Here is a 69,112-nt window from a genome sequence, read left to right as displayed (position 1 = left end):
GGTCCTTTGTCCCTGCTGAAGTACAAATAAATAGTGATTTTATTTCAGTGCTAGCAATAAAATAACAAAGTGAGAAATAGGACAGCTGCTTGGCCATGCTACAAGCAATCAATAGCATTATAAAAGCTGTGGAATAACTTCTCTCTAAGTAGGACAAATAACAATATTTAATTACAAGGATTTTGAGGTGTGCTGGTGGCTGTAGAGCTTAATCTCTGTTATTTAGCTAGGTCTACCTAGCTTTCCTGGTGTTAATGGATCAGTGTGGGTAGTTTGGAGGTTGCAACGTTACTTTGGGCAACTCTGAGCTTTGGCAAAGATGCATGTGCGGTCGGGATCCGTTTGCTCCTCATCTTCATGAAGCTGTTAAGTAACCCACCTAAAGTCACTGAGTATTTCTAAGGGCACTTGCCCTGCTTGCTTGCATCGCTATGTCCATCATGTCTAATTTGGCAAGACTCCTGCATGCACTGATGTTAAGTTCTGGGAGGCACAAGGCTGTTCATGCTCCTGCTATCTCAAAATGTGCAGTGGCTTTCCACAGGGGCAAAAGAAGCAGGGCATGGCTACAGCAAGTCAGGGACCTCCCACCTTGGGGTGCATCAGGCTACTGCTATCCTACCAAAAACATTCATCTCCAGAGGTTCAGCACTCTTGAGCAACCACAGCCAGCTGGCACTTCCCTGAGCACTTCTCCCTCCTACCCAAGTGATGTTCAGGGGGCGTAACACAGCAGAAATACCTTCTGCATTGAGCCACTGGTGGTTCCTGTGATGTGTGACTTCCCTACAAGACTGTTGGTATCACGCATCATAGCTAGACTTAGGTTAAACCATGGTCTGTTCTTCACCAGGTCTTAGGAGCACGTAGAGACCCTTTTTGAACCATGGTGGGCTGTGACCATGTTGGCTCCGTGTGAAAACTTGCGTTTGCCTTGTTTCCTAAGAGGCTGGCTGTGCTGCCTGCCTGTTATTTCTCAACAGTTTTTGGCTGAATCAGCGAATTTCAATCACCTGGGACAGACATCCTGACCTGCAGGGACATGGGATGGGGATGTGGAGGAGGGAGGATTCCACGTGTTGCAGGAAGGACCAGAGATCTTCACCCAGGCAATGCTTCCTTGTGATGTTTTACATCAGCAGCCCAACATGTCAGAAAGCTGAGCACGCTGATGCCCTTGCTGGAGCAGAGTTTTTACAGCAAGCAGTGCTTGGCGTGGTTTTGTTTGTGAGCATCGTAGTCTCTTCCTCCACCCAACTGAGGCCTGGAGGCCTCCTTCCACGTCCTTATTGTGAACTACTGAAGCAAACACTCTTCTGCCCAGCAGCCACCAGTGGCTGAACAAAGTGCTGCACGACAAAGCACTTGCTGTCTGTGCAAAGGCTCTCTCCGCCTGCACGCATCAGGGTTATTTTCTTCAGACAATCAGTTTCAATGAATTTAATTGTTATCACTCCCAAGGCAATCTTCTCATCCCCATTAGAGCTAAAAGGTTAAGCTGCGGGGTCTTGTTGTAGGACAGTTCAGGCTCAGGGGAGAAGAAAAATACTTTCTTGTTCAGTCTTTCAAACACAGAAGATGATATTTGCCTCTCTGCAGTTAAACACATTCATTCCAAGGGGTTTTGGGGAGGTAACTCGTGACTGTATAATGTAAAGGGGTTCAGATGTGCTGGGGCCTCTGCATTCATACACTAAGAAGACGACTCAAAATTGTACGTTGGTAGTGAAGTCCAAAGAGTGACCTCAAGCCTTCATCCCTGAGGGACTGGGGTATCATGGAAGCTCTGAAAGCCTGCATTTTTTTTTGCCAGAAAGTGAATGTAGAAACCTGGCTTGTGCTGTCAAGCCCCCATTGCAGTGAATCCCAGGGTATGTGTAGGAGCAGTTTGGAGGAGCCAGACCTGCTGGTGGTGGTTGTCCTTTGGCCTGAAGAAGTCTTGCTGTAGGTGGAACTGTGTGAGACACTGCTAAACGCAGCTGCTCTCCATGGAAGAGCAGATCAGACAGGTCCTGAGGCAGCTTTTGAGGAGCCAGAGCACACAGAGGACAGATCTTGTCCACATCACATCATCTCACCGGTCCATCAAGACGTGTTCTCCTCCACTGACCAGTGGAGCAACTGCGAGAGTTCCTCCTTCACCATCCGGGGATGAAAATTGGTGATTATACTTCTTGTAAGCTGGTAATGAGCTGTTACCTCTATCCATAAAAACGAGCTTTTCCTCCAATGGCATCCCCAAATATGCTGCATCTTTTGTAAGAAAGTTACACAGGAGTAGCAGGGGAGAGTCTAGTTGAGCACGGCCTCTGAAGTAGGTGTTTGGATGCACCTTAGGCAAGGACCAAGTCTTCGTAACATTGCTTGCCGAAAAGGGGAGGTTTTGAAAGTGTCTTTTCCCTTCATTTTTCTAAAATGGCTTATTTAAATGTGCCTGGTTTAAGATCTTCAGCAGTAATTCAGTTCTCTGTGAACTGCTCCCGCGGTTACTCATCATGTCCTAGGTGTAGGATTCAATTAAAGGAGGCTGACATGTCAAGTAGCCCTTAAAGGCTGATCTGTATTCTCTGCTGAGCTTATCTTGCCTCAAATCAGCATCATCCTGGAAGGAGAGGGTATTTGTAGCTGGGTCAGAAACACCTTACATTCCTTTATAGTTGGGTTTCAGGAGAACAGCTCCCCTTCCCAGCACATTATTGCCCTAAATCTCTTTGTCCTGCTTTCACACAGTCCCACTGTGTTACAGTCTGCAAGGACCTGGATTATAAATTATCATCTCAGTGGAGCACTGATGACTGCTAACAGATGTTTTTTCTCTAAACCCTCACAGGTTTGCACAGCAGCAAGGCATCTGGGCTGGTGAAACTCATCACAAGGCACCTGGGCTGGTGAAACTTGTCACCAGGTTCATCAGTTGTCTGTGACAACCTGAAGCTAGTCTCCAGAAGAGCCACGGACTGGTTTTCCTCATCCTTTACTTGGTGTTCAGGGCATCTCAGGTTGTCCCCTGCCCTGGCTGGGGTTTTTGCTGTCCTTAAGGGACCCTGATCCCCAAGGGCTCCAACCTGCCAGCAGGGAAAGGAACACACCAGCCATAGGGCCACAGCTGGGGATTAAAAATTAACCTAATACAAACCAGAGGTTTTGAATCTCCAAGGCAGTTTTCCATGTTCTGAGACGTGCATTTCTTGCATTTCTTGCAATTACTGTCACTGTGTGCCTTCCTTTGCTCTCTGCTCTGTTTGTTTGTTTGTTTGTTTGGTGTTTTTGTTTTTTTTTGAGACTTTTATTCCCTGAGCTGTCCCCCATGGATGATGTGCCTTTAGTGACAACAAATACATAGAAAAAAAGTAAGGTTGCTGCTCTATTTTTCATGTCATGGCTGCTGGCCCAGGCCATATTCTATCTCTCAGAGTGCAGTCACAAAGTGTGTACCCCAAAATGCTCAACTATCTGTCACCCATGAGGAGGTTTTGACCCTACAAGGCAGTTTTGGTGAGTGCTTGGCCATTTCAGGAATGTATTTACTGTAGCAATAACCGCTTCTCTCCACCCACCTGTCCTGCCTTGCCATTGTGCAGAAAGGCCTAGAGTAAAGTGACTTCCCTATACAAAAATAATTCTAGAAATGCCTCATTTTGTCATTTTGTACCAGGATGCAAATAATCTCTTCTTGCTTTCCCAGGTCCTAGCAATGTGTTTGCTTGCAGAAGGTCAGCAGCTGTACCTGCACTGGAGTCACAAGGTGGGGAGAGGGTTTTCTGGTAACCCTAACCATGCTTTAAACCATCAGCCTGTGGTGTTTCCCTGCGTGCAAAACAGCTTAGATCATAGGAGAGAGGGAGGAGGTTAATCTTAGGAGGCTTTAAATATCCATACTAATGATATCTCCAAGTGAGCTAATCACCCCAAGCTCCCTGCGCGGTCAGATGAGGGAAATGAACCCTCTGAGGATGCAAATCATCCAGCTGGTCATAGACACTTAAATTGAGATGAGATGAATCACACCTAAAGTACCTTTTTTCCCCACTGGCTCTAAAAGGAGCCCGTGGTGACTCACTGAGGTGAGGATGTCTGCATTTAACATGTCTACATGTGGTTGCATGTAGACAAAGGCAAAGTTTCCATGAGGAGCACAGCGTAAGTCCCTGTAGCAGGACCCAACAGCTTTAAAAACAGTGGCCGCTTCCTCTGCAGAACAGAAACCTGGCTTTTCCAAGGCATTCTGGTGCCCCGTGTCTTTTCGTCTTGGGGTGGTTTTGGAAAAGCCACGTGGAGTTTGGAAGGCATAGAAACAACTCCTCAGAGAGCTGTTGCTGCAAAATGATGCTTTAGAAACCACCTTTCTTAAGAACTTCTTGAAAGCCAGGTGAGGCTTTTAAAAAAAGAGCCATGAAGCTTAGGGGAAAGCGTAATAAGATTGCAAATCTTGCAGTGGAGTGGAATAGTTGAATGTCAAAATACTCGATCCTCTGTTTCTTCATTTACACAGTGGAAACGATCAATTTTACTATCAAAAATGGGCTTCCAGAAGATCCAGAAAGCTGTAGAGCAATTTGTGGAAAACACCAACGCTGCATCCCTATGTGGAAGAGATTAGGGACTGATTATTAGGATGCTGATCTGTAGGATCTCCCTGAAGACTGGTTAGGGCCTTGGTCCAATTTCTACTCGTGTTTAGTTCTCAGCAGGCAAATAAGGTTCCAAGAAGAGCCTGCCATCATAACTGCTTGGTACCAACCTGGGCAAGAAGCCACAGCACGGAATGAGCTACCCCTTCACTTTTTTTTAGTTAAAGATTAAATTCTTATTTCTGAACTACAGAAATGTTTGCAGTTGCTGAAGCCTCTTCCAAAGCAACTCAGCATAAGGAAGCTGTGCTGATGTCTCTTTTGGGTTTAACTTGGTGTTTCTGAGTTCAGCCAACTACAGAATTTAACGATAGTTGTTCATCTAGGCTCCATCTGCATCAACAGACAGAGAGAGGCATCCCTTATCATAAAGCAAGTGGAAATGGATCACCTCTGTAAATTCCTCTCTTTCTCCCGTGACTAGAGAGGGAGCCTTGAGGGCTGACTCAGGTTAGGTACTTAACTTGTAAAATCAGTTTTGCCATGCAGAAAATCCAATTTATAGCACTGTGGGTCTGGTTTTAGTCCCATTAGATCTCTTTGTCTATGAAGTGGCACAGCCAAGCTTGTGCATCCCGAATGTATTGAGTCCAAGCTGATTAAAGAAGCCTGTTAGGCAACTAGATTGCACACCCTATGCAGAAATGCCAAAGCTTATTAATGTCCTTTGTATCTCCCCAGATTGGGACTTTTCTTGTCCTGGGCTTCTCTATCACAGCCCTCTTCATATTACCTGTACTCTGGGGAGATCAGTGGAAAACAGTCCGCCTCTCGTTCCAGGTAAGAGGCTTGTTTGAAAGGAGGTTCTTTGAAAAAAACAACTGGTTTCTTGAAGTATTGTGTGGCAATCAGTGGAAAATATTCCATACGTGAAATGGTTTTCACATGGGTTTTCCTGGCAGTCTGTGCAGTTTTGTATAAACTTTTATTAAGACTTAACATTTCCCGTAGGGAGGAAGGAAGCCAAGACCTGAGGTTTGGTATCAAGCTATCTGTTTGATGTAACATGTCTCCTTTGGGGAAGTTGTATCTTTTTTTTCCCTTTTTTTTTGGCAAACTTGTTGTAAGTGCACTGTTAATTAGCAGGTGCTGAGGGCAAGTAAATCAGATCCCTTTGGCTGGTGGGGTTACTGGAGTGAGAATTCAATCCCTACTCAGCTCATGCCAGCTCAGCAGCTTTTAGCATTAGTCCAATTTCAGTCTCCTACAACCCAGAAGAGCTTCATCCCCTGAGGATGGGAATCAGGGCTAATGCACTGGCAAAGGTTAAGAGAAAGTGTCAGCTTCTCCTCCCTTTTGCAGACTCTAGGGGAGGAGGATGGGGAGAAGGAGACACAAAATCTTTTGGGTTTCCCACAGGTGTGGTTTATTTGGGGTGTTCATGCCCTTTGTGATGCTTCAGCTGGCCTCCTGCTGCTGTTCCCAAAGGACACCAGTCTTTAACAAATCCTGTGTCCTCTCCACTAGCCCTGCATAACTATCTCAAATATCCTGGACGTCTCAGGTGGCACCTTTGTTTATGCAACTGCATCCTGCTTCTGGTCAAAAGCAGTTGGGATCAGGTGTCCAGGGCAGACAGTCTCACACACAATGACATCTCTCAATGACTTCTGCTTTTCTTCAACCCTTACATCTTAAGAGAGTTGGCCAAGCGATAGGAAAGGCTGAGGAAATTCGAGTTTGTTGACATTAGATTGATGATTTAGTTGCAGTGGAGATGACTGTTACATGGATAAGATTGGATTGGAGTAGATTGGATTAAAACTGGTGCTCTCTGGAAGGTGTTCACAGGTTATGATGTAGTAGTAAATGTGATTGTTTGCCAAGCCATCCTGGACAAGGACAGACTCGTCCCTTTTGGCTGTTTGAGAGGAAAGGAGAGCTTTATACTGAAGTGAGGAGCACTCCTCAGAGCAGGGAACCAGCCTGGCACATCTCTCTCCCCTGACTCAAGATGAGTTTTGTGGATCCAGCCTGGGTGTGGGAGATAATGAACTGCTGGTGTCCACAGCAGGAGCCCACCTATGAGGGAGGCTGCAGCTGTGTTGGGGCTTGTTTCTGTCTGTATCCACACTTCATCCTTTGAATAAAATCCCTTTTTCTCCTTTCTGATTCAAAATAAAGTTAATAAGAATCATTTAAGGAATAAGAAGTCTTTGATGTACCAGTCCATACTAGAGTAAAGGTATCACTTCTTTCTTGCAAAAAAAATGTAGAGTTGGCTGTCCAGCAGTGATGTAAAGATCCAGTATGAAAACAGTAATTCCCCTTGTCCTTTTTGGCATCAGCCAGAGTAGAAATGGACTGGCTGCAGGAATTGCTAAATTGCTGAGTAACCGATGATGAATAAGTGGCTTTCCCCTTTATTTCAATGGGGGATTAAAATGATTGACGTTGGTGCTGGCAGGTTTCTAGGGGACTCTTGTAGTAATGCTCTACTTCTTGCATTTCCTTCCCTGCAGGTTGCAACCAAACAGATGAATTTGCAGCAGCAGCCCAAGAAAGAAGTGATTATCAATGAAATCCTGGTAATGAGGGAAAACAAAAACCCCAACATCGTCAACTACTTGGACAGGTACGTCGTGATTTGAAGGGTTCACCGAGGGGCTCTGGAAAACACTTCCTTGCCACTGTCTTAAGTGATCCATCTCAGCTCAATGTAGATCTAGGACGATCTTGCATTGCTTAATGGATGTCGCAAGGTTGGGGTGTGGGTCGCTTAGTGGTCTCCATCTATATCCTAGGAGAAACAAGTGTCTGAATTGGTATTAATGGAGTATTTAGGCTCTCTTTAGAGATGCTGACAGCAATGGCATTAGCAGCATGCTGTCAGGACCCCATTTTCCAAGGCGCTCTACCAAATTTCACCCGACAAGCCATTTCCTTCCTGATGCTACAGGAGAAATGGGAATCCCTTGAACTGTGTTATTTGTTTTCCTCTTCCTCTTCTTTCCTCCTCCCTGAGCAATACTAACGTTCTGCTTGCAGAGGAGTAACCCTTCAATGTTCAGATGGTAATCGTGTCCCTGTGGCTGTCCACGTAAGGGAGGAAAGGAGAGGTGGCACAGAGTGGAATAGTCCTGATAGGCACTAGGATAGACACTGATGCATTGTGTCAAGCCTGGATCATTCACCTTATGCTCAAGCTAGTTGCAGTGGAGCTGCAGCAGGGTTTCCAGCCTGCTGCCCTCGTCAGAAACAAGCAGTCTTGATTAACTACAAGTTTGGCTTTTTGTAGGGAAAACTGTGCCTAGATGGGTGAGCTTCAGACTTTAATCTTGGCAGCTCATCTTCTGAAGATGGAACGGAGGGATGTGACCCAGAATCTCTTCTGGGAATCGGAGAGAGAGAATTTGGACACTCGCTTGCTCTGCATGGATATCAAAAGCCTATCAACTGTTGCCTTAACATCTTCCTCTGATGTCCTAGCTAAAAAAAGTACTTCTCATGCTGCAGCATCCACTGTGGTGCTGAATTTATATGGTGCTGTGTTCCGTGTTATAAGCACGGATGTAAAGAGCTGCCTTATCGAAAGGACAAAGCCTGCTGGTGAAATTTTGAGGAAGGGGTGTGTTTGTGCAGGGAAAGTGGTGCTGGGCACTCTTAGAAACGGCAGAAATTACCTGTGCAAAATGAGCAAAGCAGAAAAGAACATTTAAGGATTGCATGTGGGCTGAAAGTGTGTATTTCTCCAGGCTGATCAGAGGCTTTGTTTTGGGAAAACTGTTTGAGATGCATGTTCTTCCTTTAGAGAGAACATCCCCGTGTACATGCACATGCCTTGTCTAGCCAATACATCCCAGCTGTAGGGTAGCTGCACGTCCTGCTGTCTTGTTTAAACTTCCAGCAACAAGAGCCGCTTCTTTTGTCCTCGACTTTCTCTCGCTAAGCTTTTTCAGGGGGATTAGCTTTTGTTCGAGTGCAGCAAATGGACAGAACAGCAACGAGGGTGAACGCTGGGGGTTCTTGTGCCTATTGTGGGGCTTTGCAAGCGCAGGATCTTGCTGCTGGGCAGCTGCATCCCTCCTGCCTGCCCTAATGTGCCTGCTGGTTTCCTGAGTGCTGAGTGAAGCTGGTGTTTGAGCGCTGCTTGCTGGCTTCCACCTACTGCTGTCACAGAAGGAAGGATGTGCTGGCCGCTGTGGGACCTGTTTCCTTTTTTGTGGTTCTTTTTTGACAGTGCAGACAGGTACTCCCCCCCTTCTGAGTACCTACTGGAAGCTGCAAGATGCTCACCAGTATAAACCAGCCCTCCCATCCCTCTGCCTCAGCTCCTGGCCTTATGCAAGGGTTTCCAGTGTCTCTTACCTGCCTTTACCTCTCTTACCTACTTCCTAGTAGTTACGAGGTCTTACTAGATGTTAAGAGGTCTGGCTGGCTCACAGGCCCCCAAACACCACCGTGCAAATGGGGCATTTAGGATTCAGGCAGTGCTCTGCTGCCCTGTGTGGCACAAAGGTGTGCTGGGAAGCTTAAGCCCTAACTCAGCTGTACTTTTATTGCTGAGTGTAGAAGCATGCGTATCTGAAGACAGTGACCCTGCACAGACAAGCAGCCACTTGTGCTGAATTACCTTCTGGTCCTGCCTGTGTTTTTCTCCCGTGTGAAAGAGGCCCTCAGAGACCTGTTTCTAAATGTAGGCACCTAAAGTTAGAGGATGCCCAGCGTGAGGCAGAGCAAAGTTCTGCCTCGGGGTTTCTTTTGGAAGAGGAACCCTCGTTAACCTAACAAACCCCACAAATCCTCATTTTAGGTGATAGCCACTGTTACGGAACTGCGCTTCCCAGTAACCCCAACTCCCAGCTTGTATGTGTCGACTTCTTGATGAATTCTCCTGCCAGCAGGCAGAAGCTTGCAATTTGATTCTCTGCCGCCTCTCTCGACTCATCCGTCTGCTCCTTTCCAAACGGGGCAGATAAGCTGTGAAGGTGGGGTTTATGGTTTTCAAGCTGATGGTTCCTTCCTTCGGGAATGTGTCATCCTGATGCATCTGTTGTGAAAGGTTGTGTTGATTTTTTTCTGGATGGGCCCAAGAAGGCAGAAGTGGTTGGTGATGATTTTTTTTTACATGAGTTAATGCTGGTGCCTTCAACCCAGGTCTTCTGCTTCTAGGCATGAGCACACGTGCTCCCAGCAGAGAACAATATCCCAAATGGATGTGAAAAGTCACCCTCATCTCAGCTTTTTCCTATTTATCTTCCTACAGGCTTCCTACAGATGAGATTTTTCAAATGCACGATGCTTAAAAAATGGTGTTCTTGAAAAAGACCTGAAAAGTTGTACGTGGGCAACCACCCAGGACTGTCCGTGTGCCTGGGCAAGGGTAGGCCGTTGCTTCGGGTAGGAGGATGCCAGTGGTGTCAGAACAGCCCACAGCCACCTTTTTCAGTGCAAGAGCCCTTGAAAAATCATGCTGTGCACCAGCTGTTTAGGGATGCATGCTTGGACCCCGTCCTTTCCTGGTATCTCTTTCCTCTCTCTCCCAGTGTTGGAAGGAATCGTGAGCTTGTCTCTTTCTTAGCCTGGGCCCTTCCCATGGCAGAAGAAATCAGCCTTGCTTTTGTGGGCAGGAAACTTTGAACCTGCTCTTCCATCACCTCAGCCCTGTTTTCTCCTCAGCTTTCTGCACTCACCCTTTGTCTGCTCTTTCAGGTTGTGGTCAGATCCTCCAACACACAGAAGTTGCCATGAGTACCTGGTGCCCCAGTACATTTCAATATTCTGTTCAAGCCTCATGTTTCCCTGCACTTCTAAGATAGCTTTAAAACCCAGTGCGTTCTGACTCAGGAAACGGTGACATGCTCATATTTGCTTGTTCTAAAAGCTGTTTTTGGCACTTCAGCTACCTTGTAGGAGAAGAGCTCTGGGTCGTCATGGAGTACTTGGCAGGAGGCTCCCTAACAGATGTTGTGACAGAGACCTGCATGGACGAAGGACAAATCGCAGCTGTGTGCCGAGAGGTAAAGCTGCACCCACAGCCTGGGCGAGCTGTGAGGAGGAAGGGGACAGGGCTTTCTCTGATGTATTCTGCTGGAGGAGCTGTCTACAGCTTCTCTACTGCTGCAGTCATCTTCTCAGAGGATGGATTTCACTGGGGAGGTGGTGGCATGCTCCTGTTAGCTTTCACCCTAGAGTGAGGACTGCAAAATGGGGCTGGAATCCTTGCGGTTACGCCTGTTTTCTTCAGGGCTAACCTGTCCTCCTGCTGGTCCCAGTGGGGATGTCTCTGTAGCCCTGCACATACTGGATATAGAAAAGGCTCTAAAAAGCTAAGCCCGTGCTACTCAAAATGCACATTGTTAGAGTCCATAGCTGGCTAAATGTACTTAATGCACAGTAAGAACCTCGTCCTTTCTTTTTTCAGTGTCTCCAGGCTCTGGAATTCCTCCACTCGAACCAAGTTATTCACAGAGACATCAAGAGTGACAACATCCTGCTGGGCATGGACGGCTCCGTCAAACTAAGTATGAGGGGAAGAGCGCTGGTGGTGACTTTAGTTATCAACCCAGGCTTCTTCCCTGCTACGGGACAGGCCTGGTGGGGAGATGGGTGCTTGAGATGCTTGGTGCTGTGGTGGTGGAGGGTGTGTAGAAATGCTGCAGTAGGTATTTTTGTGGCATCTGTTTCAATGGAGATTGGCAAGCATAAATCCCTGTGAACTGCTAACAGACGTGCAATGAGATTTGGTGTTCATTTAGCCTTGGGCCATCTATTTGTGTTGTGTGAAGTAACAGGATTTTAATGCACCTCCGGTCTAGAAAGCTGGGTTTTTAGGTGGAGGGTGACAAGCCTTTCTCCGTTTGTGATCCGTCGAGTCTTGAAAATACTGCAGGTACTTGGGTGATGGAGGTGGGTGGAGGGGAAGTTGCAATCTGTTCAGCTAGAAAGCATTTAATCTTACAAACCCAGTGTGTAGTAGTGTGTAAGCGATTAGAGGTGTCTAATTTCTTATATTAGGAGTGAGTTTCTATAGCTGAGTAATTGGTAACGACAGACACGGAGAAGGCTGAGGTACTCAGCAACTTCTTTGCCTCCGTCTGCGCTGGTAGATGGGCTTCCCAAGTCTTTCATTTCCCTGAACCCGTAGGTGGAGGCTGGGGGAGCAAAGTCCCACCGACTGTAAGTGCAGAGCAGGTTCGAGACCACCTGCTGAATGTAAACAGGTCCAGGTCTATGGGACCTGATGACATGAATCCCAGGGTCCTGAGGGAACTGGCTGATGGGGTTGCCAAGCCTCTCTCCATCACAGTTGAAAAGTCCTGGCAGTCGGGCGATGTCACTGGTGAGTGGAAAAATGGAAACGTCATGCCCCTACTCTTCAACAATCAAAACAAAGAACTGAACAAAGAGCGCTACTCTTCACCAATTAAAACAATTAGGAGACTTTTCTTCTCAGCAAGAGCGGTCAGGCACTGGGACGCGTTGCCCAGGGAGGTGGTGGAGTCCCTGTCCCTGGGGGTGTTCAAGGCAAGGTTGGACGTGGTGCTTGGGGACGTGGTTTCGTGGGTGACATTGTTCGTAGGGGGATGGTTGGACCAGGTGATCTTGGAGGGCTTTTCCAACCTTAATTTTTCTGTGATTCTATGATTCTGTGATCTTTTGGAAAGTCAAATGCAAATAAGACAGGGCCAAGCAATTTCCACAGGAAGGCTCTCCAGCTTTCTGTCTTCTCAAAGAAAATAATAAGTACCAAATAGGGAACTTAAATTTATTCTGAACACAGTATTTGCTCTAGAAAGCAAATCGTGTTTGAGAGATGGTACATCTTCTGGGGAAATATTATCTCTGGGACTGAAAATACGACCAGATAATACTGGTGGGTGTGGGTGGAGGGGGGACAGACTGGGCATTGCTTTCTGTTTTCACAGACCCAGGAACAGGCTTGAGAGCATGTGTTACACAGTGTATTACAGCTGCAAAATGCTGCAGTGCCACGTTTCACAGCATCCATGTACAGCTCTTTACTGATCACCAGCCTTCACATCGACAAGTGAGCAGCTCTGTGATGTTGATGGCCTCAGCGAGTCAGATTTAGAAGCTTACTCCTGAACACCTTGTTAACCACAAAAGCAGGCCTCCTTTGCAGCAGCAATGTAGCAGGCAGTGCAACAGGCTAGCTTGTACCACAGCTGTGGCATCAGTACGTGTTGTTTTTGGAGAAACCTGCTGATTTCTAACTTTTTCTTCCCTCCTGCTTTGCTTTTCCAGCTGACTTTGGCTTCCGCGCCGAGATCGCTCCCGAACAGAGCAAGCGCAGCACCGTGGTGGGGACCCCGTACTGGATGGCGCCTGAAGTGGTGACACGAAAAGCCTCCGGGCCCAAAGTGGACATCTGGTCACTGGGGATAATGGCCATCGAGATGATCGAAGGAGAACCCCCCTACCTCAATGAAAACCCCCTGAGAGTAAGCGAGTGCCTTTTTTTGCCCTCAGGCCTTCGCTGAGCCTGCTGGTTAACCTAGGCTCTGGAGGAGGCAGGTGAACCTCCGCTGTGGTTTCATCACATGCAGCTACACGTCTCCTTGGATGCTGTAGTGAGAAGATTGTGGTCATTTAAGTTAGAAGCCATGGCTGGTTCTGGGTGGCAGAGGGCACAGGCTCTTCCTGTTGCAGACCTTCAGGTAGGGTCTGAGTTAATCCTGTGGTGCATCCATAATTCCCCCCCTTCTGGAGAGGCTGACAGGGGCACCTTCTGGCCCCAGAGTGCCTGGCTTCTTAAATCCTTGTGAGTGGGGAAGAGAGCTGTCCTTGAATTCGAAGAATACCACGTTACTCTTTTACAAACAGGGCTTTTTCTTGCTGGTGCATTGTTCTTCTTGGCATGCTCCCAGTAAAGCTCCAGGTTTAACAAGCCTTTAGTCAGGCTTTGCCCCTGCTGGTGTCTCTCCCTTCGTATTCTTTAATGAAAGGGGAAATTCTGTCAGTTTGTAAGAATGCGGCTGTTCTTGGTGTAAGCCAGTTTTATGGCTTTTTTTCCTAAGCTAAACAGGACGAAGGGATCTAGAACAGTTCTGTTTAACTTGTTTCCGCCTCTTTGACTGGAGGTGATTTTGGGAGAGAAGTGCAGCAGTGAAGAAATGCGAAAGGAAAATGTTGGTGTGGAGTTAAATGAGGATGGCTAAGCAACGGGGTGCTTTGCTCTCATTTAACTTAACTTGTTGCAGTTCCCAGGCTATCAGACCTCTACCTTGAGATGTGATGAGCGATGAGCTCAAAAGGCCTCTGCCAGATGTCTGTTTCCTTTTAAAAGGCATCTAGCGATTTTCTTTTAAGAATAAAATTTTGCAGTGGATGAATTCTGAATTTCCTGATTCTTAGAAAATTCTTCATTCGCAAGCAGCAGCAAAACGACTCCACTCGTTTCTGTAGGGTGTTAAGTGCTGCTTGAGAACCTACTGGCCATCTTTTGTAAGGGACCAACTGCATCTTTAGAGTATTGACTTTTGAGGCCTTGTGCAATTGGGCAAAGTATCGAGAGAACAAAGCCTCCTGATTATTCAGGGGTACCTTCCCATGAGGATATAGTTATTGCAGGAGTCGAGCACTGGCAGAGCTGTGCCAGCCAACTTCCCTATGTAAACACAGTCTGGACTGCTGGTTTTGTCCTCTTAATCCCTTGAGAGGGCTGCAGGATCCAAACCCAGATTACGAGGGTAAAGCAAGAAAGGATTGGATCCCATCCACATAAAAATAAGGCCGGCAGCTCTTCTCTTTGCTGAAACTTAAGCATTTCTTCGTCACCCTGATAAGGGTTTTTGTTTTGGTTTTGTTTTTCCCCATTGAACTGTGGGGAGGGAGAGGAAAAATGGGTGCCTCTGTGAACCGCAGCTGGAGTCTGACCTTCGTAACCTCCTGTTTCTTTGGTGCTTGCTTTGCTTTAGGCCCTGTATCTCATTGCTACTAACGGGACTCCGGAACTGCAGAATCCAGAAAAGCTTTCACCCATATTCCGAGACTTCTTAAATCGCTGTCTTGAAATGGACGTGGAAAAAAGAGGTTCTGCAAAAGAGCTGCTCCAGGTAAGTGCTGGGGAACAGGACGGAATTCAGCATTCTAGACTGAGAATAGGCACGCGGAGAAATGTCATTTGGGGTCTTAAATACTGCGTCATCTGAAGTCACAAGCACAGCAGAGATGATTTACCATGAAGAAACGAACAAAAAAACCCAAAACGAACCAACCAAAAAACCCCAAATCCATACCGAAGCGTTTACAGAGTACTTTCCTTTTTGTGCTGTACTTGCTACTGGCAGCAGCTGTGCAGCGTGTTCTGTAACCAACCTCAAATAATTGCCGTGCCCCGAGCCTGCCAACTGCTGAGCCCCTTAATTCCCGTGGCTTCTGCACGCAGCTCACCCTAACATCTGGCTGTGGTGTTGCGGTCTGGCCATGCTTGTTCCCATTTGGATAACAGGAGGGCTTCCAGCTATCGAATGCTCTGGTTGTCTCCCTTCTGGGGGAGAGTTCCCAAAGCTTTTTGGAAGGGGCACGTCTTGCACTAACTGCAGCAGTTTGGCGTGAACACATTTTGCCAGATACAGCTCTTCCTGCAGAGGTGATGGAACCAAGCTTGTGAGAAATCCTCAGTTATTTCACTGAAAACCTGGTGTCTTTGTCTGGACTCCTGGTGAAAGTGAAGGACGAAGCTGCCAGGCTTTTTACCAACACAGATGAGGAGTGTTCATGTGTTTCCTTTTGTCAAACCTCCCACGGGGGTGGAAAATGTGCTTCAGCTCTTTGTAAAATAAATCTGTGATGATGGGGCCCTCAGACCTCACCTGTGAGACAGTTGTCTCTTTTTTGGTGTTCCTTTCTTTCCTTTAGTTTGTTTACTGGGTTCAGCTTTGGGAGTGCTGCTGCCTTTCTGAGACTCTAAAGAAGCATTAATCAGCGGCAGAAAGAATGGCAGTAGATGAAAGCTGACTTTTTCTCCTGGACTTGCCAACTCCAGAGTATCAGAGAGCAGCAGTGCTGTGTCCCTTGGGGCAGGAGAACATTGGGACTGCAGCATTTCTGCCTGCCTTTACCTTTTGGCCTCGGATTTTTCCACCTCTGAAGTGTGTTCAGATTGGGTGGTTGATCCCTTCTGGTGCTCAGAAATCCTGGGGGACTTAGGGTGATTTCCCTTTGGTGAACTTGACCCATTTCTCCATCAACACAAGCAAAGCTGTGCCAGTATTGGTTATGTGGAAGCTGAGTTTTGTTATTTGACAGCAGGGAAGTATGGAGATCTGAGTCTTGTAGTGGTGATGTGTTGTCAAAGTAGAGTTATTCCTCTAACCCTGAACTGTAAAGCTCATGAGAAGAAGGGAAACATTATCACTAAAGCTGCCTTGATTCTCTCTGCCTTGCTGGAGGGTTTGTCTCCAGTTGGAGACTGCAGATGTGGTCACAAAACACTCCTTAAATTTATGCCCAAAGAGGTTTATGTTCCTGAGGTCTTCACTTTTCCAAATCGCATTAAATTTTCCCCACTTTCCGTCTCATTCCTGCTCCAGCTTTCATTTTGAGATGCCAGGTGCTGAGGTTGAGCTTGTGGCTTTGACTCACCTCTGTGACCAAGGCAACTGGCTTTTATCATCAGTTCCTGCTGCTCCTACCCGTTCATTGACGTCTCATCATATAGCCAGCCTGTAAATTGCCTGTGGCAGGGAACCTCTCTTAGCCTTGCTCACGCAGTGCCCAACACAACAGGTTTCCGAGGTCCTTTGTCCCTGCTGAAGTACAAATAAATAGTGATTTTATTTCAGTGCTAGCAATAAAATAACAAAGTGAGAAATAGGACAGCTGCTTGGCCATGCTACAAGCAATCAATAGCATTATAAAAGCTGTGGAATAACTTCTCTCTAAGTAGGACAAATAACAATATTTAATTACAAGGATTTTGAGGTGTGCTGGTGGCTGTAGAGCTTAATCTCTGTTATTTAGCTAGGTCTACCTAGCTTTCCTGGTGTTAATGGATCAGTGTGGGTAGTTTGGAGGTTGCAACGTTACTTTGGGCAACTCTGAGCTTTGGCAAAGATGCATGTGCGGTCAGGATCCGTTTGCTCCTCATCTTCATGAAGCTGTTAAGTAACCCACCTAAAGTCACTGGGTATTTCTAAGGGCACTTGCCCTGCTTGCTTGCATCGCTATGTCCATCATGTCTAATTTGGCAAGACTCCTGCATGCACTGATGTTAAGTTCTGGGAGGCACAAGGCTGTACGTGCTCCTGCTATCTCAAAATGTGCAGTGGCTTTCCACAGGGGCAAAAGAAGCAGGGCATGGCTACAGCAAGTCAGGGACCTCCCACCTTGGGGTGCATCAGGCTACTGCTATCCTACCAAAAACATTCATCTCCAGAGGTTCAGCACTCTTGAGCAACCACAGCCAGCTGGCACTTCCCTGAGCACTTCTCCCTCCTACCCAAGTGATGTTCAGGGGGCGTAACACAGCAGAAATACCTTCTGCATTGAGCCACTGGTGGTTCCTGTGATGTGTGACTTCCCTACAAGACTGTTGGTATCACGCATCATAGCTAGACTTAGGTTAAACCATGGTCTGTTCTTCACCAGGTCTTAGGAGCACGTAGAGACCCTTTTTGAACCATGGTGGGCTGTGACCATGTTGGCTCCGTGTGAAAACTTGCGTTTGCCTTGTTTCCTAAGAGGCTGGCTGTGCTGCCTGCCTGTTATTTCTCAACAGTTTTTGGCTGAATCAGCGAATTTCAATCACCTGGGACAGACATCCTGACCTGCAGGGACATGGGATGGGGATGTGGAGGAGGGAGGATTCCACGTGTTGCAGGAAGGACCAGAGATCTTCACCCAGGCAATGCTTCCTTGTGATGTTTTACATCAGCAGCCCAACATGTCAGAAAGCTGAGCACGCTGATGCCCTTGCTGGAGCAGAGTTTTTACAGCAAGCAGTGCTTGGCGTGGTTTTGTTTGTGAGCATCGTAGTCTCTTCCTCCACCCAACTGAGGCCTGGAGGCCTCCTTCCACGTCCTTATTGTGAACTACTGAAGCAAACACTCTTCTGCCCAGCAGCCACCAGTGGCTGAACAAAGTGCTGCACGACAAAGCACTTGCTGTCTGTGCAAAGGCTCTCTCCGCCTGCACGCATCAGGGTTATTTTCTTCAGACAATCAGTTTCAATGAATTTAATTGTTATCACTCCCAAGGCAATCTTCTCATCCCCATTAGAGCTAAAAGGTTAAGCTGCGGGGTCTTGTTGTAGGACAGTTCAGGCTCAGGGGAGAAGAAAAATACTTTCTTGTTCAGTCTTTCAAACACAGAAGATGATATTTGCCTCTCTGCAGTTAAACACATTCATTCCAAGGGGTTTTGGGGAGGTAACTCGTGACTGTATAATGTAAAGGGGTTCAGATGTGCTGGGGCCTCTGCATTCATACACTAAGAAGACGACTCAAAATTGTACGTTGGTAGTGAAGTCCAAAGAGTGACCTCAAGCCTTCATCCCTGAGGGACTGGGGTATCATGGAAGCTCTGAAAGCCTGCATTTTTTTTTGCCAGAAAGTGAATGTAGAAACCTGGCTTGTGCTGTCAAGCCCCCATTGCAGTGAATCCCAGGGTATGTGTAGGAGCAGTTTGGAGGAGCCAGACCTGCTGGTGGTGGTTGTCCTTTGGCCTGAAGAAGTCTTGCTGTAGGTGGAACTGTGTGAGACACTGCTAAACGCAGCTGCTCTCCATGGAAGAGCAGATCAGACAGGTCCTGAGGCAGCTTTTGAGGAGCCAGAGCACACAGAGGACAGATCTTGTCCACATCACATCATCTCACCGGTCCATCAAGACGTGTTCTCCTCCACTGACCAGTGGAGCAACTGCGAGAGTTCCTCCTTCACCATCCGGGGATGAAAATTGGTGATTATACTTCTTGTAAGCTGGTAATGAGCTGTTACCTCTATCCATAAAAACGAGCTTTTCCTCCAATGGCATCCCCAAATATGCTGCATCTTTTGTAAGAAAGTTACACAGGAGTAGCAGGGGAGAGTCTAGTTGAGCACGGCCTCTGAAGTAGGTGTTTGGATGCACCTTAGGCAAGGACCAAGTCTTCGTAACATTGCTTGCCGAAAAGGGGAGATTTTGAAAGTGTCTTTTCCCTTCATTTTTCTAAAATGGCTTATTTAAATGTGCCTGGTTTAAGATCTTCAGCAGTAATTCAGTTCTCTGTGAACTGCTCCCGCGGTTACTCATCATGTCCTAGGTGTAGGATTCAATTAAAGGAGGCTGACATGTCAAGTAGCCCTTAAAGGCTGATCTGTATTCTCTGCTGAGCTTATCTTGCCTCAAATCAGCATCATCCTGGAAGGAGAGGGTATTTGTAGCTGGGTCAGAAACACCTTACATTCCTTTATAGTTGGGTTTCAGGAGAACAGCTCCCCTTCCCAGCACATTATTGCCCTAAATCTCTTTGTCCTGCTTTCACACAGTCCCACTGTGTTACAGTCTGCAAGGACCTGGATTATAAATTATCATCTCAGTGGAGCACTGATGACTGCTAACAGATGTTTTTTCTCTAAACCCTCACAGGTTTGCACAGCAGCAAGGCATCTGGGCTGGTGAAACTCATCACAAGGCACCTGGGCTGGTGAAACTTGTCACCAGGTTCATCAGTTGTCTGTGACAACCTGAAGCTAGTCTCCAGAAGAGCCACGGACTGGTTTTCCTCATCCTTTACTTGGTGTTCAGGGCATCTCAGGTTGTCCCCTGCCCTGGCTGGGGTTTTTGCTGTCCTTAAGGGACCCTGATCCCCAAGGGCTCCAACCTGCCAGCAGGGAAAGGAACACACCAGCCATAGGGCCACAGCTGGGGATTAAAAATTAACCTAATACAAACCAGAGGTTTTGAATCTCCAAGGCAGTTTTCCATGTTCTGAGACGTGCATTTCTTGCATTTCTTGCAATTACTGTCACTGTGTGCCTTCCTTTGCTCTCTGCTCTGTTTGTTTGTTTGTTTTGTGTTTTTGTTTTTTTTTGAGACTTTTATTCCCTGAGCTGTCCCCCATGGATGATGTGCCTTTAGTGACAACAAATACATAGAAAAAAAGTAAGGTTGCTGCTCTATTTTTCATGTCATGGCTGCTGGCCCAGGCCATATTCTATCTATCAGAGTGCAGTCACAAAGTGTGTACCCCAAAATGCTCAACTATCTGTCACCCATGAGGAGGTTTTGACCCTACAAGGCAGTTTTGGTGAGTGCTTGGCCATTTCAGGAATGTATTTACTGTAGCAATAACCGCTTCTCTCCATCCACCTGTCCTGCCTTGCCATTGTGCAGAAAGGCCTAGAGTAAAGTGACTTCCCTATACAAAAATAATTCTAGAAATGCCTCATTTTGTCATTTTGTACCAGGATGCAAATAATCTCTTCTTGCTTTCCCAGGTCCTAGCGATGTGTTTGCTTGCAGAAGGTCAGCAGCTGTACCTGCACTGGAGTCACAAGGTGGAGAGAGGGTTTTCTGGTAACCCTAACCATGCTTTAAACCATCAGCCTGTGGTGTTTCCCTGCGTGCAAAACAGCTTAGATCATAGGAGAGAGGGAGGAGGTTAATCTTAGGAGGCTTTAAATATCCATACTAATGATATCTCCAAGTGAGCTAATCACCCCAAGCTCCCTGTGCAGTCAGATGAGGGAAATGAACCCTCTGAGGATGCAAATCATCCAGCTGGTCATAGACACTTAAATTGAGATGAGATGAATCACACCTAAAGTACCTTTTTCCCCACTGGCTCTAAAAGGAGCCCGTGGTGACTCACTGAGGTGAGGATGTCTGCATTTAACATGTCTACATGTGGTTGCATGTAGACAAAGGCAAAGTTTCCATGAGGAGCACAGCGTAAGTCCCTGTAGCAGGACCCAACAGCTTTAAAAACAGTGGCCGCTTCCTCTGCAGAACAGAAACCTGGCTTTTCCAAGGCATTCTGGTGCCCCGTGTCTTTTCGTCTTGGGGTGGTTTTGGAAAAGCCACGTGGAGTTTGGAAGGCATAGAAACAACTCCTCAGAGAGCTGTTGCTGCAAAATGATGCTTTAGAAACCACCTTTCTTAAGAACTTCTTGAAAGCCAGGTGAGGCTTTTAAAAAAAGAGCCATGAAGCTTAGGGGAAAGCGTAATAAGATTGCAAATCTTGCAGTGGAGTGGAATAGTTGAATGTCAAAATACTCGATCCTCTGTTTCTTCATTTACACAGTGGAAACGATCAATTTTACTATCAAAAATGGGCTTCCAGAAGATCCAGAAAGCTGTAGAGCAATTTGTGGAAAACACCAACGCTGCATCCCTATGTGGAAGAGATTAGGGACTGATTATTAGGATGCTGATCTGTAGGATCTCCCTGAAGACTGGTTAGGGCCTTGGTCCAATTTCTACTCGTGTTTAGTTCTCAGCAGGCAAATAAGGTTCCAAGAAGAGCCTGCCATCATAACTGCTTGGTACCAACCTGGGCAAGAAGCCACAGCACAGAATGAGCTACCCCTTCGCTTTTTTTTAGTTAAAGATCAAATTCTTATTTCTGAACTACAGAAATGTTTGCAGTTGCTGAAGCCTCTTCCAAAGCAACTCAGCATAAGGAAGCTGTGCTGATGTCTCTTTTGGGTTTAACTTGGTGTTTCTGAGTTCAGCCAACTACAGAATTTAACGATAGTTGTTCATCTAGGCTCCATCTGCATCAACAGACAGAGAGAGGCATCCCTTATCATAAAGCAAGTGGAAATGGATCACCTCTGTAAATTCCTCTCTTTCTCCCGTGACTAGAGAGGGAGCCTTGAGGGCTGACTCAGGTTAGGTACTTAACTTGTAAAATCAGTTTTGCCATGCAGAAAATCCAATTTATAGCACTGTGGGTCTGGTTTTAGTCCCATTAGATCTCTTTGTCTATGAAGTGGCACAGCCAAGCTTGTGCATCCCGAATGTATTGAGTCCAAGCTGATTAAAGAAGCCTGTTAGGCAACTAGATTGCACACCCTATGCAGAAATGCCAAAGCTTATTAATGTCCTTTGTATCTCCCCAGATTGGGACTTTTCTTGTCCTGGGCTTCTCTATCACAGCCCTCTTCATATTACCTGTACTCTGGGGAGATCAGTGGAAAACAGTCCGCCTCTCGTTCCAGGTAAGAGGCTTGTTTGAAAGGAGGTTCTTTGAAAAAAACAACTGGTTTCTTGAAGTATTGTGTGGCAATCAGTGGAAAATATTCCATACGTGAAATGGTTTTCACATGGGTTTTCCTGGCAGTCTGTGCAGTTTTGTATAAACTTTTATTAAGACTTAACATTTCCCGTAGGGAAGAAGGAAGCCAAGACCTGAGGTTTGGTATCAAGCTATCTGTTTGATGTAACATGTCTCCTTTGGGGAAGTTGTATCTTTTTTTTCCCTTTTTTTTTGGCAAACTTGTTGTAAGTGCACTGTTGATTAGCAGGTGCTGAGGGCAAGTAAATCAGATCCCTTTGGCTGGTGGGGTTACTGGAGTGAGAATTCAATCCCTACTCAGCTCATGCCAGCTCAGCAGCTTTTAGCATTAGTCCAATTTCAGTCTCCTACAACCCAGAAGAGCTTCATCCCCTGAGGATGGGAATCAGGGCTAATGCACTGGCAAAGGTTAAGAGAAAGTGTCAGCTTCTCCTCCCTTTTGCAGACTCTAGGGGAGGAGGATGGGGAGAAGGAGACACAAAATCTTTTGGGTTTCCCACAGGTGTGGTTTATTTGGGGTGTTCATGCCCTTTGTGATGCTTCAGCTGGCCTCCTGCTGCTGTTCCCAAAGGACACCAGTCTTTAACAAATCCTGTGTCCTCTCCACTAGCCCTGCATAACTATCTCAAATATCCTGGACGTCTCAGGTGGCACCTTTGTTTATGCAACTGCATCCTGCTTCTGGTCAAAAGCAGTTGGGATCAGGTGTCCAGGGCAGACAGTCTCACACACAATGACATCTCTCAATGACTTCTGCTTTTCTTCAACCCTTACATCTTAAGAGAGTTGGCCAAGCGATAGGAAAGGCTGAGGAAATTCGAGTTTGTTGACATTAGATTGATGATTTAGTTGCAGTGGAGATGACTGTTACATGGATAAGATTGGATTGGAGTAGATTGGATTAAAACTGGTGCTCTCTGGAAGGTGTTCACAGGTTATGATGTAGTAGTAAATGTGATTGTTTGCCAAGCCATCCTGGACAAGGACAGACTCGTCCCTTTTGGCTCTTTGAGAGGAAAGGAGAGCTTTATACTGAAGTGAGGAGCACTCCTCAGAGCAGGGAACCAGCCTGGCACATCTCTCTCCCCTGACTCAAGATGAGTTTTGTGGATCCAGCCTGGGTGTGGGAGATAATGAACTGCTGGTGTCCACAGCAGGAGCCCACCTATGAGGGAGGCTGCAGCTGTGTTGGGGCTTGTTTCTGTCTGTATCCACACTTCATCCTTTGAATAAAATCCCTTTTTCTCCTTTCTGATTCAAAATAAAGTTAATAAGAATCATTTAAGGAATAAGAAGTCTTTGATGTACCAGTCCATACTAGAGTAAAGGTATCACTTCTTTCTTGCAAAAAAAATGTAGAGTTGGCTGTCCAGCAGTGATGTAAAGATCCAGTATGAAAACAGTAATTCCCCTTGTCCTTTTTGGCATCAGCCAGAGTAGAAATGGACTGGCTGCAGGAATTGCTAAATTGCTGAGTAACCGATGATGAATAAGTGGCTTTCCCCTTTATTTCAATGGGGGATTAAAATGATTGACGTTGGTGCTGGCAGGTTTCTAGGGGACTCTTGTAGTAATGCTCTACTTCTTGCATTTCCTTCCCTGCAGGTTGCAACCAAACAGATGAATTTGCAGCAGCAGCCCAAGAAAGAAGTGATTATCAATGAAATCCTGGTAATGAGGGAAAACAAAAACCCCAACATCGTCAACTACTTGGACAGGTACGTCGTGATTTGAAGGGTTCACCGAGGGGCTCTGGAAAACACTTCCTTGCCACTGTCTTAAGTGATCCATCTCAGCTCAATGTAGATCTAGGACGATCTTGCATTGCTTAATGGATGTGGCAAGGTTGGGGTGTGGGTCGCTTAGTGGTCTCCATCTATATCCTAGGAGAAACAAGTGTCTGAATTGGTATTAATGGAGTATTTAGGCTCTCTTTAGAGATGCTGACAGCAATGGCATTAGCAGCATGCTGTCAGGACCCCATTTTCCAAGGCGCTCTACCAAATTTCACCCGACAAGCCATTTCCTTCCTGATGCTACAGGAGAAATGGGAATCCCTTGAACTGTGTTATTTGTTTTCCTCTTCCTCTTCTTTCCTCCTCCCTGAGCAATACTAACGTTCTGCTTGCAGAGGAGTAACCCTTCAATGTTCAGATGGTAATCGTGTCCCTGTGGCTGTCCACTGAGGTTTTCTGTGTTGTAGCATAGCAGTGGTAAGGCTGAAGGATGCGTGACACATAACTAAGCGAGGCTGCTTTCTTGTGGGTGTGTGTAAGGGAGGAAAGGAGAGGTGGCACAGAGTGGAATAACCCTTTGGGAGATAGAGAGAACGGGCTTATTCCTTGCTTGGAGCTGGGTTTTGTGGACCTGGACACATGCTTAGATGCGTTACATCCATGTGGGATGACTCCTTGAATCCCTGCAAGCCTGAATCATTCACCTTATGCTCAAGCTAGTTGCAGTGGAGCTGCAGCAGGGTTTCCAGCCTGCTGCCCTCGTCAGAAACAAGCAGTCTTGATTAACTACAAGTTTGGCTTTTTGTAGGGAAAACTGTGCCTAGATGGGTGAGCTTCAGACTTTAATCTTGGCAGCTCATCTTCTGAAGGTGGAACGGAGGGATGTGACCCAGAATCTCTTCTGGGAATCGGAGAGAGAGAATTTGGACACTCGCTTGCTCTGCATGGATATCAAAAGCCTATCAACTGTTGCCTTAACATCTTCCTCTGATGTCCTAGCTAAAAAAAGTACTTCTCATGCTGCAGCATCCACTGTGGTGCTGAATTTATATGGTGCTGTGTTCCATGTTATAAGTACGGATGTAAAGAGCTGCCTTACCGAAAGGACAAAGCCTGCTGGTGAAATTTTGAGGAAGGGGTGCGTTTGTGCAGGGAAAGTGGTGCTGGGCACTCTTAGAAACGGCAGAAATTACCTGTGCAAAATGAGCAAAGCAGAAAAGAACATTTAAGGATTGCATGTGGGCTGAAAGTGTGTATTTCTCCAGGCTGATCAGAGGCTTTGTTTTGGGAAAACTGTTTGAGATGCATGTTCTTCCTTTAGAGAGAACATCCCCGTGTACATGCACATGCCTTGTCTAGCCAATACATCCCAGCTGTAGGGTAGCTGCACGTCCTGCTGTCTTGTTTAAACTTCCAGCAACAAGAGCCGCTTCTTTTGTCCTCGACTTTCTCTCACTAAGCTTTTTCAGGGGGATTAGCTTTTGTTCGAGTGCAGCAAATGGACAGAACAGCAACGAGGGTGAACGCTGGGGGTTCTTGTGCCTATTGTGGGGCTTTGCAAGCGCAGGATCTTGCTGCTGGGCAGCTGCATCCCTCCTGCCTGCCCTAATGTGCCTGCTGGTTTCCTGAGTGCTGAGTGAAGCTGGTGTTTGAGCGCTGCTTGCTGGCTTCCACCTACTGCTGTCACAGAAGGAAGGATGTGCTGGCCGCTGTGGGACCTGTTTCCTTTTTTGTGGTTCTTTTTTGACAGTGCAGACAGGTACTCCCCCCCTTCTGAGTACCTACTGGAAGCTGCAAGATGCTCACCAGTATAAACCAGCCCTCCCATCCCTCTGCCTCAGCTCCTGGCCTTATGCAAGGGTTTCCAGTGTCTCTTACCTGCCTTTACCTCTCTTACCTACTTCCTAGTAGTTACGAGGTCTTACTAGATGTTAAGAGGTCTGGCTGGCTCACAGGCCCCCAAACACCACCGTGCAAATGGGGCATTTAGGATTCAGGCAGTTCTCTGCTGCCCTGTGTGGCACAAAGGTGTGCTGGGAAGCTTAAGCCCTAACTCAGCTGTACTTTTATTGCTGAGTGTAGAAGCATGCGTATCTGAAGACAGTGACCCTGCACAGACAAGCAGCCACTTGTGCTGAATTACCTTCTGGTCCTGCCTGTGTTTTTCTCCCGTGTGAAAGAGGCCCTCAGAGACCTGTTTCTAAATGTAGGCACCTAAAGTTAGAGGATGCCCAGCGTGAGGCAGAGCAAAGTTCTGCCTCGGGGTTTCTTTTGGAAGAGGAACCCTCGTTAACCTAACAAACCCCACAAACCCTCATTTTAGGTGATAGCCACTGTTACGGAACTGCGCTTCCCAGTAACCCCAACTCCCAGCTTGTATGTGTCGACTTCTTGATGAATTCTCCTGCCAGCAGGCAGAAGCTTGCAATTTGATTCTCTGCCGCCTCTCTCGACTCATCCGTCTGCTCCTTTCCAAACGGGGCAGATAAGCTGTGAAGGTGGGGTTTATGGTTTTCAAGCTGATGGTTCCTTCCTTCGGGAATGTGTCATCCTGATGCATCTGTTGTGAAAGGTTGTGTTGATTTTTTTCTGGATGGGCCCAAGAAGGCAGAAGTGGTTGGTGATGATTTTTTTTTACATGAGTTAATGCTGGTGCCTTCAACCCAGGTCTTCTGCTTCTAGGCATGAGCACACGTGCTCCCAGCAGAGAACAATATCCCAAATGGATGTGAAAAGTCACCCTCATCTCAGCTTTTTCCTATTTATCTTCCTACAGGCTTCCTACAGATGAGATTTTTCAAATGCACGATGCTTAAAAAATGGTGTTCTTGAAAAAGACCTGAAAAGTTGTACGTGGGCAACCACCCAGGACTGTCCGTGTGCCTGGGCAAGGGTAGGCCGTTGCTTCGGGTAGGAGGATGCCAGTGGTGTCAGAACAGCCCACAGCCACCTTTTTCAGTGCAAGAGCCCTTGAAAAATCATGCTGTGCACCAGCTGTTTAGGGATGCATGCTTGGACCCCGTCCTTTCCTGGTATCTCTTTCCTCTCTCTCCCAGTGTTGGAAGGAATCGTGAGCTTGTCTCTTTCTTAGCCTGGGCCCTTCCCATGGCAGAAGAAATCAGCCTTGCTTTTGTGGGCAGGAAACTTTGAACCTGCTCTTCCATCACCTCAGCCCTGTTTTCTCCTCAGCTTTCTGCACTCACCCTTTGTCTGCTCTTTCAGGTTGTGGTCAGATCCTCCAACACACAGAAGTTGCCATGAGTACCTGGTGCCCCAGTACATTTCAATATTCTGTTCAAGCCTCATGTTTCCCTGCACTTCTAAGATAGCTTTAAAACCCAGTGCGTTCTGACTCAGGAAACGGTGACATGCTCATATTTGCTTGTTCTAAAAGCTGTTTTTGGCACTTCAGCTACCTTGTAGGAGAAGAGCTCTGGGTCGTCATGGAGTACTTGGCAGGAGGCTCCCTAACAGATGTTGTGACAGAGACCTGCATGGACGAAGGACAAATCGCAGCTGTGTGCCGAGAGGTAAAGCTGCACCCACAGCCTGGGCGAGCTGTGAGGAGGAAGGGGACAGGGCTTTCTCTGATGTATTCTGCTGGAGGAGCTGTCTACAGCTTCTCTACTGCTGCAGTCATCTTCTCAGAGGATGGATTTCACTGGGGAGGTGGTGGCATGCTCCTGTTAGCTTTCACCCTAGAGTGAGGACTGCAAAATGGGGCTGGAATCCTTGCGGTTACGCCTGTTTTCTTCAGGGCTAACCTGTCCTCCTGCTGGTCCCAGTGGGGATGTCTCTGTAGCCCTGCACATACTGGATATAGAAAAGGCTCTAAAAAGCTAAGCCCGTGCTACTCAAAATGCACATTGTTAGAGTCCATAGCTGGCTAAATGTACTTAATGCACAGTAAGAACCTCGTCCTTTCTTTTTTCAGTGTCTCCAGGCTCTGGAATTCCTCCACTCGAACCAAGTTATTCACAGAGACATCAAGAGTGACAACATCCTGCTGGGCATGGACGGCTCCGTCAAACTAAGTATGAGGGGAAGAGCGCTGGTGGTGACTTTAGTTATCAACCCAGGCTTCTTCCCTGCTACGGGACAGGCCTGGTGGGGAGATGGGTGCTTGAGATGCTTGGTGCTGTGGTGGTGGAGGGTGTGTAGAAATGCTGCAGTAGGTATTTTTGTGGCATCTGTTTCAATGGAGATTGGCAAGCATAAATCCCTGTGAACTGCTAACAGACGTGCAATGAGATTTGGTGTTCATTTAGCCTTGGGCCATCTGTTTGTGTTGTGTGAAGTAACAGGATTTTAATGCACCTCCGGTCTAGAAAGCTGGGTTTTTAGGTGGAGGGTGACAAGCCTTTCTCCGTTTGTGATCCGTCGAGTCTTGAAAATACTGCAGGTACTTGGGTGATGGAGGTGGGTGGAGGGGAAGTTGCAATCTGTTCAGCTAGAAAGCATTTAATCTTACAAACCCAGTGTGTAGTAGTGTGTAAGCGATTAGAGGTGTCTAATTTCTTATATTAGGAGTGAGTTTCTATAGCTGAGTAATTGGTAACGACAGACACGGAGAAGGCTGAGGTACTCAGCAACTTCTTTGCCTCCGTCTGCGCTGGTAGATGGGCTTCCCAAGTCTTTCATTTCCCTGAACCCGTAGGTGGAGGCTGGGGGAGCAAAGTCCCACCGACTGTAAGTGCAGAGCAGGTTCGAGACCACCTGCTGAATGTAAACAGGTCCAGGTCTATGGGACCTGATGACATGAATCCCAGGGTCCTGAGGGAACTGGCTGATGGGGTTGCCAAGCCTCTCTCCATCACAGTTGAAAAGTCCTGGCAGTCGGGCGATGTCACTGGTGAGTGGAAAAATGGAAACGTCATGCCCCTACTCTTCAACAATCAAAACAAAGAACTGAACAAAGAGCGCTACTCTTCACCAATTAAAACAATTAGGAGACTTTTCTTCTCAGCAAGAGCGGTCAGGCACTGGGACGCGTTGCCCAGGGAGGTGGTGGAGTCCCTGTCCCTGGGGGTGTTCAAGGCAAGGTTGGACGTGGTGCTTGGGGACGTGGTTCCGTGGGTGACATTGTTCGTAGGGGGATGGTTGGACCAGGTGATCTTGGAGGGCTTTTCCAACCTTAATTTTTCTGTGATTCTATGATTCTGTGATCTTTTGGAAAGTCAAATGCAAATAAGACAGGGCCAAGCAATTTCCACAGGAAGGCTCTCCAGCTTTCTGTCTTCTCAAAGAAAATAATAAGTACCAAATAGGGAACTTAAATTTATTCTGAACACAGTATTTGCTCTAGAAAGCAAATCGTGTTTGAGAGATGGTACATCTTCTGGGGAAATATTATCTCTGGGACTGAAAATACGACCAGATAATACTGGTGGGTGTGGGTGGAGGGGGGACAGACTGGGCATTGCTTTCTGTTTTCACAGACCCAGGAACAGGCTTGAGAGCATGTGTTACACAGTGTATTACAGCTGCAAAATGCTGCAGTGCCACGTTTCACAGCATCCATGTACAGCTCTTTACTGATCACCAGCCTTCACATCGACAAGTGAGCAGCTCTGTGATGTTGATGGCCTCAGCGAGTCAGATTTAGAAGCTTACTCCTGAACACCTTGTTAACCACAAAAGCAGGCCTCCTTTGCAGCAGCAATGTAGCAGGCAGTGCAACAGGCTAGCTTGTACCACAGCTGTGGCATCAGTACGTGTTGTTTTTGGAGAAACCTGCTGATTTCTAACTTTTTCTTCCCTCCTTCTTTGCTTTTCCAGCTGACTTTGGCTTCCGCGCCGAGATCGCTCCCGAACAGAGCAAGCGCAGCACCGTGGTGGGGACCCCGTACTGGATGGCGCCTGAAGTGGTGACACGAAAAGCCTCCGGGCCCAAAGTGGACATCTGGTCACTGGGGATAATGGCCATCGAGATGATCGAAGGAGAACCCCCCTACCTCAATGAAAACCCCCTGAGAGTAAGCGAGTGCCTTTTTTTGCCCTCAGGCCTTCGCTGAGCCTGCTGGTTAACCTAGGCTCTGGAGGAGGCAGGTGAACCTCCGCTGTGGTTTCATCACATGCAGCTACACGTCTCCTTGGATGCTGTAGTGAGAAGATTGTGGTCATTTAAGTTAGAAGCCATGGCTGGTTCTGGGTGGCAGAGGGCACAGGCTCTTCCTGTTGCAGACCTTCAGGTAGGGTCTGAGTTAATCCTGTGGTGCATCCATAATTCCCCCCCTTCTGGAGAGGCTGACAGGGGCACCTTCTGGCCCCAGAGTGCCTGGCTTCTTAAATCCTTGTGAGTGGGGAAGAGAGCTGTCCTTGAATTCGAAGAATACCACATTACTCTTTTACAAACAGGGCTTTTTCTTGCTGGTGCATTGTTCTTCTTGGCATGCTCCCAGTAAAGCTCCAGGTTTAACAAGCCTTTAGTCAGGCTTTGCCCCTGCTGGTGTCTCTCCCTTCGTATTCTTTAATGAAAGGGGAAATTCTGTCAGTTTGTAAGAATGCGGCTGTTCTTGGTGTAAGCCAGTTTTATGGCTTTTTTTCCTAAGCTAAACAGGACGAAGGGATCTAGAACAGTTCTGTTTAACTTGTTTCCGCCTCTTTGACTGGAGGTGATTTTGGGAGAGAAGTGCAGCAGTGAAGAAATGCGAAAGGAAAATGTTGGTGTGGAGTTAAATGAGGATGGCTAAGCAACGGGGTGCTTTGCTCTCATTTAACTTAACTTGTTGCAGTTCCCAGGCTATCAGACCTCTACCTTGAGATGTGATGAGCAATGAGCTCAAAAGGCCTCTGCCAGATGTCTGTTTCCTTTTAAAAGGCATCTAGCGATTTTCTTTTAAGAATAAAATTTTGCAGTGGATGAATTCTGAATTTCCTGATTCTTAGAAAATTCTTCATTCGCAAGCAGCAGCAAAACGACTCCACTCGTTTCTGTAGGGTGTTAAGTGCTGCTTGAGAACCTACTGGCCATCTTTTGTAAGGGACCAACTGCATCTTTAGAGTATTGACTTTTGAGGCCTTGTGCAGTTGGGCAAAGTATCGAGAGAACAAAGCCTCCTGATTATTCAGGGGTACCTTCCCATGAGGATATAGTTATTGCAGGAGTCGAGCACTGGCAGAGCTGTGCCAGCCAACTTCCCTATGTAAACACAGTCTGGACTGCTGGTTTTGTCCTCTTAATCCCTTGAGAGGGCTGCAGGATCCAAACCCAGATTACGAGGGTAAAGCAAGAAAGGATTGGATCCCATCCACATAAAAATAAGGCCGGCAGCTCTTCTCTTTGCTGAAACTTAAGCATTTCTTCGTCACCCTGATAAGGGTTTTTGTTTTGGTTTTGTTTTTCCCCATTGAACTGTGGGGAGGGAGAGGAAAAATGGGTGCCTCTGTGAACCGCAGCTGGAGTCTGACCTTCGTAACCTCCTGTTTCTTTGGTGCTTGCTTTGCTTTAGGCCCTGTATCTCATTGCTACTAACGGGACTCCGGAACTGCAGAATCCAGAAAAGCTTTCACCCATATTCCGAGACTTCTTAAATCGCTGTCTTGAAATGGACGTGGAAAAAAGAGGTTCTGCAAAAGAGCTGCTCCAGGTAAGTGCTGGGGAACAGGACGGAATTCAGCATTCTAGAGTGAGAATAGGCACGCGGAGAAATGTCATTTGGGGTCTTAAATACTGCGTCATCTGAAGTCACAAGCACAGCAGAGATGATTTACCATGAAGAAACGAACAAAAAAACCCAAAACGAACCAACCAAAAAACCCCAAATCCATACCGAAGCGTTTACAGAGTACTTTCCTTTTTGTGCTGTACTTGCTACTGGCAGCAGCTGTGCAGCGTGTTCTGTAACCAACCTCAAATAATTGCCGTGCCCCGAGCCTGCCAACTGCTGAGCCCCTTAATTCCCGTGGCTTCTGCACGCAGCTCACCCTAACATCTGGCTGTGGTGTTGCGGTCTGGCCATGCTTGTTCCCATTTGGATAACAGGAGGGCTTCCAGCTATCGAATGCTCTGGTTGTCTCCCTTCTGGGGGAGAGTTCCCAAAGCTTTTTGGAAGGGGCACGTCTTGCACTAACTGCAGCAGTTTGGCGTGAACACATTTTGCCAGATACAGCTCTTCCTGCAGAGGTGATGGAACCAAGCTTGTGAGAAATCCTCAGTTATTTCACTGAAAACCTGGTGTCTTTGTCTGGACTCCTGGTGAAAGTGAAGGACGAAGCTGCCAGGCTTTTTACCAACACAGATGAGGAGTGTTCATGTGTTTCCTTTTGTCAGACCTCCCACGGGGGTGGAAAATGTGCTTCAGCTCTTTGTAAAATAAATCTGTGATGATGGGGCCCTCAGACCTCACCTGTGAGACAGTTGTCTCTTTTTTGGTGTTCCTTTCTTTCCTTTAGTTTGTTTACTGGGTTCAGCTTTGGGAGTGCTGCTGCCTTTCTGAGACTCTAAAGAAGCATTAATCAGCGGCAGAAAGAATGGCAGTAGATGAAAGCTGACTTTTTCTCCTGGACTTGCCAACTCCAGAGTATCAGAGAGCAGCAGTGCTGTGTCCCTTGGGGCAGGAGAACATTGGGACTGCAGCATTTCTGCCTGCCTTTACCTTTTGGCCTCGGATTTTTCCACCTGTGAAGTGTGTTCAGATTGGGTGGTTGATCCCTTCTGGTGCTCAGAAATCCTGGGGGACTTAGGGTGATTTCCCTTTGGTGAACTTGACCCATTTCTCCATCAACACAAGCAAAGCTGTGCCAGTATTGGTTATGTGGAAGCTGAGTTTTGTTATTTGACAGCAGGGAAGTATGGAGATCTGAGTCTTGTAGTGGTGATGTGTTGTCAAAGTAGAGTTATTCCTCTAACCCTGAACTGTAAAGCTCATGAGAAGAAGGGAAACATTATCACTAAAGCTGCCTTGATTCTCTCTGCCTTGCTGGAGGGTTTGTCTCCAGTTGGAGACTGCAGATGTGGTCACAAAACACTCCTTAAATTTATGCCCAAAGAGGTTTATGTTCCTGAGGTCTTCACTTTTCCAAATCGCATTAAATTTTCCCCACTTTCTGTCTCATTCCTGCTCCAGCTTTCATTTTGAGATGCCAGGTGCTGAGGTTGAGCTTGTGGCTTTGACTCACCTCTGTGACCAAGGCAACTGGCTTTTATCATCAGTTCCTGCTGCTCCTACCCGTTCATTGACGTCTCATCATATAACCAGCCTGTAAATTGCCCGTGGCAGGGAACCTCTCTTAGCCTTGCTCACGCAGTGCCCAACACAACAGGTTTCCGAGGTCCTTTGTCCCTGCTGAAGTACAAATAAATAGTGATTTTATTTCAGTGCTAGCAATAAAATAACAAAGTGAGAAATAGGACAGCTGCTTGGCCATGCTACAAGCAATCAATAGCATTATAAAAGCTGTGGAATAACTTCTCTCTAAGTAGGACAAATAACAATATTTAATTACAAGGATTTTGAGGTGTGCTGGTGGCTGTAGAGCTTAATCTCTGTTATTTAGCTAGGTCTACCTAGCTTTCCTGGTGTTAATGGATCAGTGTGGGTAGTTTGGAGGTTGCAATGTTACTTTGGGCAACTGTGAGCTTTGGCAAAGATGCATGTGCGGTCGGGATCCATTTGCTCCTCATCTTCATGAAGCTGTTAAGTAACCCACCTAAAGTCACTGGGTATTTCTAAGGGCACTTGCCCTGCTTGCTTGCATCGCTATGTCCATCATGTCTAATTTGGCAAGACTCCTGCATGCACTGATGTTAAGTTCTGGGAGGCACAAGGCTGTTCGTGCTCCTGCTATCTCAAAATGTGCAGTGGCTTTCCACAGGGGCAAAAGAAGCAGGGCATGGCTACAGCAAGTCAGGGACCTCCCACCTTGGGGTGCATCAGGCTACTGCTATCCTACCAAAAACATTCATCTCCAGAGGTTCAGCACTCTTGAGCAACCACAGCCAGCTGGCACTTCCCTGAGCACTTCTCCCTCCTACCCAAGTGATGTTCAGGGGGCGTAACACAGCAGAAATACCTTCTGCATTGAGCCACTGGTGGTTCCTGTGATGTGTGACTTCCCTACAAGACTGTTGGTATCACGCATCATAGCTAGACTTAGGTTAAACCATGGTCTGTTCTTCACCAGGTCTTAGGAGCACGTAGAGACCCTTTTTGAACCATGGTGGGCTGTGACCATGTTGGCTCCGTGTGAAAACTTGCGTTTGCCTTGTTTCCTAAGAGGCTGGCTGTGCTGCCTGCCTGTTATTTCTCAACAGTTTTTGGCTGAATCAGCGAATTTCAATCACCTGGGACAGACATCCTGACCTGCAGGGACATGGGATGGGGATGTGGAGGAGGGAGGATTCCACGTGTTGCAGGAAGGACCAGAGATCTTCACCCAGGCAATGCTTCCTTGTGATGTTTTACATCAGCAGCCCAACATGTCAGAAAGCTGAGCACGCTGATGCCCTTGCTGGAGCAGAGTTTTTACAGCAAGCAGTGCTTGGCGTGGTTTTGTTTGTGAGCATCGTAGTCTCTTCCTCCACCCAACTGAGGCCTGGAGGCCTCCTTCCACGTCCTTATTGTGAACTACTGAAGCAAACACTCTTCTGCCCAGCAGCCACCAGTGGCTGAACAAAGTGCTGCACGACAAAGCACTTGCTGTCTGTGCAAAGGCTCTCTCCGCCTGCACGCATCAGGGTTATTTTCTTCAGACAATCAGTTTCAATGAATTTAATTGTTATCACTCCCAAGGCAATCTTCTCATCCCCATTAGAGCTAAAAGGTTAAGCTGCGGGGTCTTGTTGTAGGACAGTTCAGGCTCAGGGGAGAAGAAAAATACTTTCTTGTTCAGTCTTTCAAACACAGAAGATGATATTTGCCTCTCTGCAGTTAAACACATTCATTCCAAGGGGTTTTGGGGAGGTAACTCGTGACTGTATAATGTAAAGGGGTTCAGATGTGCTGGGGCCTCTGCATTCATACACTAAGAAGACGACTCAAAATTGTACGTTGGTAGTGAAGTCCAAAGAGTGACCTCAAGCCTTCATCCCTGAGGGACTGGGGTATCATGGAAGCTCTGAAAGCCTGCATTTTTTTTTGCCAGAAAGTGAATGTAGAAACCTGGCTTGTGCTGTCAAGCCCCCATTGCAGTGAATCCCAGGGTATGTGTAGGAGCAGTTTGGAGGAGCCAGACCTGCTGGTGGTGGTTGTCCTTTGGCCTGAAGAAGTCTTGCTGTAGGTGGAACTGTGTGAGACACTGCTAAACGCAGCTGCTCTCCATGGAAGAGCAGATCAGACAGGTCCTGAGGCAGCTTTTGAGGAGCCAGAGCACACAGAGGACAGATCTTGTCCACATCACATCATCTCACCGGTCCATCAAGACGTGTTCTCCTCCACTGACCAGTGGAGCAACTGCGAGAGTTCCTCCTTCGCCATCCGGGGATGAAAATTGGTGATTATACTTCTTGTAAGCTGGTAATGAGCTGTTACCTCTATCCATAAAAACGAGCTTTTCCTCCAATGGCATCCCCAAATATGCTGCATCTTTTGTAAGAAAGTTACACAGGAGTAGCAGGGGAGAGTCTAGTTGAGCACGGCCTCTGAAGTAGGTGTTTGGATGCACCTTAGGCAAGGACCAAGTCTTCGTAACATTGCTTGCCGAAAAGGGGAGGTTTTGAAAGTGTCTTTTCCCTTCATTTTTCTAAAATGGCTTATTTAAATGTGCCTGGTTTAAGATCTTCAGCAGTAATTCAGTTCTCTGTGAACTGCTCCCGCGGTTACTCATCATGTCCTAGGTGTAGGATTCAATTAAAGGAGGCTGACATGTCAAGTAGCCCTTAAAGGCTGATCTGTATTCTCTGCTGAGCTTATCTTGCCTCAAATCAGCATCATCCTGGAAGGAGAGGGTATTTGTAGCTGGGTCAGAAACACCTTACATTCCTTTATAGTTGGGTTTCAGGAGAACAGCTCCCCTTCCCAGCACATTATTGCCCTAAATCTCTTTGTCCTGCTTTCACACAGTCCCACTGTGTTACAGTCTGCAAGGACCTGGATTATAAATTATCATCTCAGTGGAGCACTGATGACTGCTAACAGATGTTTTTTCTCTAAACCCTCACAGGTTTGCACAGCAGCAAGGCATCTGGGCTGGTGAAACTCATCACAAGGCACCTGGGCTGGTGAAACTTGTCACCAGGTTCATCAGTTGTCTGTGACAACCTGAAGCTAGTCTCCAGAAGAGCCACGGACTGGTTTTCCTCATCCTTTACTTGGTGTTCAGGGCATCTCAGGTTGTCCCCTGCCCTGGCTGGGGTTTTTGCTGTCCTTAAGGGAACTCTCGACTCATCCGTCTGCTCCTTACAAAACGGGGCAGATAAGCTGTGAAGGTGGGGTTTATGGTTTTCAAGCTGATGGTTCCTTCCTTCGGGAATGTGTCATCCTGATGCATCTGTCATGAAAGGTTGAGTTGATGTTTTTCCGGATGGGCCCAAGAAGGCAGAAGTGGTTGGTGATGATTTTTTTTTACATGAGTTAATGCTGGTGCCTTCAACCCAGGTCTTCTGCTTCTAGGCATGAGCACACGTGCTCCCAGCAGAGAACAATATCCCAAATGGATGTGAAAAGTCACCCTCATCTCAGCTTTTTCCTATTTATCTTCCTACAGGCTTCCTACAGATGAGATTTTTCAAATGCACGATGCTTAAAAAATGGTGTTCTTGAAAAAGACCTGAAAAGTTGTACGTGGGCAACTACCCAGGACTGGGTGCAACCACCCAGCACCCTTCGGGCTGCTGCGCTGGGCTGACAGGAGGAGTCCCCAGGGGCCACCATGCGCCTTTAACACTTGTGAAAATAAACTGAGGGGTGAAAATGGTAGTGTGTAAGCGATTAGAGGTGGCTAATTTCTTATATTAGGAGTGAGTTTCTGTAGCTGAGTAATTGGTAACGACAGACACGGAGAAGGCTGAGGTACTCAGCAACTTCTTTGCCTCCGTCTGCGCTGGTAGATGGGCTTCCCAAGTCTTTCGTTTCCCTGAACCCGTAGGTGGAGGCTGGGGGAGCAAAGTCCCACCGACTGTAAGTGCAGAGCAGGTTCGAGACCACCTGCTGAATGTAAACAGGTCCAGGTCTATGGGACCTGATGACATGAATCCCAGGGTCCTGAGGGAACTGGCTGATGGGGTTGCCAAGCCTCTCTCCATCACAGTTGAGAAGTCCTGGCAGTCGGGCGATGTCACTGGTGAGTGGAAAAATGGAAACGTCATGCCCCTACTCTTCAACAATCAAAACAAAGAACTGAACAAAGAGCGCTACTCTTCACCAATTAAAACAATTAGGAGACTTTTCTTCTCAGCAAGAGCGGTCAGGCACTGGGACGCGTTGCCCAGGGAGGTGGTGGAGTCCCTGTCCCTGGGGGTGTTCAAGGCAAGGTTGGACGTGGTGCTTGGGGACGTGGTTTCGTGGGTGACATTGTTCGTAGGGGGATGGTTGGACCAGGTGATCTTGGAGGGCTTTTCCAACCTTAATTTTTCTATGATTCTATGATTCTGTGATCTTTTGGAAAGTCAAATGCAAATAAGACAGGGCCAAGCAATTTCCACAGGAAGGCTCTCCAGCTTTCTGTCTTCTCAAAGAAAATAATAAGTACCAAATAGGGAACTTAAATTTATTCTGAACACAGTATTTGCTCTAGAAAGCAAATCGTGTTTGAGAGATGGTACATCTTCTGGGGAAATATTATCTCTGGGACTGAAAATACGACCAGATAATACTGGTGGGTGTGGGTGGAGGGGGGACAGACTGGGCATTGCTTTCTGTTTTCACAGACCCAGGAACAGGCTTGAGAGCATGTGTTACACAGTGTATTACAGCTGCAAAATGCTGCACTGCCACGTTTCACAGCATCCATGTACAGCTCTTTACTGATCACCAGCCTTCACATCGACAAGTGAGCAGCTCTGTGATGTTGATGGCCTCAGCGAGTCAGATTTAGAAGCTTACTCCTGAACACCTTGTTAACCACAAAAGCAGGCCTCCTTTGCAGCAGCAATGTAGCAGGCAGTGCAACAGGCTAGCTTGTACCACAGCTGTGGCATCAGTACGTGTTGTTTTTGGAGAAACCTGCTGATTTCTAACTTTTTCTTCCCTCCTGCTTTGCTTTTCCAGCTGACTTTGGCTTCCGCGCCGAGATCGCTCCCGAACAGAGCAAGCGCAGCACCGTGGTGGGGACCCCGTACTGGATGGCGCCTGAAGTGGTGACACGAAAAGCCTCCGGGCCCAAAGTGGACATCTGGTCACTGGGGATAATGGCCATCGAGATGATCGAAGGAGAACCCCCCTACCTCAATGAAAACCCCCTGAGAGTAAGCGAGTGCCTTTTTTTGCCCTCAGGCCTTCGCTGAGCCTGCTGGTTAACCTAGGCTCTGGAGGAGGCAGGTGAACCTCCGCTGTGGTTTCATCACATGCAGCTACACGTCTCCTTGGATGCTGTAGTGAGAAGATTGTGGTCATTTAAGTTAGAAGCCATGGCTGGTTCTGGGTGGCAGAGGGCACAGGCTCTTCCTGTTGCAGACCTTCAGGTAGGGTCTGAGTTAATCATGTGGTGCATCCATAATTCCCCCCCTTCTGGAGAGGCTGACAGGGGCACCTTCTGGCCCCAGAGTGCCTGGCTTCTTAAATCCTTGTGAGTGGGGAAGAGAGCTGTCCTTGAATTTGAAGAATACCACGTTACTCTTTTACAAACAGGGCTTTTTCTTGCTGGTGCATTGTTCTTCTTGGCATGCTCCCAGTAAAGCTCCAGGTTTAACAAGCCTTTAGTCAGGCTTTGCCCCTGCTGGTGTCTCTCCCTTCGTATTCTTTAATGAAAGGGGAAATTCTGTCAGTTTGTAAGAATGCGGCTGTTCTTGGTGTAAGCCAGTTTTATGGCTTTTTTTCCTAAGCTAAACAGGACGAAGGGATCTAGAACAGTTCTGTTTAACTTGTTTCCGCCTCTTTGACTGGAGGTGATTTTGGGAGAGAAGTGCAGCAGTGAAGAAATGCGAAAGGAAAATGTTGGTGTGGAGTTAAATGAGGATGGCTAAGCAACGGGGTGCTTTGCTCTCATTTAACTTAACTTGTTGCAGTTCCCAGGCTATCAGACCTCTACCTTGAGATGTGATGAGCGATGAGCTCAAAAGGCCTCTGCCAGATGTCTGTTTCCTTTTAAAAGGCATCTAGCGATTTTCTTTTAAGAATAAAATTTTGCAGTGGATGAATTCTGAATTTCCTGATTCTTAGAAAATTCTTCATTCGCAAGCAGCAGCAAAACGACTCCACTCGTTTCTGTAGGGTGTTAAGTGCTGCTTGAGAACCTACTGGCCATCTTTTGTAAGGGACCAACTGCATCTTTAGAGTATTGACTTTTGAGGCCTTGTGCAGTTGGGCAAAGTATCGAGAGAACAAAGCCTCCTGATTATTCAGGGGTACCTTCCCATGAGGATATAGTTATTGCAGGAGTCGAGCACTGGCAGAGCTGTGCCAGCCAACTTCCCTATGTAAACACAGTCTGGACTGCTGGTTTTGTCCTCTTAATCCCTTGAGAGGGCTGCAGGATCCAAACCCAGATTACGAGGGTAAAGCAAGAAAGGATTGGATCCCATCCACATAAAAATAAGGCCGGCAGCTCTTCTCTTTGCTGAAACTTAAGCATTTCTTCGTCACCCTGATAAGGGTTTTTGTTTTGGTTTTGTTTTTCCCCATTGAACTGTGGGGAGGGAGAGGAAAAATGGGTGCCTCTGTGAACCGCAGCTGGAGTCTGACCTTCGTAACCTCCTGTTTCTTTGGTGCTTGCTTTGCTTTAGGCCCTGTATCTCATTGCTACTAACGGGACTCCGGAACTGCAGAATCCAGAAAAGCTTTCACCCATATTCCGAGACTTCTTAAATCGCTGTCTTGAAATGGACGTGGAAAAAAGAGGTTCTGCAAAAGAGCTGCTCCAGGTAAGTGCTGGGGAACAGGACGGAATTCAGCATTCTAGAGTGAGAATAGGCACGCGGAGAAATGTCATTTGGGGTCTTAAATACTGCGTCATCTGAAGTCACAAGCACAGCAGAGATGATTTACCATGAAGAAACGAACAAAAAAACCCAAAACGAACCAACCAAAAAACCCCAAATCCATACCGAAGCGTTTACAGAGTACTTTCCTTTTTGTGCTGTACTTGCTACTGGCAGCAGCTGTGCAGCGTGTTCTGTAACCAACCTCAAATAATTGCCGTGCCCCGAGCCTGCCAACTGCTGAGCCCCTTAATTCCCGTGGCTTCTGCACGCAGCTCACCCTAACATCTGGCTGTGGTGTTGCGGTCTGGCCATGCTTGTTCCCATTTGGATAACAGGAGGGCTTCCAGCTATCGAATGCTCTGGTTGTCTCCCTTCTGGGGGAGAGTTCCCAAAGCTTTTTGGAAGGGGCACGTCTTGCACTAACTGCAGCAGTTTGGCGTGAACACATTTTGCCAGATACAGCTCTTCCTGCAGAGGTGATGGAACCAAGCTTGTGAGAAATCCTCAGTTATTTCACTGAAAACCTGGTGGAATTCTCCTGCCAGCAGGCAGAAGCTTGCAATTTGATTCTCTGCCGCCTCTCTCGACTCATCCGTCTGCTGTAAAGAATTTGTAAAGAAATTGTAAAGAAATTACGCGTGAATTTTTATATGTACCAGAATGCCCTATTCCTCTTTTGGGACGGGATTTGCTAACTAAACTAAACGCTACCATAACGTTTGAAGATGGAGAATTGATTATGAGAATCCCGGAATCAAAAGTGGGACAAATCTTAATGATTAAAGAGAAGGCTGTTCCTCATATACCAAAAGAGGTAGAAAATGCAGTAATGCCTACGATTTGGGAAACGGACGTGCCCGGAAAATCAAAAGTAGCCCAGCCAGTAAAAATTGAACTTAAGGAAGGGGCCCGACCGGTACGGATTAAACAGTACCCGTTGAAGCTAGAAGCTAGGCTAGGAATAGTAAAGATTATAGATAAATTTCTTAGCTACCACATTCTGGAAGAATGCAAATCTGAATATAACACCCCAATTTTCCCAGTAAAGAAACCTAATGGGGAATACAGGCTAGTGCAGGACCTTAGGGCAATAAACGAAATAACAAAAGATATTCACCCGGTGGTGGCTAATCCTTATACATTGTTAACATCTGTAAAAGAGAAGTATAAGTGGTTTACGGTAATTGATTTAAAAGATGCCTTCTTCTGCATACCCATTGACAAGGATAGTAGAAAACTCTTTGCTTTTGAATGGGAAAGTCCACGGAACGGACGGAAGATGCAACTGACCTGGACAAGATTGCCTCAAGGATTCAAGAATAGCCCGACCCTCTTCGGCGGTCAACTAGCTAAAGAAATAGAAGATCGGATTAACCAAGGAAGCCCCGGCTTCCAGCGCTGAATAAAGCACCCTCATAGAATCACTTGGTGGTTATGTGGTTGCTGCGCTAACACCCCCACCTCCCCGCCCCCCCTTGTGCCCCCCATCCCCCTCACCCCCCCCTGTGCCCCCCTTGTCCCCGTGCCCCCCCATGTCCCCGTGCCCCCCCCTTTTCCCCCCCGTGCCCCCCCCATGTCCCCGTGCCCCCCCCCGTGCCCCCCCCGCACTCACCCCACACTCGAGCCGCCGCCGCCTCCCTCTCACCCCCCCCGCATCCCAGGGGGGTCCCGGGGCCTTTTAAGGGGGGGGGGGGGTCCCGGGCTCCTTTCCCGGGGGGGGGGGGGTGTCCCGGGACCTTTTCGGGGGGGTCCTTTTTAAGGGGGGGGTCCCCCAATATCCTCCGGGGGGGGGTCCCGGTGACGGGGGGGGGCGGCCGTCCCAGGCCCGCTGGCGGCGCGGGGGGGGGGGGGGAGGGAATCGGGGGGGGGTCGAGGGGCACCGGGGGGGTCGCGGGGGGGGGCGGGGGGGGGCCGGGGTCCCGTCGGCTCCGCTGCTCCCGGCGAAGTTTCCTCCTTTGTCTCCCGCTGGCCCGCCCCGCCCCGCGGCACCGGGACGGCCCCCCCCGGCCCCCCCCCCCCGGGTCCGGGAACTGGGGGGGACTGGGAAGGGACTGGGCGAGACGCGGGGGTGGCGCTGGGAGGGGCTGGGGGGAGCCGGGGGGAGCTGGGAGGGCGCTGGGGAGGCACTGGGACAGACTGGGGGGGGTGCTGGGAGGGATTGGGAAGCACTGGGAGTGACTGGGGGGGCACTGGGAGAGACTGGGAAGCACGGGGACGGGCGGGGGGGCGCTCGGAGAGACTGGGAAGCACTGGGAGAGACTGGGAAGCACTGGGAGAGACTGCAGGGGGCACTAGGAGACTGGGGGGGGGCACTGGGAAGCGCTGGGAAAGGCCTGGGGGAGCACTGGGAGAGACTGGGAAGCACTGGGGCAGGCGGGGGGGGGCACTGGGAGAGCACTGGAAGGTGCTGGGGGGCTCTGAGAGAGACCGCAGGGGGAACTGGGAGAGACTGGGAAGCACTGGGAGAGACTGCGGGGAACTGGGAGAGATTGAGAGGGCACTGGGAAGCGCTGGGAGAGTCTGGGAAGTACTGGGACAGGCAGGGGGGGCACTGGGAGAGACGGGAAAACACTGGGAGAGATTGGGGGGGCACTGGGAGAGGCTGGGGGGGCACTGGGAGGTGCTGGGAGAGACTGGGAAGCACTGGGCCAGGCAGGGGGGGGCACTGGGAGAGACTGGGAAGCCCTGGGAGAGACTGGGGGCCACTGGGAGGGACTGGGGGAGACACAGGGAGGGGCTGGGAGAGACTGGGGAGTACTGGGAGCACTGGCAAGGCTTTGGAGGGGCACTGGGAGGCACTGGGGGCACCGCCCTCGGGCCGTAGGGGGCAATAGGGACCCAACTACAGGGCGCTATAGGGACCCGGCCATAGGGCGCTATAGGGACACGGCTGTGTGGGGCTATAGGGACCTGGCCATAGGGCGTTATGGGGACCCCAGCACACAGAGCACTGTAGGGACCTGGCTATATGGGGATATAGGGGCCCCAGGCCATAGTGCACTATAGGGACCCATCTGTATGGGGTATAAGGACCCTATGACAAGGCAGTATAGGGACCTGGCTATAGGGCACCACATGGACCTGGCTACAGGGTGCCATAGGGACCCAGCTATAGGGCCCTATAGGGACCCCAGGCCACATGGGTGCCATAGGGGCCTGGTTATAGGGCAGTATAGGGACCCAGCTATAGGGCACCATAGGGACCCCAGGCCATAGGGCGCTATAGGGGCCTGGCTATGGGGTGCTATAGGGACCCCAGGCCATAGGGGGCCATAGGGACCCAACCTATAGGGCCTCATAGGGACCCCGGGCCATAGAGACCCAGCTATAGGGTCCTATAGGGACCCCAGGCCATAGGGCCCTATAGGGACCCAACACCATAGGGGGCCATAGGGACCCACCTATAGACACCCATAGGGACCCCAGGCCATAGGGGGCCATAGAGACCCACCTATAGGGCCCCATAGGGACCCCAGGCCATAGGGCACTCTAGGCACCCGGCTATAGGGGGCCACAGGGACCCCACCATAGGGCCCCACAGGGACCCCAGGCCATAGGGCACTCTAGGCACCCGGCTATAGGGGGCCACAGGGACCCCACCATAGGGCCCCATAGGGACCCCAGGCCATAGGGCACTCTAGGCACCCGGCTATAGGGGGCCACAGGGACCCCACCATAGGGCCCCATAGGGACCCCAGGCCATAGGGCACTCTAGGCACCCGGCTATAGGGGGCCACAGGGACCCCACCATAGGGCCCCACAGGGACCCCAGGCCATAGGGCACTCTAGGCACCCGGCTATAGGGGGCCACAGGGACCCCACCATAGGGCCCCATAGGGACCCCAGGCCATAGGGCACTATAGGCGCCCGGCTATAGGGGGCCACAGGGACCCCACCATAGGGCCCCATAGGGACCCCAGGCCATAGGGCACTATAGGCGCCCGGCTATAGGGGGCCACAGGGACCCCACCATAGGGCCCCACAGGGACCCCAGGCCATAGGGCACTCTAGGCACCCGGCTATAGGGGGCCACAGGGACCCCACCATAGGGCCCCACAGGGACCCCAGGCCATAGGGCACTCTAGGCACCCGGCTATAGGGGGCCACAGGGACCCCACCATAGGGCCCCATAGGGACCCCAGGCCATAGGGCACTATAGGCGCCCGGCTATAGGGGGCCACAGGGACCCCACCATAGGGCCCCATAGGGACCCCAGGCCATAGGGCACTATAGGCGCCCGGCTATAGGGGGCCACAGGGACCCCACCATAGGGCCCCATAGGGACCCCAGGCCATAGGGCACTCTAGGCACCCGGCTATAGGGGGCCACAGGGACCCCACCATAGGGCCCCATAGGGACCCCAGGCCATAGGGCACTCTAGGCACCCGGCTATAGGGGGCCACAGGGACCCCACCATAGGGCCCCATAGGGACCCCAGGCCATAGGGCACTCTAGGCACCCGGCTATAGGGGGCCACAGGGACCCCACCATAGGGCCCCATAGGGACCCCAGGCCATAGGGGCCCCCCGATAGGCCCCGCAGGCCCCGCCCACAGCCCCGCAGGCCCCGCCCCCCTCCCCTGGCCCCGCCCCTCTCAGTGTGCCTGCGCGCTGCAGGCCGAGCGCACGTGCAGGGCCGGACGGCAGCGCGGCGGCGCGAGGCGAGGCAGGCGGGGGGGCCAGGAGGGGAGAGCCCCCCCCCCTACGTGACCTCGGGGGGCTTGGGCCCCCCCCCCACGTGACCCCGGAGGGGGGTTGAGAGCCTTGGGCCCCCCCACGCAAATGGCCCCGGGGGGATTGTGGGGGGCCTTGGGACCCCCCCACGTGACTTGAGGGGCTTTGGGAGCCCCCCCCATTTAACCCCAGGAGGTCTTTGGGGTCTTGGGACCCCCCCAGTGTGGCCCTGGGGGGCTTTGGGACCCCCCCCACGTGACAGTGGGGGGCCTTGGGACCCCCCCATGTAACCCCAGGGAGTGTTTGGGGGCTCGCCCCCCCCCCCCCCCGACTCCTGGGGGGTATTCGCCGCCCCCCCCCACGTCCCCATTCTGTGGGATCTGGGGGGGGGCCCTCCTCACGCCTCCCCCGGCCTGTGTCCCTCCCCAGGCCCCGCTGTCACCATGTCCTCGTGGCGCCCAGCTCGTCCCCAGGACAGCCCCCCCAGCTCCCCCTCCAGCACGTGAGTTTTGTTTTTTTTTGGGGGGGGGAGAGGATTTGGGGGGGGAGGTGACAACAGCCGCCCCCCCCCGCTGTCCCCACTGTCCCTACAGGATCCTCAGCAGAAGTGACAATGACGACGACGACTCCGGCAGCGACTTCGAGGCCACCGTGCGGCCCAAGCAGGGGGCGCGGGGGGTGCCCGGCCCCTGCCCCGTACGTGTCCCCTGTCCCCCCCCCCCCCAAAGCCGTGTCCCCCTTGTCACCCCCGTGTCACCTCCGCAGGTCCCCAAACGTTCCCGGAGGGAGCCCAGCGAGGATGGGAGCAGCCCGGAGCAGAACGTCCTCTTCCAGGCCGTCAGGAATGGCGGGGTGGCCATCGAGGTGACACGGGGATGCGGGGGGGACACGGGGGGACATGGGGGGACACGGGGATATGTGGGGGGACACGGAGACACACGGGGAGAAAGGGGACACGGGGACACGGGACAAAGAGGCACGGGACCAAAGCCAGCTCCCGAAGGGACACGGGGACACGTCCACCTTGGGAAGGGGACATGGGGGGGCCATTTGCCCTGATGTGGGGCCACCGCGTGCCACCATGCGTCACCACGCGTCACCGCGCCTCCAGGTGGTGGTGGACGAGTGGCTGGAGGGCTACAAGCGGGACCGGGAGCCGGCCTTCCTGGAGCTCGTCAACTTCATCGTCCGCTCCTGCGGCTGCCGAGGTGCGGCCGCCCCGCACCCCGTCCCCCTGCCACCACCCTGGGGGATGTCCCTGTCACCCAGCACGTCCCCTCCCGGCAGGCACGGTGACGCTGGCCATGCTGCGGGAGCTGCAGAACACCGAGATCATCCGGCGGCTGACCGAGAGCTTCGATGAGGTAACGGGGGATGTGGTGGTGGTGCGGGGACGCCGCCATTTTGTCACTTCTGTGAGGCGGCCATCTTGTCACCTGTGTGAGGCCACCATTTTGTCACCTCGTGTCCCCGCCATTTTGTTCCTCTGCGTCCCTGCCACTTTGTCACCGGTGTGATCCCAACACTTTGTCAGCTGTGTGACACCAGCATTTTGTCCCTTTGTGTCCCCGACATTTTATCTTTATGCATTGCTGCCAGTTTGTCATTTCTGTGAGGCGGCCATTTTGTCACCGGTGTGATCCCAACACTTTGTCAGCTGTGTGACACCAGCATTTTGTCCCTTTGTGTCCCCGACATTTTATCTTTATGCATTGCTGCCAGTTTGTCATTTCTGTGAGGCGGCCATTTTGTCACCGGTGTGATCCCAACACTTTGTCAGCTGTGTGACACCAGCATTTTGTCCCTTTGTGTCCCCGACATTTTATCTTTATGCATTGCTGCCAGTTTGTCATTTCTGTGAGGCGGCCATTTTGTCACCGGTGTGATCCCAACACTTTGTCAGCTGTGTGACACCAGCATTTTGTCCCTTTGTGTCCCCGACATTTTATCTTTATGCATTGCTGCCAGTTTGTCATTTCTGTGAGGCGGCCATTTTGTCACCGGTGTGATCCCAACACTTTGTCAGCTGTGTGACACCAGCATTTTGTCCCTTTGTGTCCCTGACATATTATCTTTCTGCATTGCTGCCATTTTGTTCCCTGTGTGACGCCGCCATTTTGTCCCCTTGCCTCCCCGCCATTTTATCGTCCACACAGTTTTGTCCCTTTGCATCCCCCCCAACATCGTCCCTTTGCATCCCCTTCATTTTATCCCCTTGTTCCCCCCCATTTTGTCCCTTTATGTCCCCCTCGTTTTGTCCCTTTGCGTCCCCACCACGTTGTCCCTTCGTGTCTCCATTCTGTCCCCTTGTGTCCCCCCCCCCCCGCAGGACCCCGCCGACTACCCGCTCTCCCTCTCCGGGGGGCCGTGGCGCCGTTTCCGAGGGTCATTCGGGGCGGCGGTGGCGGCGGTGGCCCTGCGGTGCCGCCACTCCGTCCTCTACGATGGCTTCCTCCTCGGCGGCCTCACCGCGCTGCTCACCAGCCTCGCCGACTCCCAGGTGCGCGCCTTCCGCCACACGGCCACCTTGGCAGGTAGGTGACGCCCCCCCCCAAAAAATTGTCACCCGCCGGGCGTCCCCACCACCGTACTGCCACCGTCCCGCTGTCCCCAGCCATGAAGCTGATGACGGCGCTGGTGGAGGTGGCGCTGGGGCTGAGCCAGCACCGCGACAGCACCCGGAGGCTCTACGAGGCCGAGAGGGCCAAGAGCCCCCCCCGGAGAGCCCCCGGCAAGCTGGAGTCGCTGCAGGAGACGCTGCGGGAGGTGGGTGACATTCGGGGACGCGGCGGGGACGCGGGCGCGGGGCACCCCGGTGACACCCGTGGGTGCCGGACAGCTCCAGGAGCAGCAGGAGGAGATCGAGGCCGTGATGAACGCCATCTTCAAGGGCGTCTTCGTGCACCGATACAGGTGGGGGCGTGCTGGGGGGCACTGGGTGTTGCTGGGGTGGCACTGGGTGACACTGGGGTGGTGCTGGGTAGCACTGGGGTGGTGCTGGGGTGCATTGGGTGCCACTGGATGGCACTGGGTGGCTCTGGGATGGTGCTGGGGGGTACTGGGTGGCACTGGGGTGGTGCTGGGTGGTGCTGTGGTGGTGCCGGGGGGCACTGGGTGGTGCTGGGGTGGTGCTGGGTGGCACTGGATGGTGCTGGGCGGCAGTGGGGTGGCGCATGGTGGCACTGGGTGGCACTGGAATGGTGCTGGCGTGGCACTGGATGGAACTGGGAGCAGCATGGTTAGGGACTGGAGCCACTGGGGAGAGCCCAGTTGGGGACTGGGACCAGTTTGGAGCTGGGATGGGAACCAGGAAGGGTTCTTGTTGGAGAATGTCACCAGGGCAGTTTGGGGACTGGGACCAGTTTGGAACTGGGACGGAAGCAAGTTGGGTTCTCCTTGAAGAATGTCACCAGGAGGGGTTGGGGACTGGGACCAGGATGTTGTCACCAGGGCGGGGGGTCCCTGTGGTGGCCTTGGGGACCCTGAGCGTGGCGGGGCCAGGGCCGTGGTGTCCCCGTGGCGGTGTCCCCGTGGCGGTGTCCCCGTGGCGATGTCCCCACGGCGGTGTCCCCCCCCCCCAGGGACGTGGTGCCCGACATCCGCGCGCTGTGCATGGAGGAGCTGGGGACGTGGATGTGCAGCTTCCCGGCCTCCTTCCTCACCGACGGGCACCTCAAGTACCTCGGCTGGACCCTGCACGACATGGTGGGGACACCTCGGGGACATGGGGACACAGGGACACCTTGGGGGACACCTCGGGGACGTGGGGTTGCCTTGGGGACACCCAGGGAGGGACGCTTGGGGCCAGGAGGGGACACTTGTGGACCTTTGGGGCCAGGATGGGGGCCACTTGGGGCCACTTGGGACCAGAAGGGGACATTTTAGGGACATTACGTGCCAGGAGGGGGCGGCTGGGGACCTTTGGGGCCAGGATGGGGGACACTTGGGGACACTTGGGGCTGGGAGAGAGGACCTTTGGGGACTTTTTGGGCCGGGAGGGGACACTTAGGGACAACTGAGGCTGGGAGGGGACCCTTGGGGACCTGTGGGGACACCTGGGGTCAGGAGAGGAGCCACTTGGGGACCACTGGGGCCAGGAGGGGACGGCTGGGGACCTTTGGGGCCAGGATGGGGGACACTTGGGGACACTTGAGGCCGGGAGAGGGGACCCTTGGGGAACTTTGGGACCAGGAGGGGACACTTGGGGACCCTTGGGGACACTTGGGGTCAGGAGAGGAGCCACTTGGGGACCACTGGGGCCAGGAGGGGATGGCTGGGGACCTTTGGGGCCAGGATGGGGGACACTTGGGGACACTTGGGGCCAGGAGAGGGGACCCTTGGGGACCTTTGGGGCCGGGGGAGGGACACTTGGGGACCCTTGGGGACACTCGGCCCCGCAGCAGGGGGAGGTGCGGCTGCGCTGCGTGCGGGCGCTGCAGGGGCTCTACGCCCGCCAGGACACGGCCGCGCACATGGAGCTCTTCACCAGCCGCTTCAAGGTGACGCTGTCCCCTCCCCGCGTCCCCAACCCCGTCACCCCCCTGCCGAGGTCCCCAGCGGGTGACAACGGGTCCCCGTGTCCTCCCCCCCCCCCCAGGCCCGCTTGGTGGCCATGGTACTGGACAAGGAGCCCGAGGTGGCCGTGGAGGTGGTGAAGCTGCTGACGGTGATGCTGGAGTGAGTTTGGGGACGTTGGGGACACGGGGGGGACATTGGGGACAAGGGGGGGGCATTGGGGACATGGGGGGCATTGGGGATATGGGGGGCATTGGGGATATGGGGACTTTGGGGACATTGGGGACATTGGGGGGCATTGGGGATATGGGGACATTGGGGACGTTGGGGGACATTGGGGATATGGGGACATTGGGGACGTTGGGGACATTGGGGGCATTGGGGACGTTGGGGACATTGGGGATATGGGGACATTGGGGGCATTGGGGACATTGGGGACATGGGGGGACATTGGGGATATGGGGACATTGGGGGGACATCGGGGATGTGGGGACATTGGGGGGACATTGGGGACAAGGCGGGCATGGGGGACATTGGGAACAAGGGGGACACTGGGGCCATGGGGACATTGGGGTTGGGGGCACGGGGGGACACTGGGGACAAGGGGACAGTGGGGGACATTGGGGACAGGAGGACACAGGATGGGCTTGCAGGAAACCAAAGGGATGAGGGGACACAAAATGGGGGAGATGAGGCCGGGGGGGGACAGGGGGGACGTTGGGGACACTGGGGGACACTGGGGACAAGGGGGACACTGGGGACAAGGGGAATGGGGACACTGGGGACGAGGGGGACTTTGGGGACAAGGGGGACATGGGGGACATTGGGGACATGGGATGGGGTTGGAGGGAACGAAGGGCTGAGGGGACACAAAAAGGGGCGAGACGAGGCCGGGAAGGACACGGACACGGGGACAAGAAGGGGGGGGGGGGGGACACGGCTCGGGGACAGATGACAGCGGCCAGCGGTGTCCCCGTGTCACCGCCCGCAGCACGGTGGCCGAGGCGCTGACGGAGGCCGACTGCCACCGCGTCTACCCGGCCGTCTTCTGCACCCGCCGTGCCCTCGCCTCCGCCGCCGGCCTCTTCCTCTACCGCAGGTGAGGCCGGGCCACCTCCCGTGTCCCCTGTCCCCTCCCGGTGCCACCTCCCGTGTCCCCTGTCCCCTCCCGGTGTCACCCCCCGGGTCTTTTTCCCCACCCGGTGCCACCCCCGGGCTTTGTCCCCCCCGGGTATCGTCCCCAGTCGGTGCCGCCACCGGGCTGCCGGAGCTTGGTGGCAGCTGGGGACGTCCCCGTGGGGACGGTGGCACCCGGCCCTGCCTTGTCCCCGTCCTGTGTCCCTCTCTGTCCCCAGCCCTGTCCCTGTCCCCATGGGACCCCGGTGTCCCACCCCCGTGTCCCTTTGTGTCCCCCTGTCCCCACCCCATGTCCCCATCCCCCCCGATGTCCCCCTCCCCATTGTCACCCCCGTGTCCTTGTCCCCAGCCTGCTGTCCCCGCGGAACGAGGGTGACACCGAGCCGTCCCCCGGCACCGGGGACAACCGGACCTTCTTCCGCCTGCTGCTGGCCTTCTTCATCGGGAGCGAGGTGACACCGGGGGACAGCTGGGACACCCAGGGGACACCCCGGGGACACCCCGGGGACACCAGGGGACATCCCGGGGACAGTCAGGGGCACCCAGGGGACACCCAGGGACACCCAGGGCACCCTAGGTGACTTCAGGGACACCCGGGGACATCGAGGAGATACCCAGGGGACACCTGGGGACACCCCAGGGACACCTGAGGACAGTCAGGGGACACCCAGGGGACACCCCGGAGACATTCAGGGGCACCCAGGGGACCCCAGGGGACACCAAGTGGCACCCAAGGGACACCAGGGGACACCTAGGGGGCACCCAGGGACACCCAGGGCACAGCTGGGGGCACCCAGGGGACACCCAGGGGACCCCAGGGGACACCCTGGGGACATTCAGGGGACACCCAAGGGACACCCAAGGGACCCTGGGTGACACCAGGTGACACCCAGGGGACCCCAAGGGAGACCCAGGGACACCCAAGGGACCCCAAGTGACACCCAGGGGACCCCAAGGGACGCGCAGGGGACACCCAGGGGACCTCTGGTGACACCCAAGGGACCCCAGGTGACAGCGCTGTCCCTGTCCCCAGCTCCACCAGCATGCCCTGTACCTCGTGGACAGCCTCTGGGACTGCGCCGGGGCCCGGCTGCGGGACTGGGACACGGCCGGGGGGCTGCTGCTGGAGGAGGCCCCCGGGGAGGGTGGGCAACTGGGGGGCACTGGGAGGCACTGGGAGGGCGCCAGGGGGGCACTGGGAGGGACTGGGGGGCGCTGGGAGGGACTGGGAGGGGACTGGGAGGGACTGGAAGGGCGCTAGGGGGCACTCAGATGGTGCCAGGGGGCACTGGGATGGCACTGGGAGGGAACTGGGAGGCACTGGGGGGCACAGGGGAGTACTGGGATGGGACTGGAGGGCACTGGGGATAACTGGGAGGGCACTGGGAGCACTCCAGGGGGTGCTGGGAGGGACTGGGGGGGACTGGGGTGGGACTGGGGGGCACTGGGAGGGCACTGGGATGGACATGGCTGGGGGGGGGGCTGCTGCTGGAGGAGGCCCCCGGGGAGGGTGGGCAACTGGGGGGCACTGGGAGGCACTGGGAGGGGACTGGGAGGGCGCCAGGGGGGGCACTGGGAGGGACTGGGAGGGACTGGAAAGGCACTAGAGGGCGCTGGGAGACACTGAGGGGAACTGGGATTGGACTGGGGGGCACTGGGAGGCACTGGGAACCCCCCCAATCCTCTCGCAGTCTCTCCCAGTCCATCCCAGTTCCCCTCCAAGTCCCTCCCAGTTCCCCCCCCAAGACCCCCCCAGCCCCCCCACCCCCTCCCCAGTCCCTCCCCGTCCATCCCAGCCCCCTCCCAGTCTATCCCAGCCCCCCCAACCGCCTCCCAGTCCCCCCCTAGCCCCCTCCCAGTCCATCCCAGTTCCCCCCCCAGTCCCCCCCCGCCTCTCCACCCCCTCCCAGTCCCTCCCAGTCCCTCCCAGTCCATCCCAGTTCCCCCCCCCGACACCCCCAGCCCCCTCCCAGTCCCCCCCAACCCCCTCCCAGCCCCCCCAGCCCCCTCCCAGTCCCTCCCAGTCCATCCCAGTTCCCCCCCCCAGCGCTCAACGACCAGCAGGAGAAGGCCCTGGTGGAGATCCTGGCGGCCAGCGCCAAGCGGGCGGCCAGGGGGGGGCCTCCGGTGGGACGGGGACCCACCCGCAAGGTACCGGGGGGTGACATTGTCACCTGGGGGGGGGGTCATTGTCACCTGGGGGGGGTCATTGTCACTGGGGAAGGGGGTCATTGTCACCGGGGGGGGTCAGTGTCACCTGGGGGGGGGTCATTGTCACCTGGGGGGGGGTCATTGTCACTTGGGGGGGTCAGCATCACTGAAGGGGGGGGTCATTGTCACCTGGGGGGGGTCATTGTCATCTTGGGGGTGTCACTGTCACCTGGGGGGGGGGTCGCTGTCACCTGGGGGGGTGTCAGCGTCCCCCGGGGGGTGTCATTGTCCCCCGGGGGGGTGGGGGGTGACTGTCACCTGTGCCCCCCCCAGCTGTCCCCCCAGCAGAAGCGGGCAGTGGCGGAGCAGCGCTCCCGGCTCTGCCTCTGCCTGGCCCCGATCCTGCCCCGGCTGCTGGCCAAGGTGAGGGGACCCCGGGGGGGACCTTGGGGACATTTTTTTGGGGGGGGGGGGTGAGGGTGACACCCGGGTGACCCCCCCCACCCCTTTTGTCCCCCCCCCCAACAGTTTTCGGCGGACGAGGAGAAGGTGACGCCGCTGCTGGAGGTGCTGGGCTGCTTCAAGCTCAGCGTCTACTGCACGGCGCAGCTGGAGAGGGTGAGGGCAGGGGCGGCCTTATAGGGGCCTTATAGGGTCACGCGGTCCTTATAGGGTCAGCCGGTCCTTATGGGGTCACCTGGTCCCAATTCTATAGGGTCACCTGGTCCTTATAGGGTCACCCGGTCCTTATAGGGTCACGCAGTCCTTATAGGGTCACCCAGTCCTTACAGGGTCAGCTGGTCCCAATTCTATAGGGTCATGCAGTCCTTATAGGGTCACCCGGTCCTTATAGGGTCACGTGGTCCTTATAGGGTCACCTGGTCCTTATAGGATCACGCGGTCCTTATAGGGCCAGCCGGCCCCAATCATATAGGGTCACCTGGTCCTAACTGTATAGGGTCACGAGGTCTTTATAGGGTCACGCAGTCCTTATAGGGTCACCCGGCCCCAATTCTATGGGGTCACCTGGCCCCAATCCTATAGGGTCACCTGGTCCCAACCCTATAGGGTCACGCGGTCCTTATAGGGTCACGCGGTCCTTATAGGGTCACCCGACCCCAATCCTATAGGGTCACCCTGTCCCCATTCGTATAGGGTCACGCGGTCCTTATAGGGTCACCCGACCCCAATCCTATAGGGTCACCCTGTCCCCATTCGTATAGGGTCACGCGGTCCTTATAGGGTCACCCGACCCCAATCCTATAGGGTCACCCTGTCCCCATTCGTATAGGGTCACGCGGTCCTTATAGGGTCACGCAGTCCTTATGGGGTCATCCATTCCCCATAGGGTCCCCGTGTCCCCTCACCCTTTGGGGTCCCCGTGTCCCCAGTCCTTATAGGGTCACCCATTCCCCATAGGGTCCCCGTGTCCCCTTGCCCTTTGGGGTCACCGTGTCCCCATTCCCCATAGGGTCCCCGTGTCCCCTCACCCTGTGGGGTCCCCGTGTCCCCAATCCTTCTAGGGTCACCCATTCCCCATAGGGTCACCGTGTCCCCTTGCCCTGGGGGGTCACCGTGTCCCCAGTCCCCATAGGGTCGCCATGTCCCCAGTCCTTCTAGGGTCACCCATTCCCCATAGGGTCCCCGTGTCCCCTCACCATTTGGGGTCCCCGTGTCCCCAACCCCATATCCCCCCCCCAGCCCCTGGAGCAGGCGCTGGCGCAGCTGCAGGAGCTGGTGCTGAAGCACACGGTGCCGGGGGTCCTGAAGGCGGCCGCCCGCGTCCTGGGGACCTTCTGCGACCCCCGGCTGCCACTGCGGGGCCACGGGGAGCTGGCGTGGAGCCGCCTCAGGGAGCTGCTGGGGGAGCCCTGCCACCGCCTGCTGCGGGTCCGGGGGGGTTGTAAGGGATTTGGGGGGGATATCGGGGGGATTAGGGGGGATTATAGGGGGTTTGGGGGGATTTGGGGGGAATTAGGGAGGATTATAGGGGATTTGGGGGGGGTTTGGGGGGGATTTGAGGTGAGTTTGGGGTGATGGGGTGGGGATGGGGGCATGGGGGGAGCTGCTGGGGGAGCGCTGCCACCGCCTGCTGCGGGTCCGGGGGGGTTGGGGGGGATTTGGGGGGGATTATAGGGGGTTTGGGGGGGATTAGGGGGGATTATAGGGGTTTGGGGGGATTAGGGGGGATTATAGGGGTATTAGGGGGGATTTGTAGGAGGTTTGGGGGGGATTGGGGGGATTTGTGGGGATTAGAGGGGATTATAGGGGGTTTGTGGGGGATTTGGGGGGAATTAGGGAGGATTATAGGGGATTTGGGGGGGGATTTGAGGTGCGTTTGGGGTTATGGGGTGGGGATGGGGGCATGGGGGAGCTGCTGGGGGAGCGCTGCCACCGCCTGCTGCGGGTCCGGGGGGGTTGGGGGGGATTTGGGGGGATTAGGGGGGATTATAGGCGGTTTGGGGGGGATTAGGGGGGATTATAGGGGGTTTGGGGGGATTAGGAGGGATTTGTAGGGGGTTTGGGGGGGGATTAGGGGGGATTATAGGGGATTTGGGGGGGATTAGGGGGGATTATAGGGGGTTTGGGGATTTGGGGGGAATTAGGGGGGATTATAGGGGATTTGGGTGGGGTTTGGGGGGGATTTGAGGTGAGTTTGGGGTGATGGGGTGGGGATGGGGGCATGGGGGAGCTGCTGGGGGAGCGCTGCCACCGTCTGCTGCGGGTCCGGGGGGGTTGGGGGGGATTTGGGGGGATTAGGGGGATTATAGGGGGTTTGGGGGGGATTAGGGGGGATTATAGGGAATTTGGGGGGGATTAGGGGGGATTATAGGGGGTTTGGGGGGGATTAGAGGGGATTATATGGGGTTGGGGGGATTTGGGGGGGATTGGGGGGATTTGTAGGGGATTTGGGGGAATTAGAGGGGATTATAGGGGGTTTGGGGGGGATTTGGGGGGCGGTTGAGGGGTTTGGGGGGGATTTGAGGTGAGTTGGGGGTTATGGGGTGGGGATGGGGGCATGGGGGAGCTGCTGGGGGAGCCCTGCCACCGCCTGCTGCGGGTCCAGGGGGGTTGTAAGGGATTTGGGGGGGATATCGGGGGATTAGGGGGGATTATAGGGGGTTTGGGGGGGGGTTGGGGGGTTTGGGGGGGATTTGAGGTGAGTTGGGGGTTATGGGGTGGGGATGGGGGCATGGGGGAGCTGCTGGGGGAGCGCTGCCACCGCCTGCTGCGGGTCCGGGGGGGTTGTAGGGGATTTGGGGGGGGATATCAGGGCGATTAGGGGGAATTATAGGGGGTTTGGGGGGATTTGGGGAGGATTAGGGGGGATTATAGGGGGATTTGGGGGGGTTTGGGGGGGATTTGAGGTGGGTTTGGGGTTATGGGGTGGGGATGGGGGCATGGGGAGCTGCTGGGGGAGCGCTGCCACCGCCTGCTGCGGGTCCGGGGGGGGTTGTAGGCGATTTGGGGGGGTTACAGGGGGTTTGGGGGGGATTAGGGGTGGGTTTGGGGTAAGGGGGTGGGGTTAACGGGGTGTCCCCAGCCCCGCGGGATGTCCCCGGCTGTCCCCAACCCCGCTGTCCCCCCCGCAGGCGCAGTCCCTGGACGAGGAGGAGCTGTACAGCGCCGCCGCCACCCTAAGGCGCCTCGCCGTCCTCTTCAAGTGTGTCCCGCGTCCCCAGCGTGTCCCCGACGTGTCCCCTCCTGTCCCCGACGTGTCCCCCCCCGTCCCCAGGTGTCCCCTGCTGGCCCCTGGGGCGCTGGCCCCATGTCCCTTTCCCCCCTGTCCCCGTGTCCCCAGCTCCTTGTCTCCATGTCCCCGTCCCCTTCCCCGTGTCCCTGGTCTGTCCCTGATGTCCCCATGTCCCCGTCCCAGTGTCCCTGTCCCTATATCCCCATCCCCACGTCCCTGTCCCCTTTCCAGTGTCCTTGTCCCCTCCCCAGTGTCCTTGTCCCCTTCCCAACGTCCCCATCCCCTTCCCAACATCCCCGTTCCCTTCCCAGTGTCCCCAGATCCCCGTCTCCACCTCCCTGTCCCCTTCCCTGTGTCCCCACGTCCCTGTCCCCTTCCTGATGTCCCCGTGTCCCCGTGTCCCCGTGTCCCCATGTCCCCTGTCCCCGCAGCGCCCACGACCTGACGCCCTGGCAGCTCTTCGAGCCCTGCATCCTCCTCCTGCAGCGCGCGGCCGACACGGGCGAGGTGCCCCCACAGGTACCCGGGGGACACTGGGGACACCTGGGGACACTGGGGACAACGCCAGGGAGGGGACACGATGCCACCCCGTGTCCCCACAGCTCCTCGTCCCCGCCATCACCTGCACCCACTTCCACATCTTCTGGGAGCTGTCCCGGCTGCCCACCACCGACGTCCCCCAGGTGAGCGTGGGGACGTGGGGACACTGGGGAAGGGGACACGGGGACACTGGGGACACTGGAGAAGGGGACGGGGACACGGGGACACCGGGGCAGGGGACAGGGACGTGGGGATGTGGGGATAAGGGGACACAGGGACACCGTGGGGACAGGGACTAGGGGAGGTGGGGGACATCGGGAAGGGGACAGGGACGTGGGGACGGGGACATGGGGACAGGGGGACATGGGGCAGGGGACAGGGACGGGACATGGGGACAGGGACAGGACACGGGGATGGGGACAGGGACAGGACACGGGGATGGGGACAGGGACAGGACACGGGGATGGGGACAGGACATGGGGACATGGGGACCGGGACGTGGGGACGTGGGGACGTGACCAGGACCCCAGCAGCGCCAGCACCCCGGTAGGGGACAGCGTGGAGGGGACAACAGGGGGACAGCCCCTCTTAGCGAGGACGTGGCCCCGGCGCGGGGACGTCCCCGAGTGCCACCCGGCTGTCCCCGAGTGCCACCCGGCTGTCCCCAGGAGCAGCTGCACGCCCTGAGGAGCAAGGCCACCTCCTTCTGCGCCCTGTGCCAGAGCTGCCTCTCCGACGGGGACGCCGGCGTCCGGGAGCAGGTGACGCCGCGGGGACACGGGGGGGGGCGAGGTGACGCCGGCGGTGGCACGCCGCCGACCCCGTCCCCGTTGTCCCCAAGGCCTTCGTGGTGCTGAGCGACCTCCTGCTGATGCTGGGCCCCGTGGTGACGCGCGGGGACAGGGCGGCGCTGGCGCCCCTGCGGCTGGTGCCCGACGTGGAGCTGCGCTGCCAGCTGGCCGCCGTGCTCCTCGACCACGTCTTCAGCCCCGGGGACGGGATCGCGGATGGTGAGGTCCCCAACGTGTCCCCAACGTGGCCCCGAGGTGGCCCCGGTGGCCGTGAGGTGGCCCTCGTGGCCCCAAAGTGGTCCCGGTGGCCCCAAAGTGGCCCCAAGACATCTTCGAGCGGTCCCTGGTGGCCGCGAGATGTCTCCGAGGTGGCCCTGGTGGCCCCTCGTGTCCCCTCGTGTCCCCGAGGTGGTCCCCAGGTGGCCCTGGTGGCCCCTCGTGTCCCCGAGGTGGTCCCCAGGTGGCCCTGGTGGTCTCCAAGTGGCCCCGGTGGTCCCCAAGTGGCCCTCGTGGCCCCAAAGTGGTCCCGGTGGCCCCAAAGTGGCCCCAAGACATCTTCGAGCAGTCCCTGGTGGCCTCGAGATGTCTCCGGGGTGGCCTTGGGGTGTCTCTGAGGTGGCCCTGGTGGCCCCGAAATAGCCCTCGTGTCCCCTTCTTGTCCCCTGTGTCCCCTTAATGTCCCCAAGATGTCCCCAAGCCCCATCAGGGATCTTCCTCAGCTGCTCCTGGCATCCCTTTGGTGTCCCAAGTCCCCTCAACGTCCCCTCGACGTCCCCAAACCCCCTCGAGGACCTCCCCCGGCTGCTCCTGGCGTCGTTTTAGTGTCCCCTCGGTGTCCCCAAGCTGTCCCCTTGTCCCCGCAGAGCCCGAGGCCGCCGAGGCGCGCATGGAGGAGCTGCACCGCCGCCGCGTGCTGCTGGTCGGCTTCTGCAGGCTCATCATCTACAACGTGCTGGAGCCCAGCGCCGCTTCCGACGTCTTCAAGCACTACGACAAGGTGGGGACACTTCTGGGGACACCAGCCCTGCGTCCCTGTCCCCCCCCCCGCTGTCCCCTCGGCAATTTTGGGGACGCCCCGTGTCCCCCCCCTTTCTCCCCAGTTTTACGCCGATTACGGGGACATCATCAAGGAGACGCTGGTGCGCATCCGCCGCATGGGCGGCCAGGAGTGGGCGCGCGTCGTGCTGCTCACCCTGCAGCAGGTCCGGGGGGGGGGCCTGGGGGGGCTGCAGGGGGATTTGGGGGTCCGGGGGTGCTCATGGAGGTCCTGGGGGACTCCAGAGGGGGCTTTGGGTTTCCCTGGGGGGCTCCAGGAGGTCCTGGGGGGGCTTCAGGGGGATTTGGGGGTCCTGGGGGGGGCTTCACAGGGGGCTTTGGGGTTCCTTGGGGGGCTCATGGAGGTCCTGGGGGGGGCTTCAGGGGGATTTGGGGGGTCCTGGGGGCTCCAGAGGGGGCTTTGGGTTTCCCTGGGGGGCTCCAGGAGGTCCTGGGGGGGGCTTCAGGGGGATTTGGGGGTCCTGGGGGGGCTTCACAGGGGGCTTTGGGGGTCCACAGGGGGCTCCAGGAGGTCCTGGGGGGGCTTCAGGGGGATCTGGGGGGGCTTCAGAGGGGGGTCTGGGGAGCTTTGGGGGCACTTTTGGGGTCCCTGGGGTGCTCTGGGGGGGCTTCAGGTGGATTTGGGGTTCCTGGGGGGCTCCAGGGGGGGCTTTTTGGAGTCCCTGGGGGGCTCGAGGTTCTGGGGGGGGGGGGGTGTTAGGTGGATTTGAGGTTATTGGGGGGCTCCAGGGGGGGCTTTTGGGGGTCCCCTGGGGGGCTCGGGGGGGCTTCAGGTGGATTTGGGGTTATTGGGGGGCTCCAGGGGGGGCTTTTGGGGTCCCCTGGGGGCTCCAGGAGGTCCTGGGCGGCTCCGGGTGGATCTGGGATTATCGGGGGGGGCTCCTGTGGGGGGGGGTTTTGGGGCCCTCCTGACCGTGTCCCCCCCCCCGCTGCCCCCCCCCCAGGTGATGGCGGAGCTGCTGCTGGAGCACGGCCCCGAGGTGCGGGGGGCCCCCGCTTTTGGGGGGCTGCGGAATTTGGGGCGCCGCCTCGCCCTCTTCTTCAGCCCCCGCCCGTACCCCCACCGCCAGGCGCTGCTGCGCCTCCACCGGTAACGGGGGGGCCCGGGGGGGCCCGGATATTTGGGGGGGTCCTGGGGGGCGTGGGGAGGGGGTTTGGGGGGGGTGGTTTGGGGGTGATGGGGGGCTTTGGGAGGGGTTTTGGGGGGCTATGGGGATTTGGGGTAATTTGGGGGGGTCAGGGGTATTTGGGGGGGCTTGCTTTTTGGGGGGGGGGAGCTCTGGGGGTGTTTGGGGGTCCTGGGGGTGATGGGAGGGGGTTTTGGGGTGTGGGGAGGGGGTTTTGGGGTGTTGGGGGGGCCTTGGGGGGTGTTGGGGGGGTTTTGGGGGGGCCTTGGGGGGTGTTGGGGGGGTTTGGGGGAGCTATGGGGTGTTGGGGTAATTTGGGGGGGGGGGTCAGGGGCATTTGGGGGGTCCTCAGGGAGCGTTTGGGGGGGTCTGGGGGTGTTGGGGGGGTCGGGGGGGTTGGGGCAATGGGAGGGGGTTTTGGGGTGCTGGGGGGGGCTTGGGGGGGCAGGAGCATTTGGGGGGGTCAGGGGTATGTGTGGGGGGCTCTGGGTGTGTTTGGGGGGTCCTGGGGGTGCGGGGAGGGGTTTTGGGGTGTGGGGAGGGCGTTTGGGGGGTCTGGGGGATTTGGGGGGGGGGCTTGGGTGGATTTGGGGGCCCTGGGGGGATTTGGGGGTCCCGGGCCTGACCCCCCCCCGCTCTGTTCCCCCCCCAGGCGCGGCATCGCTTTTGCCCTGCAGGAGGGGCCGGGGGGGGCCCCGAGGGGGCCGGGGGGGCCCCCTGTACCTGCCCTTCCTGGAGGTGCTCAGCGAGTTCTCCCCCGCCTGCTGCCCCCCGACCGCGTCCTGCTGTGAGCGGGGGGCCGGGGGGATTTGGGGTCTGGGGGGATTTGGGGGGGTTGGGGTCTGGGGGGGGATTTGGGGGAGATTTGGGGTCTGGGGGGGGGATTTGGGGGGGTTTGGGGGAGGGGATTTGGGGGGTTTGGGGTCTGGGGGAGGGGATTTGGGGGAGATTTCGGGACTGGGGGCGGGATTTGGGGGAGATTTGGAGTCTGGGGGGGATTTGGGGGGGTTTGGGGTCCGGGGGGGGATTTGGGGTCTGGGGGGATTTGGGGGGGGATTGGGGGTCTGGGGGGGGATTTCGGGGGGGATTTGGGGTCTGGGGGGGGGATTTGGGGGGGGGATTGGGGGTCTGGGGGGGGATTTGGGGGAGATTTGGGGTCTGGGGGGGGGGATTTGGGGGAGATTTGGAGTCTGGGGGGGATTTGGGGTCCTGGGGGGGGGATTTGGGGGGGGGGATTTGGGGTCTGGGGGGGGGATTTGGTGGAGATTTGGGGTTTGGGGGGGGATTTGGGGGGTTTGGGGTCCCTGGGGGGGGATTTGGGATCCTGGGGGGGGGGAGTTTGGGGTCCCCCGTAATTTCTGTCTCCCCCTGCCCCCCCAGGCTGTCCCACCTGCAGCGGAGCTGCCAGCAGCTGGGGGTCCCCCCGGGGGGGCACCGTGGCCCCCCTGGCCGCCTACCACCGCTCCCTGCAGCCCCCCAAGCCCCCCAGCAAGAGGCAGCACATGGACGGTGAGGGGGGGCCCCCCGCGACCCCCCCCATGTGTCGTCCCCCCTTGTCCCCATGTCCCGCCCCTTGTCCTTGTCCCCCCTTGTCCTTGCCCCCCCTTGTCCCTGACCCCCCCGGTCCCCCCGTCCCCCCAGGGAGGGAGGTGACAAATTGGGGGGGCCCTTGGGGACAAAGCCTGGGGGGGGGGGGGGGTCCTACATCCCCCCCTTGCCCCCCCCCCAGAGTCCTCGCCGGGCTCCGGCCCCCCCCCAGCCCGGCCCTGACCTCCACGGCGCTGCGGGCCCCCTCCGCCCCCCCCCCGGGAGCTCCGCACCCCCGGCCCCAGCAGGTGAGCGGGGGGGGCACCCCCAAAATGGGACCCCTCCCCCCCGAACCCCCCTTCCTGCTGGGGGGGCTGGGGAGGGACAATGGGGGGCACTGGGCATACGGGGGGGGCACTGGGGGGTACTGTGATGGAACTGGGGGGGCATTGGGGATACTGGGGGGGCACTGGGGGGGACTGGGGGGTACTGGGATGGGACTGGGGGGGCATTGGGGATACTGGGGGGCACTGGGGGGACTGGGGGGGACTGGGGGGCATTGGGGATACTGGGGGGCACTGGGGGGGCACTGGGGGGGACTGGGATGGGACTCGGGGGGGCATTGGGGATACTGGGGGTACTGGGGGGGCACTGGGGGGTACTGGGATGGGACTGGGGGGCATTGGGGATACTGGGGGGGCACTGGGGGGGCACTGGATGTACTGGGGGGCACTGGGGGGGCACTGGGGGGCACTAGGCACACTGGAGGGGACTGGGGGGCACTGGGGGGTACTGGGGGCACTGGGATGGGACTGGGGGGCACTGGGAATACTGGGGGGACTGGGGGGCGCTGGGCATACTGGGGGGGCACTGGGGGGGACTGGGGGGACACTGGGGGGGGCACTGGGCACACTGGGGGGGGCACTGGGCACACTGGGGGGCACTGGGCACACTGGGGGGGACTGGGGGGACACTGGGGGGGCACTGGGCACACTGGGAGGGGTCCCGGCGTCCTCCCCAGCCTCAGCCTGATGGGGGAGGAAGAGGAGGGGGGGCAGCAGCGAGGAGCCCCCTCGGAGTAGGACCAGGTGAGCCCCCCCCCCCACGGCCCCCCAGCACCGAGGGGGGTCCCAGGTGCTTCCCCCCCCTAATTTGTGCCCCCCCCCCCAACGTGCCCCCCCTTTTTTTAACCCCCCTTCCCACTCCCCCTCCCCAAATTTGGCCCCCCCACCCCAAAGTTGCCCCCATTTCCAGCCTCCTCCTCCCGATCCCCCCCCAATTTTGCCCCCCCAATTTTGCCCCCCCAAATTTGCCCCCCCATTTTTGCCCCCCATTTTCATCCCCCCCAAGTGCCCCCCCCCAAATTTGCCCCCCCAAACACCACCCAATTTCCACCTCCCCCCAAATCCTGCCCCCGTTTTCACCCTCCCCTCCCACAGCTCCCCCCCCAAATTTTGGGGACCCCCCCAAATATTTGCCCCCCCCCCCCAAAATTTGAGGACCCCCCCCCAAAATTTGCCCCCCACCCCCCAATACCCCCCGTTTCCACCTCCCCCAAATCCTGCCCCCGTTTTCACCCTCCCTCCCACCCCCCCCAAACTTTGGGGACCCCCAAAAATTCGGGGACCCCCCAAAATCTGGGGACTCCCCCCAAAATATTGGGGGACCCCCCCAGATTGCCCCCCCCATTTCGGGGGGGGGCCTCACCCCCCCATTTGCTCTCCCCCAGGACTGAGCGTGGAGCCGCCGCCGAGAGTTGTCGTTTCTGGTTTTGCCTGTTTTTTGCTGTTCTGAGCCCAAAATTTTGGGGGTGCCCCCGGGTGCCCCCCCGCACCCCGTTGGGTCAATAAAGAGCGGGATTGAAAAAAGGGTTTATTTTTTTGGGGGGGGAATTTGGGGGGGACACCCAAAAGGGGGGGGGGGAATTTGGGGGGGGCACCCAAAATGGCGGGGGGGCACCCAAGGGGGAAGTTTTTTTGGGGGGGGGGTCAGGCACAAAGTAGGGGATTTGGGGGGGGATTTTTTGGGGGGGGGCCAGCCCCAAAAGGGAGGAGGGAGCAAAAGTGGGAGAAGGATTTGGGGGGCTCCAAAAAGGGGAGAAGGATTGGGGGGGGGGGCAAAAAGGGGGAGAATTTGGGGGGGGGGTCCAAAAAGGGGAGGAGGATTGGGGGTACCCCAAAAGGGGGGGGCGGCACCCCGGGGGGGGGGGGCAAAGGGGGAGAATTTGGGGGGAGGGGACACACAAGGGGGGGATTTGGGGTCCCAAGAGGACAACTGGGGGGGTCACACACCCAGTGTGGGGGGCACGCCCCGTTTTGGGGTCTCAGCTCCGGCAGGGGGTCCCGGGGGGTCGGCGGCGCCTCGGTGCCCTTGGGCTCGGGGGGGCGCTGGCCGGGGGAGAGAGGGTGAGGGGACCCCGAAATGGGGGGGAACCCCGGGGACCCCCCTCAGACCCCAAATTGGGGGGGAGTCCTCAAATGAGCCCCCTCAAAAAAGAATTTAGGGAAATTACCCCCCCAAAAAAAAAAAAAGGGACCTCCCAAAAGCCCCAAATTTGGGGGAAATGCCCCCAAAAAGCTGCTGCTTGTGACGCAAAAAGGGGGGGGCACGGGGACACCCCCTGAAAAAAATACAAACTTTTGGGGGAAATCGCCCAAAACCTGCACTTTGTTACCCACGTTTGAGACCCCCCACACCGAAACCCCCAAATTTGGGGAAATCTCCCCAAAAGTCCCAAAATCGGGGGAAATTCCCCCAAAACCCGCCGCTTGCGACCCCTTTTGGGACCCCCCCCCCCAGCAAAACCCCCAAATTTGGGGAATTTCCCCCAAAACCGCTGCTTGTGGTGTGCCTGTAGGATTCCCCCCCAGACCCCAAATTTTGGGTGAAAATCCCCCCAAATCCCTCCCCGTGACGTCACTTTTGGGGACCCCCCTCCAAAAGACCCCCAAATTTGGGGGGAATCCCCCAAAGCTGCTATTTGTGCCCCCCCCCCCCATTTTGGGGTGAAATCCCGAAGCTCCCCCAAACCCATTTGTGACCCCAGTTACCCCCCCCCAAAAAACCAACCCTTATTTTGGGGAGAAATCCCCCAAAACCCGCAGTTTTGCCCCCCTTAAAATTTGGGGGAAAATCCCCTAAAAAAATACATTTCTTACCCCTGCGCCCCCCGACCGCAAATTTTGGGGCAAATCCCCTAAATCCCGCTGTTTGGGACCCCCCCCCACCCTAAATGATTTGGGGGGGGCATTTTGGGGTCCCCCCTCACCCTAAATCATTGGGGGGGGGCATTTTGGGGTCCCCCCCCAAGTGCCTCGTTCTCCCGGGGGGGCCCCCCACTTCTGCCCCCCCCCGCCTGTACATAAACGCCGCTCCCTCCCTGACCCCAAAGCCCCAAAATCCGGAGAAATGGCCCAAAATCCGGGGAAATGGCCCCAAAAGCTGCTGCTTGTGACCCGTTTTGGGACACCCCCCCCGAAAAAAACACTAAAATTTCAGGGAATTCCCCCCAAAAACCTCTTCCCCCCCCCTCCAATCAGGGACCCCCAAAAGCCCCAAATTTGGGGGAAATGCCCCCAAAAAGCTGCTGCTTGTGACACAAAGGGGGGGGGGCAAGGGGACACCCCCTTAAAAAAAATCAAAAGGTTTGGGGGAAATCGCCCAAAACCTGCACTTTGTTACCCACGTTTGAGACCCCCCTCCCACTGAAACCCCCCAAATTTGGGGAAATCCCCCCAAAAGTCCCAAAATCGGGGGAAATTCCCCCAAAACCACTGCTTGTGGCCCCTTTAGGGGACCCCCCCCCCAGCAAAACCCCCAAATTTGGGGAACTTCCCCCAAAACTTGTGGTGTACCTGTAGGATTCCCCCCCAGACCCCAAATTTTGGGTGAAAATCCCCCCAAATCCCTCCCCGTGAGGTCACTTTTGGGGACCCCCCCAAAAGACCCCCAAATTTGGGGGGAATCCCCCAAAGCTGCTATTTGTGCCCCCCCATTTTGGGGTGAAATCCCCCGAAGCTGCTGCTGGGACCCCTCAAAACCCCAAATTTGGGGAAAACTCCCCCAAACCCATTTGTGACCCCAGTTACCCCCCCCAAAAAAACCAACCCTTATTTTGGGGAGAAATGCCCCAAAACCCGCAGTTTTGCCCCCCCCTTAAAATTTAGAGGAAAATCCCCTAAAAAAAATACATTTCTTACCCCTGCGCCCCCCGACCCCAAATTTTGGGGGAAATCCCCTAAATCCCGCTGTTTCGGACCCCCCCACACCCTAAACGATTTGGGGGGGGGGGCATTTTGGGGCCCCCCTTACCTTTAGGGCCTTGGGGGGGCATTGTAGGGCCCCTCCCACCCCAAATGATTTGGGGGATTTTGAGGACCCCCGCCCCCAAATCATTGGGGGCAGATTTTTGGGACCCCCCCGCAACCTAAATAATTTGGGGGGGGGATTGTGGGGTCCTCCCTTCCCTTAAACACCCTGGGGGGCATTTTGGGCCCCCCCTCACCCTAAATAATTTGGGGGGGCATTTTGAGCCCCCCCCGACCCTAAATCATTGGAGGGGGACATTTTGGGACCCCCACCCGCACCCTAAATAATTTGGGGGGGGATTGTGGGGTCCCCCTCCCTTAAACACCCGGGGGGGTATTTTAGCCCCAAAATAGGGGGCCATATGTGAGCCCCCCCCCCCCAAAAAAGAACCAGAAGGGGGCACCAAATGAGCGCCCCCCCAAAAGGGGGGGGGAGTCCTCAAATGAGCCCCCCAAAAAAGAATTTAGGTAAATCCCCCCCCCCAAAAAAAAAAGCCCCAAAATCCAGGGAAATGGCCCCAAAATCCGGGGCACGGCCCCAAAATCCGGGGAAACGGCCCCAAAAGCTGCTGCTTGTGACCCGTTTTGGGACCCCCCCCCCCCCGAAAAAAAACACTAAAATTTCAGGGAATTCCCCCAAAAACCTCTTCCCCCCCTCCAATCAGGGACCCACCAAAAGCCCCGAATTTGGGGGAAATGCCCCAAAAAGCTGCTGCTTGTGACGCAAGGGGGGGGGGCACGGGGACACCCCCTTAAAAAAAACCAAACTTTTTGGGGGAAATCGCCCAAAACCTGCACTTTGTTACCCACGTTTGAGACCCCTCCCCCCACTGAAACCCCCATATTTGGGGAAATCCCCCCAAAAGTCCCAAAATCGAGGGAAATTCCCCCAAAACCGCTGCTTGCGACCCCGTTTTGGGGCCCCCTCCTCAAAGAAAACACTAAGTTTGGGGAAATGTCCTCAAAAATCCTCAAATTTGGGGATTTTCCCCCGAAACCCGCTGCTTGTGACCCCAATTAGGGACCCCCCGAAAAAAAAACCAAATTTGGGAAATTTCCCCCAAAACTTGTGGTGTACCTGTAGGATTCCCCCCCAGACCCCAAATTTTGGGTGAAAATCCCCCAAATCCCTCCCCGTGAGGTCACTTTTGGGGACCCCCCCAAAAGACCCCCAAATTTGGGGGGGAATCCCCCAAAGCTGCTATTTGTGCCCCCCCCATTTTGGGGTGAAATCCCCCCGAAGCTGCTGCTGGGACCCCTCAAAACCCCAAATTTGGGGAAAACTCCCCCAAACCCATTTGTGACCCCAGTTACCCCCCCCCCCCAAAAAAAACCAACCCTTATTTTGGGGAGAAATGCCCCAAAACCCGCAGTTTTGCCCCCCCTTAAAATTTAGAGGAAAATCCCCTAAAAAAAATACATTTCTTACCCCTGCGCCCCCCCGACCCCAAATTTTGGGGGAAATCCCCTAAATCCCGCTGTTTCGGACCCCCCCCACACCCTAAACGATTTGGGGGGCATTTTGGGGCCCCCCTTACCTTTAGGGCCTTGGGGGGCATTGTAGGGCCCCTCCCACCCCAAATGATTTGGGGGGATTTTGAGGACCCCCCGCCCCCAAATCATTGGGGGCAGATTTTGGGACCCCCCCGCAACCTAAATAATTTGGGGGGATTGTGGGGTCCTCCCTTCCCTTAAACACCCTGGGGGGCATTTTGGGCCCCCCTCACCCTAAATAATTTGGGGGGGCATTTTGAGCCCCCCGACCCTAAATCATTGGAGGGGGACATTTTGGGACCCCCACCCGCACCCTAAATAATTTGGGGGGGGGATTGTGGGGTCCCCCCTCCCTTAAACACCCGGGGGGGTATTTTAGCCCCAAAATAGGGGGCCATATGTGAGCCCTCCCCCCCCCAAAAAAGAACCAGAAGGGGGCACCAAATGAGCGCCCCCCCCAAAAGGGGGGGGGGAGTCCTCAAATGAGCCCCCCAAAAAAGAATTTAGGTAAATCCCCCCCCCCCCCAAAAAAAAAAGCCCCAAAATCCAGGGAAATGGCCCCAAAATCCGGGGCACGGCCCCAAAATCCGGGGAAACGGCCCCAAAAGCTGCTGCTTGTGACCCGTTTTGGGACCCCCCCCCCCCGAAAAAAAACACTAAAATTTCAGGGAATTCCCCCAAAAACCTCTTCCCCCCCCTCCAATCAGGGACCCACCAAAAGCCCCGAATTTGGGGGAAATGCCCCAAAAAGCTGCTGCTTGTGACGCAAGGGGGGGGGCACGGGGACACCCCCTTAAAAAAAACCAAACTTTTTGGGGGGAAATCGCCCAAAACCTGCACTTTGTTACCCACGTTTGAGACCCCCTCCCCCACTGAAACCCCCCATATTTGGGGAAATCCCCCCAAAAGTCCCAAAATCGAGGGAAATTCCCCCAAAACCGCTGCTTGCGACCCCGTTTTGGGGCCCCCTCCTCAAAGAAAACACTAAGTTTGGGGAAATGTCCTCAAAAATCCTCAAATTTGGGGATTTTCCCCCGAAACCCGCTGCTTGTGACCCCAATTAGGGACCCCCCGAAAAAAAAAACCAAATTTGGGGAATTTCCCCCAAAACCGCTGCTTGTGGTGTGCCTGTAGGATTCCCCCCAGACCCCAAATTTTGGGTGAAAATCCCCCAAATCCCTCCCCGTGAGGTCACTTTTAGGACCCCCCCCAAAAGACCCCCAAATTTGGGGGGAATCCCCAAAGCTGCTATTTGTGCCCCCCCCATTTTGGGGTGAAATCCCCCGAAGCTGCTGCTGGGACCCCTCAAAACCCCAAATTTGGGGAAAACTCCCCCAAACCCATTTGTGACCCCAGTTACCCCCCCAAAAAACCAACCCTTATTTTGGGGAGAAATCCCCCCAAACCCGCAGTTTTGCCCCCCCCTAAAATTTGGGGGAAAATCCCCTAAAAAAATACATTTCTTACCCCTGCGCCCCCCCGACCCCAAATTTTGGGGGAAATCCCCTAAATCCCGCTGTTTAGGACCCCCCCCACCCTAAACGATTTGGGGGGGGCATTTTGCCCCCCCCCACGTAAAACACCCTGGGGGGAGCATTTTGGGGTCCCCACCCCCACCCTGAATGATTTGGGGGGGGCATTTTGGGGTCCCCCCTTACCTTTAGGGCCTTGGGGGGGGCATTGTAGGGCCCCTCCCACCCCAAATGATTTGGGGGGGCATTTTGAGCCCCCCGGCACCCGAAATCATTGGGGGGGGCATTTTGGGGTTCCCCCTGACCCTAAATGACTTGGGGGGCATTTGAGCCCTCAAATGAGCCCTCCCAAAAAAGAATTTAGGGAAATCCCCCCTCCCCAAAAAAAAAGCCCCAAAATCCAGGGAAAATGCCCCAAAATCCGGGGAAAAGGCCCCAAAAGCTGCTGCTTGTGACCCGTTTTGGGACACCCCCCCCCCCCCCCGAAAAAAACCACTAAAATTTCAGGGAATTCCCCCCAAAAACGTCTTCCCCCCCCAATCAGGGACCCCCAAAAGCCCCAAATTTGGGGGAAATGCCCCCAAAAAGCTGCTGCTTGTGACGCAAAGGGGGGGGCACGGGGACACCCCCTTAAAAAAAAAAAACAAACTTTTTGGGGGAAATCGCCCAAAACCTGCACTTTGTTACCCACGTTTGAGACCCCCCCCACCGAAACCCCCCAATTTGGGGAAATCTCCCCAAAAGTCCCAAAATCGGGGGAAATTCCCCCAAAACCACTGCTTGTGGCCCCTTTAGGGACCCCCCCCAGCAAAACCCCCAAATTTGGGGAACTTCCCCCAAAACTTGTGGTGTACCTGTAGGATTCCCCCCCCAGACCCCAAATTTTGGGTGAAAATCCCCCAAATCCCTCCCCGTGAGGTCACTTTTAGGACCCCCCCCAAAAGACCCCCAAATTTGGGGGGAATCCCCCAAAGCTGCTATTTGTGCCCCCCATTTTGGGGTGAAATCCCCTGAAGCTGCTGCTGGGACCCCGCAAAACCCCAAATTTGGGGAAAACT

At 54.4% G+C, this 69,112-nt stretch overlaps 2 protein-coding genes across 2 annotated transcripts; both read left to right on the top strand.

The window, feature by feature from the left end:
* The first annotated feature begins 22,843 nt into the window (after positions 1–22,843).
* Positions 22,844–40,994, top strand: LOC136787872 (serine/threonine-protein kinase PAK 1-like). Its single transcript, XM_066985257.1, has 7 exons — positions 22,844–23,534; positions 26,965–27,082; positions 27,487–27,586; positions 29,331–29,527; positions 31,004–37,896; positions 39,373–39,510; positions 40,796–40,994. The coding sequence occupies exons 1-5, from the start codon at positions 23,299–23,301 to the stop codon at positions 31,235–31,237; spliced, it is 885 nt and encodes a 294-aa protein (XP_066841358.1). The 5' UTR covers positions 22,844–23,298; the 3' UTR covers positions 31,238–37,896; positions 39,373–39,510; positions 40,796–40,994.
* Positions 40,995–43,916: 2,922 nt separating this feature from the next.
* LOC136787869 (cohesin subunit SA-3-like) lies at positions 43,917–62,599 on the top strand. The gene is made up of 32 exons (XM_066985250.1): positions 43,917–44,235; positions 44,673–44,745; positions 44,837–44,939; positions 45,009–45,107; positions 45,355–45,451; positions 45,531–45,607; positions 46,573–46,777; positions 46,858–47,009; positions 47,083–47,156; positions 47,825–47,948; positions 48,644–48,742; positions 48,841–48,920; positions 49,750–49,857; positions 50,245–50,347; positions 50,929–51,040; positions 51,943–52,046; positions 52,380–52,469; positions 52,575–52,664; positions 53,748–53,936; positions 55,640–55,710; positions 56,172–56,259; positions 56,343–56,423; positions 56,949–57,041; positions 57,122–57,290; positions 57,935–58,068; positions 58,172–58,273; positions 59,072–59,217; positions 59,907–60,041; positions 60,635–60,763; positions 60,984–61,089; positions 61,803–61,869; positions 62,511–62,599. Exons 2-32 carry the CDS (start codon positions 44,687–44,689, stop codon positions 62,573–62,575), a joined length of 3,351 nt encoding a protein of 1,116 aa, XP_066841351.1. The 5' UTR covers positions 43,917–44,235; positions 44,673–44,686; the 3' UTR covers positions 62,576–62,599.
* The last annotated feature ends 6,513 nt before the right edge of the window (positions 62,600–69,112 follow it).

The sequence above is a fragment of the Anser cygnoides genome, chromosome 31 (genome assembly GCF_040182565.1).
Source record: "Anser cygnoides isolate HZ-2024a breed goose chromosome 31, Taihu_goose_T2T_genome, whole genome shotgun sequence".
NCBI lineage: Eukaryota > Metazoa > Chordata > Aves > Anseriformes > Anatidae > Anser > Anser cygnoides.
This window is presented reverse-complemented; position numbering and strand designations above follow the sequence as displayed.

Bases quoted from the DNA above. Each gene is read 5' to 3' on its own strand.
- LOC136787869 (XM_066985250.1), top strand. From the start codon at position 44,687: ATGTCCTCGTGGCGCCCAGCTCGTCCCCAGGACAGCCCCCCCAGCTCC. The intron at 45,108-45,354 runs GTGACACGGGGA...CCGCGCCTCCAG, and splicing joins ATGGCGGGGTGGCCATCGAG to GTGGTGGTGGACGAGTGGCT. The intron at 53,937-55,639 runs GTCCGGGGGGGT...TCCCCCCCGCAG, and splicing joins CCTGCCACCGCCTGCTGCGG to GCGCAGTCCCTGGACGAGGA.
- LOC136787872 (XM_066985257.1), top strand. From the start codon at position 23,299: ATGATGAATAAGTGGCTTTCCCCTTTATTTCAATGGGGGATTAAAATG. The intron at 27,587-29,330 runs GTATGAGGGGAA...TTGCTTTTCCAG, and splicing joins GGACGGCTCCGTCAAACTAA to CTGACTTTGGCTTCCGCGCC. The intron at 29,528-31,003 runs GTAAGCGAGTGC...GCTTTGCTTTAG, and splicing joins TCAATGAAAACCCCCTGAGA to GCCCTGTATCTCATTGCTAC.